The sequence below is a fragment of the Camellia sinensis genome, chromosome 15 (genome assembly GCF_055761805.1).
Source record: "Camellia sinensis isolate YWXY chromosome 15, ASM5576180v1, whole genome shotgun sequence".
Taxonomy (NCBI): domain Eukaryota; kingdom Viridiplantae; phylum Streptophyta; class Magnoliopsida; order Ericales; family Theaceae; genus Camellia; species Camellia sinensis.
Genome location: NC_138975.1, coordinates 24,720,594 through 24,792,682, shown reverse-complemented (window position 1 = coordinate 24,792,682; position 72,089 = coordinate 24,720,594). Strand labels below are relative to the sequence as shown.

At 41.9% G+C, this 72,089-nt stretch overlaps 2 protein-coding genes and 1 long non-coding RNA gene across 3 annotated transcripts in view; all 3 read left to right on the top strand.

Moving 5' to 3' along the window:
- LOC145812864 (uncharacterized) overlaps positions 1 to 1,359 on the top strand; it is a 2,264-nt gene extending 905 nt beyond the window's left edge. Inside the window, exons 1-2 of the mRNA XM_082908089.1 lie at positions 1 to 760; positions 1,060 to 1,359. The exon at positions 1 to 760 is cut by the window's left edge and continues 905 nt beyond it. Coding sequence (XP_082764215.1) covers positions 1 to 760; positions 1,060 to 1,359 — 1,060 coding nt within the window. The remainder of the gene's footprint in view (positions 761 to 1,059) is intronic.
- A 30,971-nt stretch (positions 1,360 to 32,330) lies between these two features.
- Positions 32,331 to 41,447, top strand: LOC145813398 (uncharacterized). The gene is made up of 2 exons (XR_014356412.1): positions 32,331 to 35,014; positions 40,424 to 41,447. It is a non-coding gene; the product is annotated as an uncharacterized LOC145813398 (long non-coding RNA).
- Positions 35,231 to 37,563, top strand: LOC145813397 (uncharacterized). The gene is made up of 2 exons (XM_082908718.1): positions 35,231 to 36,970; positions 37,249 to 37,563. The coding sequence occupies exons 1-2, from the start codon at positions 35,839 to 35,841 to the stop codon at positions 37,284 to 37,286; spliced, it is 1,170 nt and encodes a 389-aa protein (XP_082764844.1). The 5' UTR covers positions 35,231 to 35,838; the 3' UTR covers positions 37,287 to 37,563.
- Positions 41,448 to 72,089: the final 30,642 nt, after the last annotated feature.

Below are 72,089 nucleotides of genomic sequence, written 5' to 3'. Positions count from 1 at the left end.
TTATGGTCAATCTGCGCATGTATTGTTTGATTCTGGCTCCACTCACTCTTTTGTGTCGAAACTCTTCGCTCCTAATTTAGATAAAATTGAAGAAAACTTATCTTACATGTTGTATGTGTCCTCCCCCTTGGGAGAGTCTATGATTTGTGCTACTATATACCTAGCTTGTGAACTTCGACTTGGGGATATTCGGGTGTATGCTAATTTAGTGCCTCTCGATATGACCTATTTTGATGTTATTCTGGGGATGGATTGGCTAAGTGCTTATGGTGCAACTATAAACTGTGTGACTAAGCAAATTAATTTCTATCCTCCGGGGCAATCAGAGTCTATGGTTCAAGGGCAGGAAGTGATTTCGCCACCCTATCTGATATCTGCCGTGAAGGCTTGCAACTTAATACGAAAAGGCTGTCAGGGGTATCTGTGTAGTGTTATGGAAGGGCAAGGGATGAATGGGAATATTGATGTGATCCCAGTGGTCCGTGAATTTTCGGATGTTTTTCCTGAAGAATTGCCGGGCCAACTAATAGACCAAGAAATCGAGTTTATAATTGAAGTGGCGCCTGGAACCCAACCCATTTCGAAGACACCCTATAGGATGTCACCAGCTGAAATGAAAGAGTTAAAGATTCAATTACAGGATCTGCTTGACAAGGGATTTATCCGCCCGAGTGTATCTCCTTGGGGTGCGCCAGTATTGTTTGTGAAAAAGAAGGACGGAACACTTCGGTTATGTATCGACTATAGGGAACTGAATAAGGTGACAATTAAAAATAAGTACCCCTTACCACGGATAGATGACCTATTTGATCAGTTACAAGGGGCACAAGTTTTCTCAAAAATTGATTTACGGTCTGGCTACCATCAATTGAAAGTTAAAGCCGATGATGTGGAGAAGACAGCTTTCCGAACCCGGTACGGCGATTATGAATTTTGGTTATGCCCTTCGGAGTTACAAACGCACCAGCAGCATTTATGGATCTAATGAATCGCGTCTTCAAGCCCTATCTGGACGAGTTTGTGGTGGTTTTTATTGATGACATTCTTATATACTCGAAGAATGCAGAAGCTCATGAGGATCATCTTCGCCTAATTCTTCAAACACTCCGGGAGAACAAACTGTATGCAAAGTTAAAGAAATGTGAATTCTGGCTACAAGAAGTGGCATTTTTGGGGCATGTGGTGACAAAGGAAGGAGTCTCTGTTGATCCACACAAAGTTGAAGCAATTGTGAATTGGCCAACTCCCACTAATGTAACTGAGATGCGGAGTTTCATGGGGTTAGCTGGATATTACAGGAGGTTTGTTCAAAATTTCTCCAAAATTGCTGTGCCACTTACCCAACTGACACGAAAATGAGTCGTATTCGAATGGTCAGAGGAGCGGGCATCTGCTTTCCAAGAATTAAAAACAAGATTGACGACAGCACCAGTTCTGGCTTTGCCATCTGGTACCAAAGGATTCGTAATTTACAGTGATGCTTCGCACAAGGGGCATGGTTGTGTGCTAATGCAGAATGGAAGGGTTATTGCCTATGCTTCTCGACAACTGAAACCCCACGAGAAGAATTATCCCACACACGATCTCGAATTAGCAGCAGTAGTTTTTGCTTTGAAAATATGACGGCACTATCTTTATGGTACAACTTGCGAAGTTTACACTGATCATAAAAGCCTCAAGTATCTGTTCACCCAGAAAGAGTTGAACATGCGACAACGGCGATGGCTTGAGTTGATTAAGGATTATGACTTGCAGATCCAATATCATCCTGGTAAAGCTAACGTGGTGGCCGATGCACTTAGTCGGAAGAATATGGGGGACTTGGCAAATTTGTTGGTAGAAAGAAAGGAGTTGAGGATCGAACTGGATAAAATGAATATGGACCTAGTAGTACGTGAACAGGAGGCCATACTAGCAGCAGTAAGAGCTCAACCCACCTTGCTGGAAGAGATTAAGTTACATCAACTGAAAGATGGGACTTTAAGGAAAATCTATGGAGAGTTAGAGGCAAAACCAAAATCGGGATTCAGTTACGTAAATTCGGTATTAAAGTTTCAAGGTCGAATATGTGTCCCCAATGTGTTGGAGCTTAGACGGAAATTGCTAGGAGAAGCACATGCCTCGAGATTATCAATACACCCGGGAAGCACTAAAATGTACCGAGACTTAAAACAAAATTTTTGGTGGCCAAATATGAAAAAGGTGATCGCGGAATTTGTTTCTAAGTGTCTACAATGTCAACAAGTCAAAGCGGAACATCAAAGACCAGCAGGATTATTACAACCCCTTCCAATCCCGGAATGGAAATGGGAGCATTTGACCATGGACTTCGTTGTGGGGTTACCGAGGACTCCTCGAGGTATGAATTCGATTTGGGTTATTGTGGACCGATTAACCAAGTCTGCTCACTTCTTGCCTGTGAAGACTCAATATAATGCGGATAAGCTGGCAGTACTGTATATAAATGAAATTGTAAGGCTTCATGGTGTTCCAGTGTCAATTGTGTCAGATAGGGACCCCAAATTTGTTTCAAGATTTTGGCAAAGTTTACAGGAGGCTATGGGTACCGAACTTACGTTCAGCACCGCTTTTCACCCTCAAACTGATGGGCAATCCGAGAGAACCATACAAACTTTAGAAGATATGCTCCGATTGTGCGTACTGGATTTTCAAGAAAGCTGGGAAACCCATCTACCATTGATAGAGTTCGCCTACAATAACAGTTACCATTCGAGCATTGAGATGGCACCTTATGAAGCTCTATATGGAAGACCGTGTCGTTCCCCTGTATGCTGGGCTGAAGTCGGGGATAGGGCATTGTTGGGTCCTGAAATTGTGCAATTAACAACTGAAAAGGTTAAAATTATCCGGGAGAGGTTGAAAACGGCACAAAGCAGGCAGAAGAGCTATGCAGATAACAGACGAAGGGATTTGGAATTTGAAGTGGGTAGTTATGTGTTCGTGAAAGTCACCCCGTTAAAGGGGCATCCGAGATTTGGGAAAAAGGGTAAATTAACACCCCGGTATGTTGGCCCTTTCCAAATTCTAGAAAGAGTGGGTTTGGTAGCTTACCGAGTGGCCCTTCCGCCAAGTATGAGTCAAGTACATAATGTGTTCCATGTTTCCTTGCTTCGAGGATACCTATCAGATCCATCTCATGTCATAGACTATCATCAACTTGTGCTAGATGATAAATTAAGCTACGAAGAGAGACCACTTCGAATTTTGGAGCGACAAGTAAAGCAATTGCGCAATCGGGAAATTCCAATGGTAAAGGTAGAATGGCAAGAACACTATGGCACCGAAGCTACTTGGGAAAAAGAAGAGGATATGCAGCAACAGTATCCATATCTATTTCCGTTTTGAGGTAAAAGCAAGTTTGAGGGACCAAACTTTTTTTTAAGGGGGGGAGAGTGTAACAACCCGACCCTCACATGTGCTTGTGATATATGTTAGTCCTTTATTCTGTGCTGTTAAATGCCTAAAATGAAATTGTCCAAGGAAATAAGTTCAAGTAACTATGTTGTGATGCCTTATGAAGTGAATTGTATCTGTTAGGAAAGAAATGTATCTGTTACTACTAGAACGATGAAGTAGAAATTGAGGGCCTTAGCGGCTTAATAAGTCAAAATTGATCATATATTTGGAACCAGCATAATTTTTAGGTAATATTAAGCACTTCTGTGAAATTTCAATTTTCGGATGTGTAAACGATAGATTTTCGTCTCATTCTGTCTTTATGGATAGATATATATAGGAGTGTTCTGGGTCATTTGAGAAGCTAAGAAATGCATAACTCTAAACTTAAGAAGTGAAGGGATAGAGAAAGAAGGTCCTCAAGAAGATTGAGATTGGGCTTACGGTATGTGCATGTTTGTCTAATTTCCATCCACAACCCTTCTTGTCATAATTTATGTGAAGATGTTTCTATGATCTTGTTCCTAAGAGTTGGAATTGTGGTGTTGTGAGTATGAGAAGTAAATGAGCAAAATGACCTTACCTTGCATGTTTTGACTCAATTTGAAGTCCCTATGAGAGACCTCACTCTATGTCTTCAATTGACTTGTTTGAATTCAAGTATGTGATATAATTTTATGTTGTGAGTTGAGATGTGAGAACAAGTAGGAATCTTGTGAATTGGAGTAAATTTAAGTTGGGGATTTGTGATTTGATTCTTTTTACTCAAATGAAAGATGTAATTTGATCCTTGTTCACATGTATTTACATGCTTTGAGCTTATATATTGGTAATTTAAAGCTAGATTTTTGAGGCCCTAAACATGTCTACAAGAGGAGGAAATTGTGCAGAATTTCGGACTTCTGGTGCAGAATCGCCGCACGTGCGGGGCCTAAGGCCGCACGTGCGGGAACCTCAGCCGCACGTGCGGGAGTCACTGCCGCACGTGCGGGAAAATGGCAAAATTTTGGAGTTCAACACTGCCAAAAAAGCACGTGCGGGGCCTCAATGCCGCACGTGCGGGAGATCCTAGCCGCACGTGCGGCTCAAGCCAGAAAAATTAGGATGCTCCGTTTTGCGTGTTGGGTCCTCTAATGTTGTCAAAACCTACAATTTTTATTGTTTGAATGTTCGTTAAATCAATCAAAGTAAGTGAACCGAATGTTGATTTAACAAGGATAAAGATACTAATGTAATTTCTCATATGTGTAGGAAACGCCTCAAGAGGAAGTGCACCGACACAACACAGTGAGTAATAGTACTTCAATGTACCTCTACTCAGTATTTATTATTAATGGCATTATGACCTTGTAGAGAGTATTATCGTATTATATCTTGACGTTATATCTTGACGTTACAAATTTCACTATTAAACTTGTGTTGGCATGAAATGATATATTTGCTATAAGTGATTCGATGCGAAATTGTGAAAACATTGAAAAAGGTTGTGAAGTTGTACACGTCTTATATGAAAGCTTGTGACTAATGAAATGTATCAAGGCAATTATGAATTTGTGAATCAATGTGGCTTAGAGCCATTTGTGAGTCAATGTGGCTATGAGCCCTAATGTGAAACTACGTGACCAAGGGCCATTTGTGAACAATGAAATTGTGAGGCCAAGGGCCGATGTGTGAAATATGAATGACATTATTGTAAGCTTGTGAATTAAACAGAACCAAAGGTTTATGTGATGGATTGTAAATTGTGAACCCAAGGACCCTTTCCGAATGTGTGAAGTTCTTAGGCCAAGGGCCACATTATGACAATTATAAACCGATTATGTTGTCCCAACAAGCTGTACAGAGACAAACTGATTACATGATTTCAGCATTAATTATGTTTACACCTGTACTATTATTCACTGAGCTTGGCTCACCCTGTGTTATGCCTGTTTCTGTAGGTGATCAACCAGGAGGTCGATCTTAGCTCGGCATCGTCATACTTTTGTCAGCCTAGGCACAACCAAGCTTAGGGCGGGACCCTACTTTTGTGGAGTTGTTAGATGACGGCTTACACTTTTGCTATTGGCTTAAGTTATTATGTACTTAATAATTTTGTTATATACCCCACCTCGGGGTTGGATTTGTATATGCCTGTAAACAACTAACTCTCAAACGTATTTTGGCTTTGATGTACTTGTCCTATGAAATGTTTATGATCCTGGCATGACTTAGTAGCTCAATGGATGTCATATTTTCTGGTCTATATCACTTATTATTACAGCTTCCGGTCAGGCCCCTCTGTGGAACCAGGTTAAGTGTCCTTTTCTGCTTAGGTCATGCCCAAACTTTTAGGGGCAAGTTTGGGGCGTGACATGTGTTGTCACCACCTGAGCCAGGGAAACCGTTGATTTTGTATCTTTCAGTGATTGAGACTACAATGGGCTGCATGCTTGCACAAGAGTCTGAGGACAAAGTGGAGAGGGCTATTTACTATCTGAGCAAGAAAATGCTAGAATACGAGACCCGATACACTCCGTTGGAAAAGGCTTGTCTGGCCTTAGTATGGGCTACCAGGAAACTGCGGCACTACCTGTTAGCTCACTCTGTAATGCTGTTTTCAAGATTAGATCCCATCAAATATTTCTTCGAGAAACCCGCACTTACGGGTAGGCTAGCTCGTTGGTTGCTTTTGTTTTTCGAATTCGATCTGAAGTATGTGACGTGCAAGTCGGTAAAAGGGAGAGCGGTAGCGGAGTTCCTGGCCGATCACCCGGTTGAAGGGGATGAAGCAGTTGAGTACCTATTCCCAGACGAGGCCATTTTGCACATTGATGAAGAATTTTGGACGATGTACTTTGACGGTGCATCAAACCAATACAGGTATGGGATAAGAGTGTTGTTGATAGCGCCTGATAATTCCCGTATACCCTTAGCATTCAAACTCCAGTTCAAAGTCTCGAACAACGAAGCAGAATATGAGGCATGCATTGCTGGTTTAGAAGCCGCCCTAGAACTAGGGGCAAAACGGTTAGACGTCATTGGGGACCCGAACTTTGTTATATCTCAGGCTAAAGGAGATTGGAAAGTCAAAGAAGAAAAAATGAGAATTTACCACCAAACCTTGGACTTGCTGATTCCTCAGTTTGAGAAGCTAAACTTCGCTCATCTGCTAAGAGAGAACAATAGGTTCGCAGATTCACTAGCAACTCTATCTTCCATGATAGATATCCCTTTTGGAGTCTGGATGTATCCGATCATCATTGACCAGAAATTTATGCCGGCCTACGAGTTGATTGCTGTCATAGAAGAGGTTCAGGATGAGAACCCCTGGTATTACGATGTTTGGAACTTCTTGGAGAAAGAAGCATATCCACCAAGGGCAAACGCCAAAGATAAGAGGGCAATACGAAGAATGGCTGCTCAGCTCATCCTCTGCGGGGGTAAACTGTATAAGGGAGGTCATCTCAAAATGCATAAATTGTGTGTTGATGCTGAAGAATCGAAGCGCCTGATGGAGGCCATCCATGGAGGAGAGTGCGGAGTGCACGTGAATGGGGTGATGCTAGCCCGGAAGATCCTTAGACAAGGTTACTATTGGTCCACCATGGAGGAGGATTGTATTGGTTTTGTCCGGCGATGCCACAAATGTCAAATCCATGCAAATCGCATGAACATTCTGCCGTCTAAGTTGTACAACATGACCTCGCCTTGGCCGTTTTCAGTGTGGGGGATTGATGTGATCGGAGCTGTCACTCCAAAAAGGTCTACTGGGCATGAGTTTATTTTAGTGGCGATAGACTATTTTACAAAGTGGGTTGAGGCCCAATCTTATGCGGTGTTGAAGGCTTCACATGTCGCAAAGTTCATCAGGAACAACATCATCTGTCGCTACGGGGTCCCGAATGAGATCATTTCAGATAATGGTTCCCACTTCAAGAAAGAGGTGATCGGCCTGTCGGAGAAATACAACGTGGCGTTTCATAAGTTGTCTACATATCGGCCGCAGACCAACGAAGCAGTTGAGGTCGCCAACAAGAATATTAAACACATTTTGCAGAAGATGGTGGAAACCTACTGGGACTGGCCAGATAAGTTGCCATTTGCTCTGTGAGGCTACCAGACTTCAATTAGAACTTCTACTGGAGCGACTCTGTATTCCTTGGTCTACAGAATGGAGGCTGTTTTACCTATCGAAATTGAGGTTCCGTCATTGCGAGTATTGGCTGAGTGTCAGATAGCTGAGGCAGATTGGCAGCAGAGCAGGTTTGAAGAACTAATGTTGTTTGATGAAAGAAGGCTAAAAGCACTGTACCATGTTCAGGTTTATCAACGCAGAATCGCCAGGGCTTTCAACAAGAAGGTTAAGTCTAGGAATTTGAAAGAAGGTGATTTAGTGCTCAAAGACAACAGAGCTCCTATTCACGACCTTAGGGGCAAGTTCAGACCCAATTGGACTGGCCCTTACATCATTAAGTCTATTTGGTCAGGTGGAGCTGTAGTTCTGATGGACCTAGATGGCCTAGAGTTCTCCCAATCGATCAACATGGACAAGTTGAAGAAATATTTTTCCTGAGTGGCTCGCTAGGCCGAAAACCTGAAAGGGTGACCTAGGCAAAAGTTAGAGCATGAAAAATTTGAAATTATAAAAACTGAGCTCGCAAGGTTGAAAACCCGCAAAGGACGGCCTTGGCAAAAGTTAGAGCGCAAAAGGAGAGAGTAAATACACGAGTGAACCCAAGCTGAACTACGTAAGGCTTGATTCCCATCCTTGGGATACATAGGCAACTTCATCCTGAAGTCCAGCCATAAATACTTCCCCGATCAACTTTGTCCATGTGATCATGTCTAGTCATCTTCGTTTGTTCTACATTCAAGAGCTCGGTTGTGATCTCCAGTGCAGTGCTATTCAGACTAGGGGCAACGTTCTAGTTGCTAGGATTTGGGATTGTGCATCTCAGTGATAGATCTCAGGCGTGTCCAGTTCTGATCCATATCGAAAATGGTTTTGAAAAGTTTTAATAAAAGTTGATTTTGCTCAAATTAATCTTTTTACAACTTAGACCATTTTTGGATCCAAACGGAAAATTTTCAGTACCCACAACCTTCAATTCATTGATTTCAATACAGAGTTCTCCTACTCTTGAGTACAAATCGAAGTTGCTTTTTTATTACATTCATAAAGAAAACTTGAAAGTTCTGATTAAAGCAAATAAACTTGGGGCATAAGTCAGGTGTTCCTGCCTCCCCTCCCAGAGCTTGTGGAAGCCTCTGACGCCAAAGTGGGCCCTATCTATGCCTCTTCATTGAGCCAATCTAGGCACTCATCAGAAAGGGTGCAGCTGAAAGTAGGAGCAGGAGCTAGAAGCTCTCTTGTCCTCCAGGCTGTGGCATACCGAGCTAGCTGCGCGCCTCGGATCAGAAATGTAGTAGGATACTCTATCCCCTCCTCCGAGCAAGTCTGATCATGTCCAAACTGATGCCAGAATCAGAATGGAAAATCGAACACGCAGTGTGTCAGGCCAACCAATTGGATCCCGGGCTGACGGGTCATACTATAACTCATCGCCAGTAGATTGAGCCAAGGGCAGCACCAAGCAATGTCAGTAATGGATAAACTGCACATCTAGTTGAACCACCATCCCTCGTCAGGAGCATCAACTAGACGTCGTCGGAAGAAATAGCTGCGAGCTGAATATGTGAGGCAGGAGTCCACAACCTTAAATTTGTCCATTAACCATATCTGGGGAGGGATTGAAAAATGAGAGATTAAAGAATAGAGAAGTGTACATTGAGAGAAAAGTAAGAAAAGGGTTTTGAGAGAAAAACTGAGCCTGAGGGCCGAGCGATGTGAGAAACATATGTGAGAAAGGGTGGGAAACATACCTGTAACAGTAGTGGACTCCCTGCCAATCTAGCCGTCTCCCAGCAATGAAAGGCGTCTAAACCTATCAATGTCTCGGCAAGCGCCATGGCAATGCAGCTTTTGCCTTCCCTCAAGCCCTCAGCAACTTCAATCAAATGAGTGCTAAATCCACCGGAGCCTGGGGCAAGTAAGAAATAAGACAACATGCACAAGCAAAGCACATGTCACCGATAACCCTGCCAATGATGGTTGTCGCGGTCACCGGCATCAGAAAACCGACAAACTAAGCTCGAAATGTCTAACTCTCTATCATGAATCAATGATCGAGCATCACGTAAAGTGAGCCCACACATCCGCCCCAATGCTTGGACATGGCCAAAGCGGAATTGTGGCAAGATTTCCTCATCACGCTCGGATTCCATTAAAACCTGAAAGTCTTCAAAAGTGGGACACATCTCTTGTCCGCCAAAGCTAAAGACGTGTGTCACCGGATTCCAAAACCTTGCCGCGGCATGAAGAAACGGAAAACGCAGTGGGGTGCGACTCAACATGAATAGTGCACGTATGCCAAAACCCTGGAAATTAACCTTCTCCGAGCCATCTAAATTGGCAATCCAATTTGTGAGGTTTTGAGCAAAGAATGCTTCTATTTGGTTCAAATTTGAGTTGCAATGAAGAGAATCCCGAAGCTGGAACTCATGTAGAAGATAAGGCAGTGAGTGGAGGACAGATGTCGCCGTTTCGAAGAGTTTGCCATCGATGGCTGGCAGTGGCTCATCAGTGGCCGGCAGTGGCACACTGATGGCCGGCAGGCCCTCCTATATGGCCGGCAGTATCTCCCTCATGCTCATTGGCCTTCTTGGTGAAAACCCAGTGGTTGGATGCAGAGAAGTCCTGTTACCTAGGTCTATTAAGGTCTTGTTTTGTCCCGTTGGACTCTGTCGTGTCTCGTTTAAGACATATTAGTTTGTTTTTGTGTCAGGTTGTAATCATCTTCCTTTCATTTATCGAGTTGTTGTAATTTACTTATCGAGTTATAAACTTGTTAAGGCTTTGTTTTGCTTATCGAGTTGTTTTGTTGATTAGTCGGTTCACTACCTGATTAGTGCCAATTTGAGTGTTTAGTTTTCAAAACAAAAGTCCGATCTTATTTACATTGTTGTGTAAAATGATGTAATGCGATGCGATGCATAGAATGTACAAATGAAACACTTTTTCAACAAAATGCTGTTTTCATTCTATCATAGATTCTTTTTACAGAAGAGCATAGTTTCAAAAAGGAAATCTGCCTGACACAGTACAATGTGCAAAACTACTAGTAAAAAGGAAAATAAAGCGAAAAAGAAGAGCAACGTCTGGATCAGCAAAATGTCTGGGTCGGCGCCAATCGCCTCAAGACTGAAAGGTCCTCCTCGTCCTCTTCCTCGACCGAGAGGACTCTAGAACATTGCCACCGTCAGCACTTGACTCTGACCTCGAGCCATCCCAAGCTCCATCTTGAGACGACTCTGACCGCGGACTCACTACCTCCTCGTCAGGCTCATCGTCATCTGGGGTAGGCCCCCGTGAACTAGTCCCTCGTCCTGCTCCCCCTGCTACTCGGGGAGGTGCTAAAGGACCCGCTTCTGCTCTTGCTGAGGTACCGGATGGGCCTGACGTTAAGAAAGGAATCTGAAAAAAGGGTAATCCACCAAAATGCATCAGTAATCAACATGTGTCAGATGCCAAGAATAATGTGCTGTGAGCAGTGAATAATTTGCAGTAAATGTGTGACGTGAGCGGTGTATAGGAGCAATGTATCAAATCAGTGTAGTGTGCGACTGTGCAAATGATGGCGTGTCGAGAAAAGACTGTGTGGCATGAAGTGTAGTTTGAAAGAACTCACCGGAATGCTGTAAATACTGAGCAGGTCCAGGCTCGTCTGTAGCATCCCCATCACTGAAGCCGTCATCTCCAGAAACTGACGAGTGTACTCAATAGGAGCCTGCACAAATGTTGAAGTCATTAGTATTCTGCGGGATATCCAATGAAATGAAATGACTGTGCAAAATGAAAAGTATAGCACATACCGGGGTCAAGCCGTAAACTCCAACAAGCTCATGACCAGCTGGAGGAGGAGCGAAGGGAATCTGATAAGTCTCTCCAGCTCGCCCTCGGCATGTCATAGTAGCAAGCAACACGGGCCATGTAGTCCTCTGCCTCCCCTCAGGACCTCTCCTCCTACGAGACCTGGTTGCTCCGCCTCTCCCTCTCGCAGCTGGAGCTCTCACTCCCTCTCCTCCTCGCATACCGGACAGAGGAGGTATCAGATGTGTCTGAATAAAGGTCGTGTAGTCGCCCTCTGCGCGGAAGTACTCCGTCTCTAGTCCTACCATGAATTGAATCACTTGGTTAGCGGACAACCTGTGTGTCTCCCTCATCGATGGTGGAGGTGCCATCGGCACAAATGGAGCAGGCGCTCCCAAAGTCTGACGCATGAAGCGCTCACTCAAAAACTAGGCACGACATATCGGGCCCTCGAAGAGAATGTGGAACTGAGACATGGTCCGAGCAGTATGGTTCTGATCTCGGAGTCCTGACGGGATCGCATCCCATGGCTGCCATATAATCTGAGAAAAGAGAATGAACAAGATGACTAGTAGTCAAATAACCAATCAAGATGCATCGGATTAATTGAAATAATCTTATTGCAGACTTACCTCACGCGCTGTGACCGTATCGAAAAACTGCCGGAAGAACATGAAGCTCTCTTGGGTCCTACGATGGAGCTGGCCGTCGAATACATCTGAAAATGGGATGGTCGCTGGGGTCTCCTCCATAGGCTTCGGAGCAAGTGTCGGGAAGTATGCGTACACCCACAGCTGTGAGAAAGATGTAATCAGTACAGTGTATGAACAGATTGCAGAAAACAGAACGCAATACAGTGAATAAAGGTTGCAGGCCTAGAGCAAATATTTGATTGTGTGTGTGCCGTGTATGGTATGTAGTTTGCAGCATGTATAGTGTACAAAAAATGCAAAGCAGAAAGCATACAGTGCAAGGGCTGAACAAAGCAGAAACAGGAAATACTGAGCAAAGTAATGAAAAGGGGAACTAGGTTGTGTACCTCCCAAGCCTGCCAGTAGCCGCCGATCAACCTCCTACACATCTGAGAGGTCGAGCTCATATACCTGTAGAGGGTGGTAAGGCCAGCTGCGCCCCAGTCATAGAAACGAACCCGCTGGAGCACCACCAGAGCGCCTAGGAAGTATAAACCTATGGTGTTCCACCTGTTAGAGAACAAGGTGGTACCAAAAAGGAATAAGAGGAAGCCCCTAGCGTACTGCTCTGCCTCCTCATTAGTATCGGGATCCTCCCTTCTGTAATGCTCCTCGAACCAAGAGTATTTAACCATGCCTGCTCGAAGTATCGGTGGACGTGCTCCAAGCAATGTGTCCCATGCAGCCACCTACTCTTCCATGTCGGGATCAAGGGGAATCGAATCACCTCCTACGCCTAGGCCGGTGATCATGGCGAAGTCGAGAGGAGTCATGGTCATCTCTCCCGCCGTGGAGAAGTGGAAGGAATTGGTGGTGTCCTGCCATCTCTCTACAAGAGCCCCTAGGAGAGGGCAACTCGCTGTAACCCATGTCAAGCTGCAGCAAAATACACCAAAGCCAGTCCCGTCGATGATCCGACGGACCCTTGAGGGAAGCACATCGTACCAATCCCGAGCGGTCGTAGCACCATAACCCCTGAAGGAGCGGGATCCACCCTGCAACAGTAAATACAGTTCAAATTAGATCAGCAGTGTATTGAAAATACAGTTCAAATCAGATCAGCAGTGTATCGAAAATACAGTTCAAAACAGATCAGCAATGTATTGAAAATACAGTTCAGATCAGATCAGTGATGTATTGAAAGTATAGTTGCGTGCAAATTAGTGGTGTATCGAAGATACAGTTGAATTCAGAATAGTGACGCCTGAGGTACGCTCGTATACAGTACATATAGGGCAGTGATGCGCGAAGTACGGTTCAATGCAGAGCAATAATGTATGAAATACAGTCAGGTCAAAGCATGCGATGCGATCAGATCAAAACAGTGCAAGAAATGCAAATAGTTGAAAGTAATACTGCAGAAAAGCAGAGTTCGTACCTCTACAGCAATGGCCGACAAGTGAGACATCGGCTCCCTCAGCAAGAGGTCGTCTGGCGCGCGCTCATCAAAATTAGTAAAAGTGTGGATGCCTCCCGCCACTGGTATAATGTGAGTCTTCGGATGATACCTTGCGGGGTCGAATGGACGCGTGCTTAATGGTAAAGGCTGAGGCTCGACCTTTGGCTCAACTGCAAAGTCTGCTACCAACTCTACTGGAGGAAGTGCGGGGAAACCCTCATCATGTGGGACATCGTTAGCCATCTGAGATAGATGCAAAAAATGAGCCAAAATGAGCAAAATGGTGGAGTTTTTGAACAAACCAAACCCTAAGAGAGAGAAAATTCAAGAAAAGTTGAATACCCGTGGAGAGCGAACTAACCTCGAAAGAAATCCGGGGGAAATGATCCTTGAACGCGGGAAATGATGAAAGAAGCCTCAGATGTAGCTTCTGATTGGTTCAAATCGAAGAAAACCAAGAGGTTTTAATGATTCAAGATTGTTTAAGGTGTTGGAAAACGCGTAGAATGCGCGAATCTAGAGAGAAGGCACGCCTAGAGGGCAAGGAAATTGCTTTCTATGCAAGGGTTCGTGAGGAAATGGGTCAATTTTGGGCCTATTTAAAGAGCCATGGCCGAAAAGACCATTCCGCCCGAATCTGCCACCGATGGCCGGCACAACCCCATCGATGGCCGGCAGTGGCCAATGATGGCCGGCAGTAGCCGGCGGCTCTCCCTGATGTCCAGCAAACCTCCACCAGCTCCCTCTACCTATTAGATCTTGGTATGTGTCCTTGGGTTTCAACCATCCCGAGGAATGCTCAAAAAGTTTGATTTGAAAACGCCTCCGTGGAAACTCAAGAACCATGTCCTCACTGTACGGTGGTCATCGCCCATCAACGCGCACAAGGTGTATCATTTTTGACGTATCACAAACCTTCCAGGAAGTAAAACCGGAAGTCCCCTTTTAAGATGCCTTCATTAAGCATGTTTGTTTTCTTATTGTTGCCACCTTGCATTCGTTTATTAGAATTAAACATGTTTTCTTCATATTTGCATTGTCTTGCATCTAGTTCATATTTGCATTGTTTTGCATCTTCTTTACAATTGCATTGCCTTGCATCTAGTTTATATTTGCATTGCCTTGCATCTAGTTCATATTTGCATTGTCTTGCATCTTCTTCACATTTGCATTGTCTTGCATCTAGTTCATATTTGCATTGTCTTGCATTTAGTTCATATTTGCATTGTCTTGCATCTAGTTCATATTTGCATTGCCTTGCATCTAGTTCATATTTGCATTGTCTTGCATTTCATTAAACCTGCATTGTTTTGCATTTCATTAAATCTGCATTGTTTTGCATTTCATTAAATTTGCATTGTTTTGCATCTCATTAAACTTACATTGTTTTGCATTACATCTAGCCTGCATTGTTTGCATCTCGCTTTACCTTCTTTTTTTAACTTGCGCTGTTACGCAGGTTATGTGCGCTGTTATGCACTTCTTATTTTAACTTGCGCTGTTACGCAGGTTATGTGCGCTGTTACGCACTTCTTATTTTAACTTGCGCTGTTACGTAGGTTATGTGCGCTGTTACGCACTTCTTATTTTAACTTGCGCTGTTACATAGGTTATGTGCGCTGTTACGCACTTCTTATTTTAACTTGCGCTGTTACGCAGGTTATATGCGCTGTTACGCACTTCATTTTCTAACTTGCGCTGTTACGCAGGTTATGTGCGTTGTTATGCACTTCTTATTTTAACTTGCGCTGTTACGCAGGTTATGTGCGCTGTTACGCACTTCCTTTTCTAACTTGCGCTGTTACACAAGTTATGTGCGCTGTTACGTATTTCTTATTCTAACTTGCGCTGTTACGCAGGTTATGTGCACTGTTACGCACTACCTTTTCTAACTTGCGCTGTTACACAGGTTATGTGAACTGTTACGCACTTGTAGACACCCCATTTTTGACCGACCTTAAGACTCAGACGTCACCGATTGAGCGCTTGGTGATGGTGCATGTTGTGCTCGTTCAGAGGTTTCAGAGTCTCGGTTGCGGGCCTTGCCTCCGGACTTCCGGACTGTTTCATGCTTTGCCTCGGTTTGCGAACCAGGCTCTGTTTTCTCTTCCCGAAGGGAGGGAGAGGTCTCGTAGATCATCTCTCAGTGGCTGTAGGCTACATCTCGTGGTCGTAGGCCATTTTGCCCATTTCGGAGCCCGGTTTCCGATTTTTCGGGACCGTTGGCCGTGTGCCTCGGTTCGGGACCGCTTAACCATCTCCGTTTGCTCTAAATTTTGGCATACATCTTATTTTCTCCCTTTCGAGGGACACTGGGGTCTGAGAAACCCACTTCGTGGTCGAACGCCACTTTCGGTGCTTGGCAGCCCATTTTCGGGACCCCGAACTGCGTGTTTTGGCCCCCGAGCATTCGTTTTGCATCGGTTTTTGTTCATTTTTGGCGGGTACCTCTGTTTTATCACCAGGAAGGTCACTGAAGGGTGGGAGGCCAGCAATTATCTTGGCAACCAGTTATATTCCATTTTCGTCCTCCGACACCCGTTTTCTCACTTCCGAGCCAATGTTGAACACCTTGGGGCCACTTTCTTCAACCCCAAACCACATATTTGTGTTGTACACACATGGGAGGACCCTAAAAGTTTATGGCCGGCCAGGAACTCCAATTGAACCTTTTGAACCCCTCCTAAAAAGGGCTTGTTCTCTCTCCTGTTTTAGAGTTTCCAAATTCGAACTACAGGGTTGTGATGAGGGGACCTGGGAGGCCATCTTTTTGTGGTGGCCGGCCACTAACTCAACTTGACCTTTTTGACCCCTAGCCGGCCGGCTAGGGGGGGTGGCCGGCCGGCCACCTGCAGCTCCAAAACCTGGCCGGCCATGTTCCTTGCAATACACACTTTACAGCTGTATAGCTGTATCCCCCAGAAAATATCTCAATCCGGGGGATATTTTGTGGGGGAAAGCCTTGGTCCTTTTCCCCCACCCTTTCCTTCCATGTTCCCCCTCCTTTTGGTCCTTATAACCAGCTGCAAGCATTGGTATTAGGGGTTAGAAAAATTTGCTTCAAGCATAGGCATCCAAACCTCCCTCTATCTCTCTCATTTTCTCAAAAGCTCCTAAGTTCTACCCCATTCCTTCATCACCACCAAGCACCACCACCACCACTCCATTTCCAGCAACAAGGAGGGATTCTCAGAGGCTAAAGGTGCTGCAGCTTGGTCCAAGAAGCAACCAAAGATTGGTCTACAAGGGTGAGTTGCCATTTCCCCCTTTTTGAGCTTATTTTTGCAACATTTCTTAACCATATATGATTTTTTCTTTGAGCTCCGTCCATAACTGAAAGTGGCCTTATTTTGAGCTCTTTTTCACTTTTTATTAAGGGCTTAACCCTGTTTGAGCCCCCCATCTTGCACTTGCTTCAATATCTTCCTTAAATGCTATTTTCTTGCATGCTTTGGCAGCCTATTATGCTTCGGTTTTTGGCCTTTTTACAGTACTAAAAATAGTTTTATTTTGGTCCATTCTTCATGTTTTATTAAGGGCCTTTCATGGTTTGGGACCTCCATATGCTACTTCATGTTGTATCCCTCTTTGGTCCCCTTTTCTTGCATGTTTTGGCAGCCTATTATGCTTCGGTTTTTGGCCTTTTTACAGTACTAAAAATAGTCTTATTTTGGTCCATTCTTCATGTTTTATTAAGGGCCTTTCATGGCTTGGGACCTCCATATGCTACTTCATGTTATATCCCTCCTTTGTCCCCTTTTCTTGCATGTTTTGGCAGCCTATTATGCTTCGGTTTTTGGCATTTTTACAGAACTAAAAATAGTATTATTTTGGCCCATTATTCATGTTTCATTAAGGGTCTTTGGCTGTTTGATGAATATTTTGTATACTTTGTGTTATAGCCACTTTTGAGCCTCATTTTTCATTGCATTTCTAGCATGTTTGTATACTGATTTTGGGGCTTCCATAAACTGTAAATGTGCATATTTTTGGTCCCTCTTCAGTGTTGTAGAAGGGAATTTTTCATTTTGGGTTTTGCATATACCACTTGTTTCATTGCCCTCTCTTGGCCCCTATTTTTGCATGCCATTGTTGCCCTATCCTTGCTTGCTGTTTGGCCATGATTTGTACTGGTAAAATGATTATTTTGGGGCTGCCTTTCTTCTGTATTTTCATTCCATGTACCAATTATGCATGCTTTGTATAGCTGTAGTTCATTCTATGTGCCTAATTTTGCATTTCGGGAGAGATCCCATGCATCGGGTGTGTTTTCGCCTCATTTCGGGGCCGTTTTCCCCCACATTTCATTGCTGAAAATCCATTAGCATGTTTGTATATCATTTTCCATGCCATATTGCATTGCGTATGCCATTGCCTCGGTTTGCGTGCCCGTGTGCACGCATTTCGAGACACTTCATTTTCATCCATCGGCCTCTTATGTGAGTGTGGCTGAGGCTCTCTCATGTTAGTATAAGTCCATGTTGCATTCTATATGCCATTTTAGCCATATTGCATTGCGTATGCCATTGCCTCGGTTTGCGTGGCCGTGTGCACGCATTTCGAGGCACTTCATTTTCATCCACCGGCCTCTTATGTGAGTGTGGCTGAGGCTCTCTCATGTTAGTGTAAGCCCATATCATATTTCCATGTCATTTACATTGCGTATGTCATTTTCTCGGTTTGCGTACCCGTGTGCACGCATTTCGAGGCATCTCATTTTTACAGCATAGTGCATACTAGGTTGTATCTTAGATCGCATTCAGTCATTTTCTTCGGTTTGCGTGCCCGTGTGCACGCATTTCGAGACACCTCATTTTCATAGCATTGTGCATGCTAGGCTGTATCTTAGTTGTGTTCATGCATATCATGCATATCGCATCGTGTTCGGGATAGGAGTTAGCCCGGACACGGGAAACGAGGTGCGTTTCGTACTCCGAGTGACGGAACGTGTCTCAATTCCCTCAGTCACCGACACTCCGGATTATCCATGATGGAGTTAGGTTCTTGTTGTGTTTACATATGCATTCATTCTATATTGAATTGCACAATTCGACCCCTCGACCATCATGTATCGATATGCGTGATTGGTGGCACGAGGATCGAGGCATGCATATATCTGTGAAAATACATTGCCATGCCCCTTTCCTGCTCTCTGTTGCAGCAAATCAAGAATCAGCGATTTTTCGAGGCTTGGCACGCATTTCAAGAATAGGCGCAAACAGAGGCTAATTGGGGCATCGTCATGGATTTCCGCGCAAAGGCAACCCAGGCATACATCATTCATCATCCGGAATGGAATCAAGGCAGTCCCTGGCTTGCATGCCAGTTTATTTATTTTCTTAGTTAATTTGTTAATTAATTAGGAATTTGTATATTATTTGGACTGTAATATTCTTTTATTCGGGACTGTATATTTATCCGGACCCTCTGTGCGAGGGCATAATTGTAATAAGTGTGGGTGAGTGTGATGTATGTCTTCCAACCCCACGTCTTTCTTCCCTTTTATTTACCTGCTTATGATGGTTAGATTAGGGCATATTTCAATTAGCATACAGTATGACAACATGTTTGCATCATTCATCCGTTTTGCATGCACCGGGCTCGGCGCATCATACTAACTGCATTGTATTTTCAATTCCAAATTGAATACATGTTAGCTGTAGCATTCCATATGCCATGCTTAGAATAGCCGAGACTGCTATAGTTTGCATTCTTGCATGTGTTGCATTAGGCATTTCTGTATACTTAGGATTCATGCATGATTTCTAATGAGTTTTTGTTTTGGCTTGGAGTACCCGGTGAGCTTTATGCTTTAGCATCCTTGCATGTGTGTGAGTGACTGCCATGAATAGCATGCTTACCATGAGGCTATATGCTTATGTGATATAACTGCCTGAATGCCTGTGGGTGAAGGTTGGGTTACTTAAATTGGAATAAATCATCAAATGTTTTTAAGCCTACTTGCGAGTAGCGAACCATCTTTCAAATAAACAAGCATGAAATGTTTTGTTCCAATTCAGGCGACCCAGTCTATACTTATATGCTGTGTGCATCACATAGTAACCTAGGCTAATAAGGACATACAAAGTTTTCAAAAATAGATATCATGGTTAGTAGAGGCCGATCTTTGATCGGGCGAGCGGGGGTGCTCACGAAGTGACCTTCCCCAATCATACCCAAGTTCCCGAGCCGAGACAACTTTGGTGATGACGGATACGTGGCCTTTGGCACCGAGTCAGGGTTTCTTAAATTTCCCATTAAAAAATATTTAGGTGGCGACTCTGTATCTGGCAAAGCAGTCCATGTTTGGCACTTCCTTCAAAAAAATCTGTTTTCTCAAAACGATTTGTCGGATTTGGACTCTTTGGTTCAGACTTAGAACCGTAACAAATTTGAGAGTCCTGAGCTGTAGTGACCCCAAATGAACAGAACGGGACTCACCCTCCCAGGGCGTTCGGGGACGTCTACAGCACTTCTTATTTTAACTTGCGCTGTTACGCAGGTTATGTGCGCTGTTACGCACTTCTTTTTCTAACTTGCGCTGTTACGCAGGTTATGTGCGCTGTTATGCACTTCCTATTTTAACTTGCGCTGTTACGCAGGTTATGTGCGCTGTTATGCACTTCCTATTTTAACTTGCGCTGTTACGCAGGTTATGTGCGCTATTACGCACTTCTTTTGCTAACTTGCGCTGTTACGCACTTCTTTTTCTAACTTGCGCTGTTACGCAGGTTATGTGCGCTGTTACGCACTCATTTTCTTAACTCGCAGTGTTACGCAGGTTATGTGCGCTGCTACGCACTCATTTTCTTTAACTTGCGCTGTTATGCATGTTTAACTTGTCTTACTTGCGTTGTTACGCATGTCTACTTCTTTAACTTGCGCTGTCACGCATGTTTTATTACTTACTTGCGCTGTTACGCATGTTTAACTTGTCTTACTTGCCCTGTTACGCATGTTTACTTCTTTAACTTGCCCTGTCACGCATGCTTAATTTGTCTTACTTGCGCTGTTACGCATGTTTAACTTGCGCTGTCACGCATGTTTCACTTGTTCTATTTGCGTTGTTACGCATGTTTTTACTCGCGCTGTCACGCACACATTTTTCCTTGCGTTGTCACGTACACACTTCTATCTTGCATTGTTATGCACACTTAACTTGCGCTGTCACGCATGTTTTATTACTTACTTGCGCTGTTACGCATGTTTTGCTTGCGCTGTTATGCATGTTCTTACTTGCGCTATTACGCATGTTTTATTTGCGCTGTCACGCACTTTTCACTTGCATTGTTATGCATGTTTTTAATGATATTGTACCTGTTGAGTCTCTTTCTTTTACAGGCACAATATTGTATGTACGGTTCATTTGAGGCTGACGCGAGCAGACGAACTAGACGGTATTGTATTCACTCTGCGTGAGACGTGGTGAGAGTTGCATAATTTTCTTACATTCTTTCTGTTGAAATATGTAGGACTGTTATTCATTCGCTTAAAATGTTGCATTTATTTTACATAACTGCTTCATTACAGTTTTCCTTTGCATAATCATAAGTTATGCTATTGCATCGTGCATGCCATTTGCATTTTGCCCCAGCCTACCGGCGCATCTCTGCATGCTTTTATTGATTGTCTGCCTGAGTCTTCGGCCCTGTTAAAAATGGGTCGTCTCTGGGCTTTGACACTCACTCCCGTCACGTTGTGACTTTTGAGTTCTATCAACGAGGGGCAACTGTAGACACCCCATTTTTGACCATCCTCAAGACTCGATTGTGCTTGCAAGTACATCCAGACACAAGTTCGATTGCTCGTCGGGTATTCGACTTTCGCGACGGAACATCATAGGTTCATGCTTTCCGGACCTTGTATCCTTTCTGCCCCATTCTTGGACCATGACTTGGTCCTTTCTGTAGACGCGCCCGTGGGCCTCACGCTACAGTTCGGACTCAAATTGTCACGGTTCTGAATCTAGTCTTGCAAAGTGCAATGCAAGGTTGATAAATCACCAAAGAGTCCGAATTCGGCAAATCGTTTTGAAAAACAGATTTTTGTAAAGAAGTGCCAAACATGGATTGCTTTGCCAGATACAGAGTCGCTACCTAAATATTTTGTTTTGGGGGATTTAGGAAACCCTGACTCGTTTGCCTAAGGCCACGTGTCCGTCATCACCAAAGTTGCCTCGGCTCGAGAACTTAGGTACGATTGGGGAAGGTCAGCTATGAGCACCCCCACTTGCCCGATCCAAAGATCGGCCTCTACTAACCATGATATCTAGCTTTGAAAACATTATGCATTCTTATTCCGGTTATTAGCCTAATCTTACTATGTGACACGCACAACACACATGTATAGACTAGATCGCCTAATTTGGAACAAAGCACCGCATATCTGTTTGTTTGGAAATTGGTTTGAAATTTGCTCCTCGCAAGTAGGCTAAAACATGGATTTCGACGATTCGTTCCAACTCAAACAATCCAACCTTCACCCACAGGCATTCAGGTAGATATATCACATAAGCATATAGCCACATGGTAAGCATGCTGTCATGTTAACATTTACACTCATGCAAGATGCTAAAGCATAAAAAGCTTACCGAGTACTCCGAGCCAAAACAGAAACTAGTTAATAATCATATGCATGATCCTAGTTCATGTTAAGATGGCTAATGTAACACATGCAAGATGCAACTACAATAGGCTCGGCTATTCTAAGATGGCATATGATGATGTTACAACTAACACGTATTCAACTTGGAATTGAAACACAATGCAGTTAGTATGATGCGTCGAGCTTGGTGCATGCAATACTGATGAATGAATGCATGCATGCATAGCATAAGGTATGCTAAATTAAATATGCCCTAGTACTAACCATCAAAAGTAGGTAAGTAAAAGGGAGAAAGAAATGGGAGTTGGAAGACATGTACACACACACCCACACTTATTACACATTCGCCCTCGCTCGAAGAGACCAAAAGAATAATACAAACCGAATAATGAACCAACTATCCTAGCTAATTAATTATTACAAAACTTCTAATTAATTAACAAATTAATTACAAAAACAGCCTAAATATAAACTAAAGAGACTGCCGCAGCTCTGCCTCGGAATGCGTGGATGATGCATGCTCGATTTGCCTTGCCCGGAAACCTGCTGCCATGCCATTGCTGCCTCTGTTTGCACTGTCCTATACCTCTGAAGACTTCACAAGTCCCAAGGAACACTCTTTGATCACAGTGGAAGGTCACCGGCCAAGGAGGAACACCACTGGCCATGGAAAAGTGGTCATCGACCATCTATTGAGCTCTCGGCCACCAATGCATGGCCGGTTGGCACTGAATTCCCCCAAGGAGAGCTCAAAGTTGCTCTCGGCCATCTATGCTTGCAGAATCCTGTTTTGACAGCAGTAAAGGACAAGACAAGGCATGGCAATGTATTTCAAGCAAATGTTGCACCAACACCCTCCTTATCATGTTCATGACTCAAAGGAGGATGGTCCTTAACCCTCGGGCCACCAATCGCGCATTTCAATGCGTGATGGCCAAAGAGGCCAAGTTGTGCATTTTAATGTCAAATGTAATGCACACAAACACATAAGGAAACCAACCTCAATCATGGTGATTCAAGAGGCAAGGCATCCATGCCAAATGCAACCTAAGCATGTGAGCTAAGTATGCAATATGAGCATGAGGGTAAGTAATATGAAGGTGCAAGCATGTAACAAGTATGCAAGCTAACAAGCATGCAAATGATATGTGACAACATATCAAGCGAACATGTTACAACATGTTAAGTAACTACAAGGGGAATGCATGCCAAATGCAACACAACTTTAAGCATGCAACAACATGCCATGGGCCAAGTATGTGACAACATGCCTATGGGCCAAGTACGTGACCACATGCAAGGCAAATGTACACACGAGCATTCATGCACACAATGGTCCAAAACTTAAGCATGAGGGAGTAACTTTTAAGCCCAAAACAGTGGCTAATATGCTAAGCACATGAAGGCAAATGTACATATGAGCATGCATAGATACATGGTTCAAGACTTAAGCATAAAGAAGCAACTTTTAAGCACACTTAAAAGGGACAAACATGGGCATATGGCAAGCATACTAAGCTCTGAAAATCATGTTAAGGATGGTGCCAAACCAACTAAACAAGACAAACAAGGCATGCAACTATGTCCAAAACTCAAGGCAAGCCAAGGGGGGCTTAAACCATGGCTATATGAAGCAAGTCCCAAAGGGCCATGGGGACTCAAAACCACCCCAAGGCAGACCAAAATAAGGTCAAAGGCACACCTAGATGGCATCTAAATGGCCTAAGTCTAAAGGCATGCAAAAGGGTCCGAACATGGAGCATGAAACACCAACCTTTTAAAGCATTAAAGGAGCATCAAATGCAAGCATACAAGTATGCCACAATGACTGAAATGATGCTATAAGTGGTGCCAAACCATTGAAACAAGCCAAATAATGCATGCTCAACACTCACACACCCAAGGCTAACAAGCCAAAATGCAAGGTGGCTATACAAAGGATGTCATGGATGGCCAAAATGACCAAAATCAGACCTCAAGCACATCAAAACATGCATAAAATCTTCACAAAGCTAAGCCAAAACAAGTGAGCACAGTGGTCTAGATGCTAAGTACATGTTAAGTCAAATAATGGCATTACAAGACAAGTATGCAAAGCAGGCATGGTGTGTCTAAACCAATTAAAAATAGTGCTATATCATGCCAAAATAAGCACAAATACTACTTAAGACATGGCCAACATGAACTTAAACAAGATGCTCACACATGAGGCTAAAATGACACATATTGAAGGCAACAAGGAGAGGGGATGGCCCTCTCCTCCTTAGGACCTTAAAGCACCATCCCCAACACTGAAATCCAGAAATCCCTCTGGATTTCAGTGGTGAGGAGGGCCAAACAAGGTGGTCCTGGAGCTCACCAAAAATGCACAAAAAAGAGGCCAAACAAGGCCTAAGAGGGGTCAAACAGCCCCAAACACCAAAACGACCTTAAACAACTATTTTAAGCACTCAAAATCAGAACTTTTATATGTTATAAGTTAAGCTTAAAAACAGATGTAAGGATGGCTAAAAGCCTATGCAAAAATGGGGAATAAAGGGGTAAAGTTCTTACCCTTGAAGACCTTGTTCACAAGGACCCCTCCAGCCCCTTCTCCAAGCTTAGATCAACTCAAGACCTCTGAAAATCACTCCTTAGTACCTCAGTAGCCAAAGGAAAGTGTAACTCTAGGTGTTTGTGTGCAAAACTATGAACAAAACACCTTAATACACACACAATATGGAAGAGAGGGAGATATAGGGATAGAATAGATACAACTATGCTAACCCTAATCCGGAGCTCTGGAACTCAACCTTCTAACCCTTGGGGAGGGAGGAGAAGGCCTCCCTTTACAGAGATTCACTCTTGCAAAGCTTACAAAACAAGCTAAGCAAGAGTGAAATCCCTCCATACACGTGTATAGAGGGGGTGCAAAGTGGGTGCCAGCTAGCACAGCTGGCACAAAATATCTGCCAAAAGCAGATGCACAGTGGTCGGCCAGCCAAAAATGACAAATTGGCCAAAACAATGGTCGGCCGACCACAAAGAGTGCCGGTCGGCCAAACATTTGGCTGATGGCAACAAAACAATGGCCGGTGGCCTCAAGCCATGGTCGGTGAGGTGTGGGGATGGCCAACAAGCCATTCCCTGCCCCTCAAAAGCAAAACACAAGTGTTTGGTGCAAAACCAAACACAAAACAGTCGAGTTGAGAGGTCTTGAGGCAAGGCGCGTGGCTGAGACCTCCGGGAACTCAAGACGAACACAAACAAGGATGATCACCGAGTGTTCAAACGGTGACGTCCAAGTCTCAAGGACGGTCAAAAATGGGGTGTCTACACTTTCAGAATGCTTTTCTTGGTGCACTGCCGGCCATGGAATGGCACTGCCAGCCATGCCCTTGTTGCTACCGGCCATTGATGATGCCTGCTAGCCATCAATGAGCCACTGCCGGCCATCCCTGTCTCAGCAGGTTTCACTCCAAATCTTTTGAGCCAGCTGGAATCCTGTTAGCTGCCCTCCATACACGTGTATGGAGAGATGAAGCTCTTGCCAAGCTTCTTGAAGAAGCTTTGCATTGTCTTTCTTCTATATAAGGGGAGAGCCTCTCCCCAGTAGGGGTTCAGCACTTTGAGAAGGAAAATCTCTCTCTCTTTCTCTCTATTGTTGTCCAATTGTGCCTTGAAGTTCATTTTCCTTACACTTTTACACTACAACACTTAGAGATACACCACCACCTTTAAGTTGAGGTTCTTGGGAGGACTTCTTGAGCTCTGAAAGTAAGTTTTTGGCCCCTGAAGTTGCTGGTCTCGAAGTGGTTCTTCAAGGGTAAGCTTCTTTCCCTTTTTAGCACTTTCTTGTACCTCATTTTGGCCATACTTGCATGCTCTTTTAGGCCTTTCTTTCAACTGAAAAAAGTCTTGTATTTGAGTGATTTTGAAGTTTGTTTAAGGTCTTTTGGCTGTTGGGGGTCTTCAACCCTCTTGTTGGCCTTGTTTGGCTTTGTTTTGAGCCATGCCTTAAGGCCTCTGAGCTAGCCTTGGTTTGGCCTTTTAACCACTGAAATCCAATGGATTTTTAGTGGTAGGCATGTGGTTTTGAGGCCTCAAATTAGAGGGGATGGCCGCCTCTCTTTTGGTTCTTGTTTGCTTGCATTTTTGGCCTTCCAAAAGAGCATGCCTCTATGTATTTTTGAGGCTTGGTTTAGGCCTTTTTTTGTGACTTTTAGGACCTGCCTTGGCCCTGTCCATGGCTGGTTTGGTCACATTTTTCATGCGTCATGTATGTGTAGTGTAATCCCATTTATAGCTCATCAAAGTAGCATGTTTGCTTAGCTTGTGTTGAGTCAATTTCAGTAGGTTTTTGGTGATGTTTTACCATACCTTAGATCTGTTTTGGGTTGGTTTTGTCACTCCATGCATGTGCAATACACTTGTAATGTAAATCACTTAAACTAGCTTTATATGCTTCATGCTTTGACATGTCATTTTAGCTTGTTTTGTTTCCATTTCAATAGGTTTTTGGTGATGTTTTGCCATGGCATACCTCTATTTTGGCTTGTTTTGGCTTCCTTCCATGCATGTTTTAGTCTCATATTAACATGTACTAGGACTGTTTTGGATTGCCTTTGCCATATTCTTCATGCTTTGTATAACTGTAGTGTAATTGGCCTTGCTAGCTTTGTGCTTTTGATGCTTCATGCGTGCTATGTTTAAGCTATTTAGATTATTTTGCATCATTTAATGCTTCATTTCAGAGCCTATAGCATTGCCATATTCCCACTTCAATCATGCTTTAAGTACCTTTGAGTGTTGTGCATTATTGCCTAGTTTATGGCTTAGCTAGTATGCTTGCATGCCTAGGTATTTGAGCCTCCATCTCAGCATGTTTAAGTCTTTACTTGGACCTATTTAACCTCTGTCCATGGTTGGTTCAATCATTTGTGCCATGTATTTCATGCCCTTTGTGTAGTCCCTTTGATGGCTTTGTGCCTTAGGCCCTCTCGCATGCTTTACTTGTGCTGTTTGAATGATTTGGCATCATTTCACACTTGATTTTGGAGCCTTTAGTGTTGTCACACTTCCATGTTTATCACTTTTTCATCATGCCAGAGAGTTGTGTTCTTAGGCCTACGTGATAGGCCAATGCTTGTGCATGTTTGCCTTGCCCTTTTGTGCCTTAGTTTCATCATTTTGGCCACTGATTTGGGCCAATTCGAGAGCTGCCCATTTTGGTTTAAGTCCATCCCTTTCATGTTGTTGTTGCATGCTTGTCTTGCATATTGTTGTATGCTTGCTCCTTTTGCATGTTGTCGCATGCTAGTTCCACTACATGTTGTTGCATGTTTATTACAATGCATTTTGCATGCTTAAGTCATATTGCATGATTACATGTTCAAGTTAGCATCGAGTATGCCATATAGTTGTATTGCATGTTTGCCATGCTTGCATTGCATTGTTGTTTGGATTAAGTGTTAATTCGAGCACGAGGAACGAGGGATGTTTCATACTTCAAGTGATGAAACATGTCTCAATTCTCGGTCGCCGACGCTCTTGATTATCTATGATAGAGTGCTAGGCATTTATGTGTTTATTTGTGCATTCATTTCATATTGATTTGCACAAGTTGGATCTTTGGCCATCATGCATCGGAATGTGTGATTGATGGTCGTGGATCCGACTATGCCTCTCTCTTGATGTTTCGAGGTGATATGGGGTGGCATAGTGCATACATACCCTTGGGAGACCCTCAATTTTCTCTATTTTGTGCTTTGCTGCAGCTCGGTGTCCCAGCACATCAGTGGCTGACAGTGCCTTACAAATGGCCGGCACCTCCTCATCATTGGCCGGCAGTGTGCCATCTTTGGCCGGCAGGTGGTCGGCAGCAGCTCCCCATGGCCGGTAGGCCACTGATGCACTCCCTAGACTGGTTTTGGTAAGGTTCAGCAGCAAGTTCACAAGGACACCCTGCAGACAGAGCCTCTAGAGAGCATTCAGAGAGCTTTTCGGGGCGGCAACCGAGCATGCATCCTCTTCTCCTCCAAATAGAGCTGGAACAACATTGTTTACTGTTTTCCTTACTTGCTAGTTAGCTTCATTTCGTAATTAATTAATGCGTTAATTAATTAAGTGTTGTAATAATTAATAAGTAGTTCGCTTATTAATTCATTCGGTTATGTAATAATTAATTAGCTTGTTAGTTAGTTAATTAGCCGGCATGTATTATTCATTCGGACCTTCCGTCGAGAGGGCCAATTTTGTAATAAGTGTGCGTGCGTGTATGCATGTCTTCCAACCTCCATTTCTTTCTCCCTTTTACTTACCTGCTTTTGTTGGTTAGTTTTAGGTCATGTTTCAATTAGCGTACTTATGCTTTGCATGTTTGCATCCATTCATCTATCTAGCATCCTTATGCTTTGCATGTTTGCATCATTCATCTATCTTGTATACATCGGGCTCGGCGCATCATACTAACTGCGCTGTATTTCAATTCTTACTTGAATACATGTACCAAGTTAAATCTCACATGCTATTTTAGGATAGCCGAGCCTATTTCTAGTTGCATTTTGCATGTGCTGCATTAGCCATCTTAACATGAACTAGGATCATGCATTGATTACTAACTAGTTTCTTTTTTGGCTCGGAGTACTAGGTAAGCTTTTATGCTTTAGCATACTGTATGTGTGTCATTGATTGCCATGATAGCATGCTTGCCATGAGGCTAACTGCTTATGTGTTAAACTGCTTGAATGCCTGTGGGTGAAGGTTGGATTGCTTGAATTGGAACAATTCATTGAAATTCGCATTTTAGCCTACTTACGAGTAGCAAAGTTCAAACCATTTTCCAAACAAACGGATATGCGATGCCTTGTTCCAAATTAGGAGATCTAGTCTATACTTGTTTTGCTGTGCGCATCACATAGTAATTCTAGCTAATTAACAGGAACAAGAACACATGTGTTTTCAAAAACTCGATATCATGCTTAGTACAGGTCGATCTTCGGATCGGGCGAGCGGGGGTGCTCATAGCTGACCTTCCCCAATCATACCTAAGTTCCCGAGCTGAGGCAACTTTGGTGATGACGGACACGTGGCCTTAGGCAACGAGTTAGGGTTTTCTAAATTCCCCCAAAATGAAATATTTAGGTGGCGACTCTGTATCTGGCAAAGCAGTCCATGTTTGACACTTCTTTCTTAAAAATCTATTTTCCAAAACGATTTGCCGGATTTGGACTCTTTGGTGATTTATCAGTCTTGCATTGCACTTTGAAAGACTAGATTCAGAACCGTGACAAAATGAGTCCGAACTGTGGAAAAGCATAGGCCCAAGGGGCGCGTCCACAGCGAGAAAGACGTGGGGTTGGAAGACATACACATTATTACATTGCGCTCTCACGAAGGAGAGTCCGAATGAATAAACCAACTAACTAGCTAACTAATTGAAGCTAAGTTAATTAATCAAATTCTTACAAACCGAAATGAATAACTAGCTAAATCACTTAACCAATTATTACAACACTTGAATTAACTAAACACAACTAGTTAACTACTTTAACTAATTAAATAATTACAACACAAGTGCAATTAATAATTAAACTAGCCAATTAATTACTCCGCCTCGGGAAATGAGAGATGTTCATGTGCATGCTTAGTTTCCACCCGAAAAGCCACTATTTTGCTTCTGAATGCCTCTGTTTGCACAATTGAACACCAACATTGCTGCTCACTCTGCTCTACCTTACCAACGTACTGCTTAATTTTGCACCAACGATTGGCCGGCCAAAGATGAAGATTGCTGGCCATCTGCCGGCCATAAAAGTGGCTTGCCGGCCATCAAAGGTGGTCTGTCGGCCACCTACCGGCCATGAAAAGTGGCCTGCTGGCCACTGCTGCACAGGTTCATTCTGTTGCAACAGAGGACAAATAGAGCATATACAGGGCATTTCAAGGATTTGTTTGCACAATTCACCCCTCATTTTCATGAGCAAATCCAATGAGTGATGAACTTAAGCTACAAACCACCAACTCAAGCAATTTCATTGTATGATGGCTTGTGAATCAAAGTGTGCAAGTTCAATAAATGCAACAAAAGACACAAACCTCCTCCCTTTCATGAATGATCAAGGAAAGAAGTCGACCTTGGAGACTTGGATCATTTCATCACTAGCAAGTATGAAATGGTCCAAGTTTCCATGTGTTCAATTAACTTCAGATTGAACACAACCAAATTATTGTCATGCTCACTTTAAGTCCCAAGTTTTAGTTGCTCATTTTAATTTAGCAACCATCATTTAATTCAATTAAGTCCAATGGTGAATTAAAGTCCTCTAATGGAAAGAGGGCTCAAAACACAAGTTACTTTGGGCATGAAAGAAGTATCATACCATTGGTAATGAACCCCGTAAAGGATTAAACCATTAAGTATGAAACCTCAATTTCATACTTGGGCAAGCCAGTGACTTGAAACCACTTTTAAAGCAAAATAAAATGCCAAGAATGGAAGGAGGTTGCAGAGATTATTAGTGCTGAAATGAAGTATGAAAAGCCCAAAATAAGTGCTATCAACTCAAATAAGTGATGTCTAAGACCTAAAACATCAAGCTTATGAGGACTATTACACTAGAAGCGCGCAAAGCAAAACTCAAATGCAAACAACAGCCCAAAACAGTGCTAAATAAGGCTAAAATATGTTATAAAACATGTTGGAATTGAGCTAAAACAAGCTAGATTAAAATACTAAAACATGGCACCAACTAGGCTAGTAAACAAGACACAAGGAGGGGAGGCTAACCCCTTAAAATTTAGACTTCAAAACATGACTTTGGCTATTGAAAAAGCTCTGAAAACCAGTGTTTAAAAGCTTGGAAAAAGATAGTAAAAGGGTGGGAAACACAAAGGCAAAGGCCTTCAAAACAGGGTACAAAGAAGGGCTATCAACTCCCTAACCTCTAATGGCCTTAAACCCAAGTTTCAGCCCAAAAAACACAGAGTTTTGATAGCCCAAAACAATGGAAAAATAGTAAGAAAGAAAGTAGAGAAAACAAGCAAATAGGTAGAGCCTTATACCTCTTGAAGAGAAGAAGCAATTCCAAGCAACAACACAAGCAAACAACACCCTCTAGAGCTCAAACCAAGCTCAAAAGTACCTCAACTCAAAGGTTAAGAGATTTGGTTAAGGGTGTATATGCAAAGGTTGAAGAATTGTAGGCAAAAGTGTAGAGATTTGGTAGAGAGAGAGGAAAATTTTTAAGCACAAAATTTTCTAACCTTCAAAACAATATGGGAGGTCTTCTATATATAGAGAACCAAGTAATTCCCTAAAAAATATCCAGCCCTATACGTGGGTGAAGATGCATGCATTTGTGCAAACAGCTTGCACAACTGACATATAATATCTGCAAAACACACTGGTGGTTGGCAGCCCAAAAGTGATGGCTGACAGCCTCTAGGGATGGCCGCCAGGCCACCAGAGGTTGCAGGCTAGAAAGACCAAGGTATGGTCCAGAAATGAGGCAAAAATGGTGTAGGGTTTGAAAGGCTCAAAGTTGTGCGATTTTGCTGAGGACTTCGAGCACTTGGCGAGCAAATAAACTTATCATCGGGTGTGCATGCGAGGACGTCTAAGTTGTAAGAGCCATAAAAAATGGGGTGTCTATAGGCCCTGATCTAAGGGCGGGACGAGCTCCGAAATTGGGATTGACTATGGAGCAAACCAGGGAATGACTGGATAGAACAAAGGTTGTAGTGAAGAATTTAGTAAAGGAAGGCCGCTGAAAATTTAGGTTCAGGCCTTCGGAAATGGGATCAATGACTAAGAGTACAACGGACCAGGTGGCCACACCCAGTACAAGTCATACAAACGTGGATGCACCATCTACCTCAAATTGTCCTTGTACACACTTTGTAAGGTTAGAAAGTGGAAAGAGATATTCACATGGTGACAAAATTAGTTCCTTGGTAGAGACGACTCAAAATGAGTTAGATAACGGATGTGGGCTTGATGAGAGCTTAGGGCACATGGATAGCATGGCAAAAATGGGCTTGGTGTTGGAGGCCTATAAAGCCAGCAATGTGAGAACTCAAGGGCAGCCTATTCAATATGTGGAAGGTTTTAAGCCCAGTTATTTTGTTATTGAACCAGCGGAATTGGAGTCACCTCTCACTCAGGCCTATACACATTTAGGAGGTGAGAAGCCCAAATCGATAATTGAAATTGAAGAACTAAGCCCAAATACTAGCCCAAATCGGATATCAGTGGACCCTCTGGTAGAAAAATGCATGGCTCATTTATTTCAAGACCTATCTCTAAAGAGGAAACCAGAGGATGAGATGTCCCAGTCATTTCGACCACTAAAGTTGATAAAAGTGGAGGTTTCTAGGGCTCCGACAATACAGTGTGGGTAGAGTAAGGGAAAATCTCTTTTATTAGCAACCTAACTCGTGGATAGACGTTGGAAGCAAGTTGGGAGGTCTTCGAGCCACAAAGTGTCGATTGACGTGTGTGTTACTAGCTTTGCAGATCACCAAGATGTGTTGATCGAATCATTGCCCATTATTAATCCAATGTTGTGTTCCTCCAAAGAAGATTCCTCGGCTTTTTAAATTTGAAGCCATGTGGCTTACAAACGCTGAATGTGGTAATGTTGTAAGAAGGTCTTAGAGTCAGTGTGTGTATGGCTCTCCAATGTTTCAATTGGTTAAATTGCTCAAAACCTGTCAGCCTAATCTCTCTTCGTGGAGTAGAACTGAGTTCGGTAGTTCTAAAACCCAAATAGCTATTTTAAAAGAGAAGCTTAATTTAGCCCAAGACCAACCTCCCACTGAGGACAATGTGCGAGAGCAACTTAAACTTAAAGTCAACATTGAAGAGCTACTGCAAAGAGAGGAAATTTATGTTCATCATAGGTCTCGCATTAATTGGCTATCTTATGGGGACAAAAATACAACGTTTTTTCATGCTACTTTCACTCAGCGACGCCAAAGGAACCAACTGATGAAATTACAAACTGAGGAGGAAGTATAGCTAGCTATAGAGGATGACATCAATGCTCATTTCCATAGCTATTTCTCGTAGCTATTCACTATAGAGGGCCACAGGGATATGGATGAGGCATTGGTGGGAATTAGCCTAGTAATAACTAAAGAAATGAATTATGCCTTGACTAGATGTGTTTTTGATGTGAAAATCAAGGCCATGGTCTTTCAGATCGGAGCAAATAAGGCACTAGGGCTAGATGGGTACCCTAGCATGTTCTACCAAATATTTTGGGATGAGATTGGCCCTGATATGCAAAGCAACTAAGAGTTTCTTCAAAAGTGGTTTCTTATTGAAGAAGATCAATCAGACAAATTTAGTTCTTATACCCAAAACAAAAGCCCCAGTTAGATCATCTTATTTCAGGCCTATTAGGCTCTTCAATTTCAGTCTCAAGATCATAACCAAAATTTTGGCTAATAAGTTGAAAAGAGTGCTAAGCAATATTATTTTGCCGAATCAATCAGCCTTTGTATCAGTTAGAATGATCCAAGAAAATATCCTCATTGCTCATGAAGCCTTTCATCTTCTCAAGATTCAGAAAAGAGACAGCAATCCAGATATGACAGTGAAACTAGATTTCAACAAGGCATATGACCGAGGACAATGGGATTTTCTCCAAGCGCTGATGTAGAGGACGGGCTTTTGCGATCAATGGATTAGATGGGTTATGGAATGTGTCACTAGTCTCTTTTTTAATTTTTGCAAATGAGGAGAAGCGCACCACTTTCAAACCATTAAGGGGACTTCAACAGAGTGACCTTTTATCTCCTTACCTCTTTATTCTAGTGGTAGATGTCCTCTCAAGGCTTCTACAATAGAGTGTATTGTTAATTCAGTTTTCTAGAATCAAGGTGAGACGCTCATGCCCAAGTCTTTCTCACCTCCTCTTTGCGGATGATGTCCTTCTTTTCTTAAAAGCAGATCTACAACAGTGTCACAATGTTTTACACATATTAAGGATCTATTGTGGGGCTTTGGGCTAGAGGATAAATTTTGAGAAGTTAGGGGTTCAATTTTCAACTTTCGTTAACATGGGCACTCAAGGTCATATTTGTGAGCTGCTAAGAATGCCATCTGTTAGAGACGAGGCAAAATATTTGGGAATCCCTTCTTGTTGTGGGAGATTGCGGTGTGGGACGTATACCTACCTGGTGGAGAGAATGATGGGCAAACTCCAGGGATGGAAATCAAAATTGCTCTCTCAAACATGGCATCAAATCTTGATCAAGGTAGTAGCTTAAGCCATTCTATCATTTGCTATGTCTTGCTTCCTATTCCCAAAGAAGTTGTGTGCATCTATGAATACAATCATTAGCAACTTTTGGTGGAAAGGGGACCCTAGTAGAAAAGGAATGCATTGGACAGCTTGGAATAACATGTCAATTCCTAAACTCCTTTGTGGAATGGGATTTCACGACTTACACACTTTTAACAAAGCTCTTCTTGCACGTTAGGGCTAGAGGCTTATCAAATTTCCCAATTCCTACTGTGCAAGATTTTTGAAGGGTATTTATTATCCTAACACAAGTTTCATGAAGGCATCGTGAGAAAATCGCTCTTCTTGGGCTTAAGCTAGCATCATAGAAGGACGAGAGGTCTTGAGGAAAGCCCTTTGCTAGTAGATAAATAATGGGGCCTCAGTTAATTTCTGGGAGGACAAATGGGTTCCACAGGCGAAAAAATTATGCATTCAATGTAGGAAACCAGTTGGCTGTGTAATTGAGAAAGTTCAGGATGCCATTAATCAAAACTCTAAGTGTTGGGAAATTCCAGCCTTAAAAATAGTGGTGTCATTGTCGGAAATGGAGGAAATTAGCACCATCCCCATATTAGTTTTTAACCGAGAGGACTATCTCACTTGGCATTTTGATTTCAAAGGGCAGTACTCTGTGAAGTCTGGATATCGAGTGGCAATAAGTGAATAACATGCCCAGGTTTCATCTACTCCATCATCTTCTTTCCAAGTCCAAAATAAGGTGTTAATATAAGAATAAGAATATAATAATATACAATTGTATATAATATATTATAGCCTAGACAACAGAATAGGATTCCCTTTTGCTTTCGGCTTGCTTTCGGCGAGCGGCCATCTTTCGGCCCCTTTTCTTATTATATTCAAGTGTATCAATCATAATGTTCCTGTAACAAGCTCCTATATAATGGAGCCTTAATCTTGTTTCAATACACAGAGTTTACATTACAATTCTATTTCAATATTACTCTCTCAATTTGTCTTTCATAAATTGTCTTTCATGGTATCAGAGCACAGGTATTTTTCCTAAGTCTCTGCATCACATTTTTCTTGGCAGATTGCTGCATACCTCTCCCTTACCTAAAACACAGATTGGACCATACCCCCACCTTCGTCTCTCCACGACGAAGCCAACGCCACGAGATTCAGCCTCATCTGACGTCTCACGCGCCACCACGCGCCGCCAGAACATTCGGCCACGCGCTTGACCGTTCCAGACGCGCTCTACGCGCTTCCTACACTGTCCTGTGCTATCGTGCGCCGCGGCCTCATCTGCTAACGTGAGCCGCGTGTTTCTGACGTCAGCTGACGTCAGCCCTGACTGCTTCCGTGCGCCGTGTGTCTTCACCTGCTAACGTGCGCCGCGCCACTCTCTGCTAACGTGCGCCGCGCCATCCTGTTTGACCAGCAGCGTTGACTTCTCCATTTTCAGCCTTTCTGGTCATATTTTTGGTCCGTTCACTCCTTTTCTGACTAATTTTGACCATCTGAATTCACTGGTACTCTCGGTTTTTTGCGATTCTCCCTCATTTGTGCTATTTTTTGCTCATGGATCGCTTGGACTCCTCTACCCAACCTATTTCTGTTATTCTTGACGGGACTAATTATGTCTTATGGGCACAAGCTATGTCTGGCTTCCTCAAAGGAAAGAAACTTTGGCGCATCATCACTGGGGATGTATGCAAACCCGTTCAAGGGACCACAGATTCCGCTACCACGGACTCCGCTGCCAAATATGTCGATCGACTGGAAGATTGGGATAGTAAAAACTATCAGATCATCACTTGGTTTCGCAATACTTCTATTACATCTATCAGCCTTCAGTTTGGTCGGTTCCAACTTGACTCTGCTTCCTCTCCTGCCAAAGCAATCTGGGAATTTTTACAAGAACGCTATCAAACTACTAGCCTTGCTCACCAATATCAGCTTCTGAGTCATCTTCACGGTATGCGTCAAGAAACAACTCAAACCATTAATGATTTTCTCTCCCAAATGTATTATGCTTGGGATCAGCTCGCTCTTTCTGAACCTCCGTGGGATTGTACTAAGGATGCTACCTTGTTTACTGCCTACCGTGACCAACAGCGCTTAGTTCAGTTTCTCATGGCTCTCACTCCCCGATTTGAGCCAGTCCGCGCATCTCTCCTTCATCGCACTCCTTTACCCACTCTTGAGCAAGCAATTTCTGAACTCTTGTCCGAGGAAACCAGATTTGGTACTCTCCATCCACACCCTGTGGACTCTGTTCTTGCCACTCCCCAGATTCGAAGTTCTCCTTCCTCACCATCACCACAGAGGTCCAATGCCTGCAATTACTGTCACAACCGTCATCTTCCGTCGACTCATCTTCTGGTTAATTGTCCAGTTCGTCTTTGTCGGTTTTGCAACAAGACCGGCCCTGGTCATCTCCAACAAGATTGCTTCCGCAATCCAGCCCGTGTCTCTCGCAATAGTCCTTCCACCGGGAATTTTTCTCGCAGCCACTCTCACCGTTCTGGGACTCCGTTCAAACCAATGCCTGCCCAACGAACTGCTGCTGCTGCCTCAGAGGATTTACCTTCCTCGGTCCCTATGGACCCTTCCACTCCAGTCTTCTCTCAAACTGATGTCGCAGCCATGTTTCAACATTTTTTGCAGAATTCCGGTACTCCTCCATCTACTGCTTTATCTGTCACCGCAGGTAACACTTCTTGGCACTTTGACTCTGCTTGTTGTAATCACATGACGTTTGACCCTACTATTTTTACTCCTCTTTCTTCTACTCCTCTTGTTCCTTCTATCCATACTGCTGATGGGTCTCTTCTGTCTGTAAGTCATGTTAGTTCTGTTTCAACCTCTCACTTATCTTTATCCCATGTCTATCTTATGCCTGCTCTTACTTTAAATCTTATCTCCATTAGTCAATTATGTGAGCATGGTCTAACTGTTACCTTTTCCCGTACTGGTTGTTTGGTGCAGGACCCTCGGACGGGGCAAACTCTTGGGATCGGCCGTAAGCATGGACGTCTCTACGAACTCATCCATCTTCATGTTCCAGATTCCTCTCAAATCACAGCTCCTACCACTGCTACCACTGCTACCACTGCTCCTCCATTATCTCCTTTTCAGCTTTGGCATTGTCGTTTAGGCCATCTTTCTGTTGGTCGTTTAAAATCTCTAATTTCCAGTGGTCAGTTAGGTCCTGTAAGTTCTGATGTTTTAGATTGTGTGTCCTGTCAACTTGCCAAACAACCTGCTTTGTCGTTTAATAAAAGTGACTCTGTTTCTCTTGCACCATTTGATCTCATTCATTCTGATATTTGGGGACCTTCTCCTACTCCTACTATGGGAGGTGCACGCTATTTTGTTGTTTTTATTGATGATTTTTCCCGTTTCACCTGGTTGTTTCTTATGAAAAATCGCTCTGAGCTCAAACAACTTTATTACAATTTTGCTACAATGGTTAAAACACAATTTTCTAAAACTATTAAGCTTTTTCGCTCTGACAATGCCATGGAATATAAAGATTTTGACTTTCTTTCCTTTCTTCAGAGTCATGGTACTCAACCTCATCGTTCCTGTCCCGGTACGTCCCAACAAAATGGGCGTGCTGAACGGAAACATCGACATATTCTTGACACTACTCGAGCTCTCCTTTTGTCTTCCTCTTGTCCGGAACATTTTTGGGGAGAGGCAGCTCTCACTGCTGCTTATACTATCAACTGTATCCCTACACCTGTCATTCATAATCACACTCCTTATGAACGTCTGCATGGCACCCGTCCCCCTTACACCAACCTTAGGGTCTTTGGATCTGCCTGTTTTGTTCTTCTTCAACCTCATGAACGTACCAAACTTGAACCACGTTCTCGCCTTTGTTGCTTCTTAGGCTATGGTATTGAACACAAGGGGTATCGTTGTTGGGATCCTCTCTCCCAGCGACTCCGTATCTCTCGTCATGTCATCTTTTGGGAACACAAAATGTTTTCCTCTCTCTCTCTCTCTTCCGTTTGTCCGTTCCCTCACCCTCTCTGTTTTTTACTGACCCTTCCATGGATCTGTTCTCGGATGAGCTTCCTTCATCGCCCTTGCCGGCCTCTCTCGAGTCCTCTGATGAGCTTCCTCCAACACCTCTTGAGACTGCCTTGCCTTCTGGTCTGTCCCATGCACCTGCTCCCTCTGATGGTCCTGCTCTTGCTCCCTCGGGGTCCTCCCCTCCTGGTGAGTCTCTCCCTCTGGCTCCTCCTACCTCTACTCGACCACACCGGGTAATACAACCTTCCACTCGTCTTCGTGACTTTATTGTTGGTTCTACTGCTTTTTCTACTTATGAACCGACCTCCTATCGTGAGGCTCGCTCTAATCCTCTTTGGCAGCAAGCTATGACTGATGAATTGCAGGCTTTAGACAAAACCCACACTTGGGACATTGTTGATCTTCCTCCTAGCAAGACTGCTATTGGTTGCAAATGGGTCTACAAAATCAAAACTTGCTCTGATGGTACTATTGAGCGCTACAAAGCCCGCCTTGTTGCAAAAGGCTTCAACCAAGAATATGGTATTGACTATGAGGAGACCTTTGCTCCTGTTGCTCGTCTCACCTCTGTTCGCAGCCTGATTGCGGTTGCTACCGCCCGACACTGGGATCTTTATTAGATGGACGTGAAAAATGCTTTCCTTAATGGTGTTCTTCTTGAGGAAGTCTACATGCAACCTCCCCCTGGGTCTTCTTATCCACCTCATAAAGTTTGCAAACTTCAGCGTGCTCTATATGGTCTCAAACAAGCTCCGCGCGCTTGGTTTGCCAAGTTCAGTTCTACTATTCATGACTGTGGTTTCACCTCCAGTTCTTATGATACTGCTCTTTTTATCCGGAAAACTGCTCAAGGGACCACCTTGCTTCTCCTTTATGTGGATGATATGATTATCACCGGTGACGATCTTGATGGTATTGTATGCCTTAAACAGTTTCTTAGCCGTCATTTCGAGATGAAAGACCTTGGTCCTCTCAGCTATTTCTTGGGTCTTGAAATCTTCCATGATTCCACGGGGTCTTTTCTCTCTCAGGCTAAGTATACCTCTGATCTTCTCACCCGCGCTGGTCTTACGGATTGCAAGACTGCCTCCACTCCCCTGGAGCCTCAGAGTCGTCTTACACCTCTTGATGGCACTCTTCTATCTGATGCTACCCTATATCGACAGCTGGTTGGCAGCCTTGTCTATCTCACTGTTACTCGTCCTGATATTGCCTATGCTGTTCATATTGTCAGCCAGTTTATGTCCGCTCCTCGTACCCCTCATTATGCTGCATTAGTTCGTATCCTTCGTTATCTCAAAGGTACCTTGTTTCATGGACTTCATTATTCCGCCCGCTCCTCTCTCCAGCTTCGTGCCTTTTCTGATGCTGATTGGGCTGGGGATCCTACTGACCGGCGGTCTACTACCGGGTTCTGCTTTTTCTTGGGTGATTCTCTTATTTCGTGGCGCAGCAAGAAACAATCTCTTACTGCTCGCTCCAGTACTGAGGCTGAATATCGTGCTCTTGCTGATACTACTCAGGAACTTCTCTGGCTTCGTTGGCTTCTTGCTGACATAGGTATTTCCCCCTCTGGCGCTACTGCCCTCTTTTGTGACAATCAAAGTGCTCTTCAAATTGCTCACAATGATGTTTTTCATGATCGCACCAAGCACATTGAGATTGACTGTCATTTTATTCGTCAACACGTCACTCATGGTACTATCCATCTCCATCCAATCTCCTCTGCTGATCAACCTGCTGATATCTTCACTAAAGCCCATTCTCCTGGCCGCTTCGTTGAACTTGTCTCCAAACTCCAGTTGGTTGATGTTTGTCCTCCTTGAGTTTGAGGGGGGCTGTTAATATAAGAATAAGAATATAATAATATACAATTGTATATAATATATTATAGCCTAGACAACAGAATAGGATTCCCTTTTGCTTTCGGCTTGCTTTCGGCGAGCGGCCATCTTTCGGCCCCTTTTCTTATTATATTCAAGTGTATCAATCATAATGTTCCTGTAACAAGCTCCTATATAATGGAGCCTTAATCTTGTTTCAATACACAGAGTTTACATTACAATTCTATTTCAATATTACTCTCGCAATTTGTCTTTCATAAATTGTCTTTCATAAGGCATGGAAGATGCTGTGGAACCTGCATATCTTACCCAAACTCAAACATTTCTGGTGGCAAGTTTGCAATAACCTCTTGGCAATAAAGCATAATCTCAGGCTGCGAAGGTGTAGTAAAGATGGTGTTTGCCCTATTTGCCATGTTGATTCTAAGACAGTGGAGTATCTACTCTTTGGGTGTCCATGGACTCAAGCAGTTTGGTTTAGGTGTGTGGGTCTGAGACTCAATACAAGGGACATAACATCTGCAACCTAGTGGACATGTGACTTTCTTCTTGGAGATCACAACAGATTTGAGCTTTTGGCTTGTTTCAGTTGAATTGTTTGTGTTGCTTGGCATATCTGGAAGGAAAGGAACAATGCCGTTTCAATTATATTCTAGTAGACCCTATTTCAATTGTCTTAAGGGCTAACCATAACTGTGCAGAGTTTGAGGAGTTTAGCAACAAACAACTCCCCCAGGCTTCTCCATTTCCCCTCCAATCACCTCTTGAGCTCAAATGGACTCCATCTTCACAAGGCAAACTCAAAAGCAAATTGTGATGTTGTTTTTTAGCCTAATTCCCCCTTAGCAGCTATTGCAGTATTGCTACGGGACTGGCAGGGCTCTTTGGTTAAAGGTTTTGTTCGCAAGGTGAATACCTCATCAGCTTTACAAGGAGAAGCGCTTGCTATCTGCTGGGCTTGTCTCATGATCCATGAACTCAACCTCTCCCAAGTGGAGATAGCTGGGGACAACAGATTAGCAATTATGCTAAGTGTTTCAGAGAACGACCCTTCTTGGGATTGTGCTATAATTTTCCATGATATTCATGAGTTAGCGGCCAGTCACGGGTTGTCTTTTTGCTGGTATCCTAGACAAGCTAATGGGGTAGCTCATTGGACAACAAGAACAGCCCTTAGGGACCTTTTACCAGCCAATTGGGCTGTTAACCCTCCTGTAGCCTTGCAGAGGGCTTTATCTGTTGTTTCTTATTGAATTTTCTGCTCTGTTCAAAAAAAATAAAATACTTCTTATGCTTTAATTATGACTTCACAGTAAAATAGTATTGGTTATTATTTTTAAAATCAACACTCGGTATTGATTATGGGACGAAGTGATATTATATATGCAGTCCAGGCCCATTTATGTAGAAGGTGTGTATATCTAAATGGTATGCATTACAGATTTAGATAATAAGATTGCAAGTTAGCAGTTACAAAATTGCTCTTGAGGGTATTTTCGAAAATCAAATTTCTGTGACATTCATGCCAAGTTAAGCCTTCACATATAATAGTATACAAGCCTACGCAATAATATATATAGATATATATTGGACAAAGATAGCTGTTTGTATATTCGTAATTAAAATTGCAATGCAGGTCTAATTTGCACTCTCAACTTTCTTAAGAAGTTGATGTCTAATATAAGTCTCATAAAATTAGTCTAAAAAACTATTTTTTTTTTTATTTGCACATCAATTAGATTGTTTGGATTGTTTTGGAAGTTGCAGATTTGCCTTGCATCAAGTAAAGATTGTAACAAATAACAATTAAATTTCCACTCCTATCCACTCTAGGATGAAAAAGTTTAACAAAACATAAATTAATCATAAAGTGAAATACAATTCTTTCATATGAGATGAGTCCTATATTTATGTTAAAGAATTGTGTCTGATTGTATGATCAAATTTTATATTCCAATAGCAACTACACTTGATATATTGAATTTAATTGAGCACCAAAGGTTTACAGAGCTTGGTCTATTTATTTTTTGCCCATACTTTAACCAAAGCAGAATGACAAGTTTGTGGCTAATTAAAAATAGAATTACAAATTTGTGACTATCTCATGTACACAAAAGTAAAAAAAAACAAAAAAGAGAAAGCTTTATAGGCCTTTGACATTGCAGAAGTCGTTTGCACAATTGTCCACGTAGTTATCCATTTCATCAATATTTGCCACATTCAAGACACATTTTTTAAGTCATCGTTGAAATATAGTGTAAGGACAAGTATAACGCAGCGGGTAAAAATATCAGATCATACCTTAAGTGATAGAACCTGAAGCGAAGAATCTTATAGGTAAATCACGTGCTTCAAAAATGCGAACAATGAACTCTTAGCAGTGGAGTGATACCACAATATGAGTATCACCCACACAAGTCACAGTGCAAAGGTTGGATCGTTCTCATAATGGGAGAGAGTTAGAGAGAGAGTATATAAAAAATGTTATGGGTGAAAACCACATAACGTATTTGATATCAATATATTATTCAAATATATAATCAGATATATAACCATATATATCAATCTATCCATATCAGTTGATATGATAGATATAGATATCAAGAGTGGGTTATCTAAATAGGTTTTGAATTCAAATTCAAAACTTACATGGATAAGATTCAAAAGGGTCAAAGGTCATGCCACATGGGCGCCCAATTTCTAACATCTCCCACTCGCACATGAGTTGGTATGACACAGCCACATCTTTATCTCAATCTCTCCAAATATTAAACAATCACATACTAGCCAATGAACCGTGCGACCGTTGAGAAACACTTGCATGTGGGAGCTCTATACTAGAAACTCAAAATGATCCATCATAGAGACATCAACCCAAAAAGAATAGAAATAGTGTCTCTCATATACCCCAGACCCATCTAATTACACTGGTCCAAAAAACATCTCTAATCCCTCAAAAGAACATGTTCGACCCTCTCAATTCTTGCAATATATTCACACTCAATCTGCCTCTTATTCAGAGTGATGTGAGTTGCCGGCAATGAATATACAATAGTGGTGTAATACTAGATGATCTTCCCTTTGCCCTCATGCCATTTAGTTTAGGATTGACCGCTTTCCTAGTGATGTCCCTTAAGGCTGAATCATACATGACCGCAGACAACATACCAATGTAGCAGAACATCAACCCCTTACCTTATGACATAGTCAAAAGTCACAAAAGGGTACATAAATGAAAGTCATATCAATAATGACATGAAAGACTCACATGGTGAGGAAACAGGGATCCATTCTCTCACCTCATTACTCGGTCGCCAAGCACATATAGTATGAATACATGTTACGATGGAGTAACTCTTCCAAAAGAGTGACGTCATACTTGATACACCGTACAGATCTTAGTCTAGTCGCTTTTTAGCGCCTAACCCGAATTCTTTTTTTGCTCGCCTTCCAGGCGCCAAATGAGATCTAGCATCTGGCTAATCATAACAAGCACAACATGGAAAGTGGGTACTAACATCCATGTTTGGTCCTTAACACGACCTCATCTTGGTTTTAACCAAGGCAACATACATAGTGGATAATTTAAGCCTCTCTTGGCTCCAAATAAAAATAAACCACTAGTCTTATCCTTGCTTGCTCCCAAGTGCCAAGGGCGATTGCTCATGTGAGTGATCCAATCTTGCCTGCTGACATCATTATCTGCTAATCATTATGACACAAACCATAATAGTGTCAACATCCCATCATCTCACAACAAATAAGTGATCGATTTTAAAAAATACGACCACAGTCTGCGCAATTCTAGATTCCAAGCATAAACCTTATTAGCACCTCTTGCAATAAGCATATACAACATAATCCTCCATGTGCGCCTCACATAAAGTGGTTCAAGATCACTACCTCTTGTGCAATTACCTCTCTAAAGATATTTTGGTGACCAATCTGCGTTCATTCAAGATGCGCCAACTAGCGTAGAGAATCTTACAAGGAGCAAATTAATATACTACTAGTAAAGCATTCTATCCATAGTCTAATGAGCAAGGTCAATGTCTAAACTACTCAGTTGACCATTTACCAAAGATAACACTTATCATGCCGAATATGCCCACATAGCGTACTTTAGGCTCCCATAACAAAAAAGATCAAGGAATATAGGTCATCTATTTCTCCCAAAGACAATCCGAGGATTCACTCAATAGCTAAGGCTCTGGCTTTTACTGATAGGTAAGTCAATGGGTTTGCAATTTTGCAGCTAGAATCATTCTAGGATATTTCATATGTAAGTCATCGAAGACAAATCGGGAATTCTCCCAAAACAATCCCTAAGGATCGTACATCCGAGCATATAAATTACATCACCCATGTCTATCATATCTAAAACAGAGGACCGCCCACCCTAGGTGGCGACAACCTTATAAATTCTTGGCTCATAATGACTAAGTAAGGAAAAACTTCTTTTGGACCATTGATCATGCCTCAGTGGTCTTCATCGATCATCGTTGGCCTATCATGGCTCGACAAAATCTAAGAACCACTATTTGGATAACTGTTTTAGGTTGTAAAAGATTTGTTAGAACTAGCAACCTTTTTGCGCTCTAAACTTTTCACCATAAAAGCAGAAGGTAAATCCCTACGGATCTACTTATCCAATTCTCCAACGAGAAGTTGGGTCACAACGTCCACAAATCAATGTTCCGAACTTATGTTAATCATAGCCTAAGTCGAAAGAACCTTACTCCCCAAGAGGAAGTCTTCTCATGATCTACACTTTTCTCAATGGTGCGACTTTTCGGTATCTAGCGGGCCTTATGCCTTAACAATGACTATCCAAATTGCGCATAACTTTAGAACAGTTTTGCGTCATAATGGAAAGTCAACCAAATTATAGAAATGGTTAATCCTCAAAGACTTTGTCTTAAACTACGCAATGTTGATCCACTTTCTAAAAATAGGGGACTAGAGCCTTTGGCATTATCTCAGGCTCTTTATCATCTTGCGAAGTAATCATGAATGTTTTCCTCTCAATCACCCAGTGATGACGTGGAAAATTTTCACATTCGCTACCACGCAACTAAGAATATAGAGTATTCTTCTCTAATGGAGTAATCCATTAGTAGGTACATTGCTCCCATTGTCCTTAGGATATTGGAAATTTCTTTCCATTCTCAACTAGGCTACATAAAGCGCTATACTTAGAATTCTCTATCTTATAGAGTTCCAAAACTCTATTCACGTCACCTTTACTAAGAAAACTTTACGTGACTTAGTTACACTACCACAAAGCTGCTGACTCGGAGGGTTTACATGACAGCATACAATAATGCGCCATGTGACCTTATGTATCTACAAGACAGCATACAATAATGCGCCATAGAACCCTAGGTCTTAACTTTGCAACCTTATGAGAAGTAAAAATAAAGATAAGCTGCTTAACGGTTACAGATCGCCCATAAATGGCTCTCCGCTAACCCATTACTCAAATGGAGTGTAAAATCTGATATGGAGGGCATTTAGTTAGGGATATAGGCAACAAACTAAAGTGCAATTCCCAATTGGGAAACATTTTTCGCCATCATCCACCTAACATTAACAATACTTAATTCTTTATCTTTAATACACCATTGTGTTGTTGAGTACTAGGAATAATCAATTTTCTAAGCATCCATTTCTCTTCACATAGCTTTCTAAAAAATAACTCAAATAGATACTCGCCACCTTGGTCAAAACTAAAAGCATGAAAGCTGTTATCTGATTGATCTCGACCTCACATGTACAATATCAAAAATTATCTCAAAACTTTCGACTTATGGGAGATCAAATAGTCTTGACTAAGATACGTATTGTAATCTATAAATGTGTCAAGATTGAGGCTTAGCTATCATACCCTTACACATATCCAGTCACAAATATCATAGTGGACTAAATACGCCAATACAAATGACCTTCTACGGCTTTCTTACTTGTGCGCAACCATTGTGAACAAAGTTACACATTCATATAAGAGCAGGATGTCACAAACGAGTGGGCCCAAGAGGGCCTACTCAAACCATCCATGTCATTTTCCCATTAATGTGATTAAGTATAACAAACCACCAGTTTATGTCCAATGTCATAAACTAATTCCAATCATCCTAATGTGTGAGTTCTCGAAGACAAGTTTTAAAGGTTTAGGCCCAACTAGGTAATGACTCACAACTAATTCATATTCACTAGATCATAAATGGATGTCATGGAGATATCAAGTGCGCCTAAGTCGCAAATTTAACTAGTAAGTGCTAATCCCCTGCACCTTCAAGTTAATTTTATTCTCCATACACTTTAATGTATCTAGTTGATAGATGACGATACTTCTCTTGTCATTTCAATTTCTCGCTTCATAGTTACTTGCAATTAATTCTACTATCCACAAGAAGGAGAGAATAAGCTATTAATCTACGACAGCTCCTGAAGTAACTTAAGTGCGAATTATGCTAAAGAGTCTAATTCAACACAATGCTCTCACAAGCGATGTGTCAAATTCTTAGAGTCATTATAACCTCGTCGGCCTTGACCTTTTCATTACTATGTTGCAACGTTTGCGCTTAGTGGTAAATTTAAAAAAAAAAACATTAGCCTAGCTAAGGAGTTATACAAAGAAGCACCTCCTCATATCTCACACTTAACTGTGGAAACAGTAAGTGTCCAGACTTAGACAAGTTGGCAATGCTAATAGATTTTGCAGCCACTTGGCGCTAATCTCTTCACTTAGTGTTAATAGATTTTTCTGCTACTAAGCGCTAATCTTTTAACTTCAAGTGATACTTTAATGCACACTATTATAGTGCATGAAATTTTACTCCATCCACTCCTAACAGTTGGATAAAGAGCAAAACACTGCTCATTCTGGCTACTCATCTTACACTTAATGACTAATTCATTTAAGCTCGCATTTCTTGGATGACGTGACTCTTGAATGTTACTTCATCCAATGATGCAACATCATTACAAGTCAAATTACAAAGTCAATCCGCGCAGCTCAATAGTCAAGATCATATACAGATCTATTGAGGGCTTACTAATTTCATAACTCCAAAACTCGCCAACCAAAACTACGTAGCGTGCCGCTAACCATAGCGCACACATTAGTTTTTATTGTGCCAAACAAGGCAACAAAAGCACGGCGACTTTGAGTCATGTTTCCTTTAGCTCAATTAAGGTCTGACCTAAAGTCTCCAAGACTTTTGCTCATCTGAAAAATAGGATTACATTGTTCACATTTGAACATCTCTACTAGGTCTAGGTGAACCAAATTAACTTCCATAAGCTAAGGCAATTTAGAGAGAAATTTGCATTGGGATTAATTTGATTAGCATAATATAATTTTGCCCCAAAAATCTAAATTAAATAGTGACAATATTACACAAGTCGTAAGATCGAAAATCCTCCATGCTCGTAATCATCTCTTGCACCACACGTGACAATTATCCAAAATTTAATTTAATTTATGCGCAAAATATTAGTTTTCAGGAGTAAATCTACAAAGATTTCTCTCAAATGAACAACCTCCCACTGACTATGGCATGTCTAAAAGTATGATAAAATATTCTAATTCCATACAATAGCATCTTAATGTAGATTCACAATCAACTCATGCTATGTTATATTTAATAATGGAATTTAAATTAAAAAAAAATTAATCATGCTATTCTAATTACAACATATTAGATACTCTAGGCAAAAAATAACAATGTATTGTGTTTAATATTTAGATTATGCCATAACAGAAAGTATATCACTTCTGAAATTTTCTGGTATTTTCTGGAATTTTAAATAATTAGTAAACACACATAAAATCATAAATAAATATTCCAGAATCTAGGAAAATACAACAATTATACCAGTAAATAGTAAACCATTATAGTAGTCTACTATAAAAATTTCAGACCTAGAAACTTAGTCATGCAACCTTAGAAGCATTTTAAAACAGAAATAATAAATTATTATTTCAGGAAAAATATTTTTTATTTTCATAAAATTTTGAAAATTTTATAGTAGATAAAAATATAATTATGAGTCTAACAGTACCAACCATACTTAAAACAAAGCTATAACGAATTACTTATGACCATTTAACGCAATTCAGAATTAAAAAAAAAAAAACAAACAGACCCTTACACCCAGCTATCAAACTATAGACACCCCATTTTTGACCGTCCTCAAGACTTGGACGTCATCATTTAAACAGTCGATGATCATCCATATTCATGTTCGTTTTGAGTTCCCGGAGGTCTCGGCCGCGCGCCTTGCCTCAAGATCTCTCAATTTGCCTGTTTTGTGCTTGGTTGTGGACCAAGGACTTGTGTTTTTACTTCTGAGGGAAGAGAGTGGCTTGTTGGCCATCCCCTTAACCCATCGGCCAAGGCATGAAGCCATCGGCCAAAAGTGTTGGCCAATCGGCACTTTTTTTGGTCGGTCGGCACTTATGTTGGTCGATCGGCCATATTTTCTGGCCGAGCCCTGTTCATCTGCTTTATGCAGATATTTTATGCCACCTGTCATAGCTGGCATGCACAATTCACATCCTCTATATACGTGTATGGAGGGATTTGATTCAATTGCTTAGCTTGCTCAACAAGCTTAGGAATTGAACTTCTATAAAGAGGGAGCTCCTCCTCCCTTTCCAGAGGTTCAGAAAATTTAGGGTTGAGTGATACATATAGTTTTGTATCTATATCTTCTTGTTTGTTCTTATTTTGTGCTTAAAAGTGTCATTTTGTCTTACTATTGTACACAAACACACACTAGAACACCATCCTCTTGGAGCTGAGGTCCCTTGAGGTTGATTTTAGTGTTCTTGGGCTGGTTTTGATTAGAGAAAGTTGCTGGAGCTTTTGTTCTTGAAGGTGGTTTTCAAGGGTGAGTTCCTCGCTTTTAAACCCCCATTCTTGTTTTAGCTTTTAGACCTACTTGCTTATTGTTTTAAGCTTAACTCTTAACTAATAAAAGTTTTGTTTTTACATGCTTTAAATCTTTGGTTAAGGTCATTTTTTGGTTGGGGGTCATCTCCTCCCTCCAAGGCCTTGTTAGGCCTTGTTTTAGGCCATCCCTTTTGGCCCTTGCTTTAGGTTTTGCATGACCTTTCTACCACTGGTGGAAAGGTGGTTTTAGAGTCCTAAATAGGAGAGGGTCATCCCCTCTCGTTGTTGTTTTGTATGCTTGCATAAGTGGCTTATATTGGTAGCATGTTGGCTTAGCTTGTTTTAGCTTCATTTCAGTATGTATTAGGCTTTGTTTTGCCATGATACAACACTTTTTTTGCTTGGTTTTGTCACTCCATGCATGCCTAATACACTTATAGTGTAAATCACACAAACTAGTCTTATATGCTTCATGTTTGAGCATGTCTTTCTAGCTTATGTTGACTCCATTTCAGTGGATTTTTGGTGTTGTTTTAGCATGCCATGACTCTGTTTTGGGTGGGTTTAGTTGGCTCTTACATGCTTCATGTACTTGTCTTGCAATCCTCTCATTTGCCTTAACATGCATCTTGCGTTTAGACTACCATTCTTGCATGTTTTGGCTCAACTCAAAGAAGCTTTTAGCCTTGTTTTACCATGCTTGAGCTCTGTTTCGTGTTGTTTTGATCATATATGCCATGCTTTGTATAGCCATAAGGCATTCTAGCTTGTTAGCTTTGAGTGTCCAAGTCACTAGCATGCTTTATTTGAACTATTATTATGATTTGGCATCATTTGAAATGTTATTTCAATTCATGTTTCATGCTCATATACTTACACTTATCACTCCTTTAATGCTTTAAAGAGTTGATGTCTTATGCCTCATGAATGGACCATTGTGTATGCCTCCATGCTTAGGTCTTTGGGATGACATCTAAGTGGGTTTTTGGGCTTATTTTGATATGCCATAACTCTGTTTTTCATTGGATAATTCATGCTGTGTTTGGTTTTGATAGGTGTAGTGTAACACCTCTTTGTAGCCTTGCATGCCTCATGCCTTTTGGAGTTGTATTCTAGCTTGTGTTGGCTAGTTTCGAGCATGTTTTTGGTCTTGTCTTGACCTGCCTTGGGACTGTTTTGGATGCCTTTGGCCCTTTGGGGCTTGATTCTTGTGGCCATGGTTTGAGTCCCTTGGCTAGCCTTAAGCTTTGGGCTTTCTTGTATGCTTTGCTTGCTTTGTTTGGTTGGTTTGACACCTTTCCATGCATAATTTTAGAGCTTACAATGTTTGTCACATGTCCATATTTGTCCTCTTTTAAGTGCTTTTGAAAGTTGCCCTCCTATGCCTAGGTGTTGGACCATTTACATGTGCATGTTTGTTTTGCATTTTCATGCTTCCAATTCTTAACTTTGGCCACTGATTTTGGGCATGGCTGGGGTCTGTCCATCTTTAGTGTAAGTCCATTTACCACGTTGCTCAAAGTTGCTACTTTACATCATGCTTACATGCTTGTTGCATGCTTGTCACATTGCATGTTGTCACATGCTTGCGAATTGACATGTTGATGCATGCTCATCCATCTTGCATACTTGTTAGATTACATGTTGTCACATGCTTGTTGTTGGTATTGTTGTCACATATCTATGCTATGCATCTTTACATGTTTAGGTTGTATACCTATTGCATATTATTTGCATTGCACAATATTGTTGCATACTTGTTGCATGCTTAGTTTGCATAGCATCATGTGTGCATTGCCTTGCCTCTTGATCACACATGATAGAGGTTAAGGTCCCTTATGTGTTTTGTGCATTTCATTTGATATTGAATTGCACACTTGACTCTTTTGGCCATCATGCATTAAAATGTGCGATTGATCGTTCGAGGGTCGAAAACTACACTCCTTTGAGTCTTAAACATGATAAGGGGTGTAGTTGCAAACATTGTCTTGTAAATGCATTGCCATACTCTGTTTGTCCTTTGCTGGAGCAAAAGGAGCAGTCTGCAGGAATAGATGGCTGATCGGTTATCTTCAGTGCCAGTCGGCTACAAATGTTTGGCCGATGGCTTCATATTTGGTCGATTACCTGTTTATCTTAGCCGATGACCATGATTTTTGGCCGATGGCCTCCCACAGTGCCCATGGGGTGAATCAGAAGTGTGTTGGGAATTTTCACACTTTGCAGAGGTATAGAGCAGTGCAAACAGAGGCAACATGAGGCATGGCAACGGATTTCCGAGCGAAGCTGACGGAGCATGCATTTGTCCCTCTTCTTGAGGCCTCTTTACTATTTTTTGTAGCTTAATTAATTTGTTAATTATTTAAGTGTTGTAATAATTAGTGGTAGTTAGTTATTCATTTGATTGTGTAATAATTAATTAGCTTGTTAGTTAGTTAATTAGATGGTTTGTATTATTCTTTCGGTCTCTCCCTCTCGAGAGCCAATTGGTGTAATAAGCGTGCGTGTGTATGATGCATGTCTTCCAACCCCCATTTCTTTCTCCTTTTTACTTAACCGCTTACGATGGTTAGTTTTAGGGCATATTTCATTTAGCATACCTTATGCTCGCATGTTTGCATCCATCCATTTGTATTGCATGCACCAGGCTCGACGCATCATACTAACTGCATTGTATTTCAATCCCTACTTGAATATATATATCGAATTGTCGCATCTCATATGCTATCTTAGAATAACCGAGCCTATTCTAGTTGCATTTTGCCCGTGTTGCATTACCCATCTTGACATGAATTAGCATCATGCATTGATTACTAACTAGTTCTTTGTTTTGGCTCGGAGTACACTGTGAGTGTTTATGCTTTAGCATCTTGCATGTGTGTGAGTGTTAACATGACAGCATGCTTGCCATGAGGCTAATTGCTTATGTGATATAACTTCCTGAATGCTGGTGGGTGAAGGTTGGATTACCTGAAATTGGAACGATTCATTGAAATCCGTGTTTTAGCCTACTTGCGAGTAGCAAACTTCAAACCATTTCCAAACAAACGGATATGCGATGCTTTGTTCCAAATTAGGCGATCTAGTCAATACTCGTGTGTTGTGCACATCACATAGTAATTCTAGCTAATTAACCAGAATAAGAACGCATGTGTTTTCAAAAACAAGATATCATGCTTAGTACAGGCCGATCTTTGATCGGGCGAGCGGGGGTGCTCATTACATGATCTTCCCCTCTCGTACCCAAGTTCCCGAGTCGAGGAAACTTTGGTGATGATGGACACGTGGCCTTAGGCACGAGTCAGGGTTTCCTAAATTCCCCCAAAATAAAATATTTAAGTGGCAACTCTGTGCCTGGCAAAGCAGTCCATGTTTGACACTTCTTTCTTAAAAATCAGTTTTCCAAAACGATTTGCCGGATTTGGACTCTTTGGTGATTTATCGGTCTTGCATCGCACTTTGTGAGATTAGATTCAGAACCGTGACATTGAGTCCGAACTGTAGTAGCTAGAGAACAAAACCAGATTTTCTCGGGAGTTCTCCGGGAGGTCTACACAAACCAACCAAGTCGGCGCAGAAAACGGCGCGGCTCAGCTCGTCGAGCAGCTCAGCGCGTGGCAGCGTACGTGGCGCGGTTCAAATCGGCGCGGCTAACGTGCGCGTGAAAGGGTGTAAGTCGCACCTATGGAAGACGCAAACAGCGCGTGGGAAGCGCGCTTGGCGCGTGGCAGCGCGTGCCCGCCACTAACGGCGTCATCTGGCACGTGCGGCTCACATGCCGCCTTTCGGGGTTTTTTCTGATCTAATTTTGGTACTTTCGGACTCCATTTTCCAAATTAAAAACATTTTTGGTCTCTTAAAAGACATTTAATGAATATAAAAGATGAGGTGTATTACACTCTCTTTCTAATGAGAGTGGAAGTGCAGAAATCCTGCACTTCATCTCCCTTCTCAAACCATCAAAAAATCAAAACGAACCCAAATTAGGGTTTGATGTATCTTATCAATCGTAAATGCAAATGTAACAAATAATATATGGTTTTGAAGGTCTCGAAACAAGGATTCTAAATATGTAAGATTTGCAGATTGAAATTAAAGCATGTAAAACCATCATGCATGTAAAGTTTCAAAAAAATCATTAATTTTCATGCATATATTGTGTATATAAAATTATACACATATTTTATTGCATAAAATAAGCATGAAAATACCCATTAAGGCTCTGATACCAATGTGAAAACAAGTATAACGCAACGGGTAAAAATATCAGATCATACCTTAAGTGATAGAACCTGGAGCGAAGAATCTTATAGGTAAATCACGTGCTTAAAAAATGCGAACAGCTAACTCTCAGCAGTGGAGTGATACCACAATATGAGTATCACCCACACAAGTCACAGTGCAAAGGCTGGATCGTTCTCATAATGAAAGAGAGTTAGAGAGAGAGAGTGTATAAAAAATGTTATGGGTGAAAACCACATAACGTATCTGATATCAATATATTATTCAAATATATAATCAGATATATAACCATATATATCAATCTATCCATATCAGTTGATATGATAGATATAGATATCAAGAGTGGGTTATCCAAATAGGTTTTGAATTCAAATTCAAAACTTACATGGATAAGGTTCAAAAGGGTCAAAGGTCATGCCACATGGGCGCCCAATTTCTAACATATATATATATATATATATATATCAGAAAAATGGGAAAAGGTAAAATAGTTATAATTTTTTTTAAAGATAAAAATGAGGAGCTCAAACCATTAAGTGAAAAATATATTGAGTGCAATGATAACACCATTCTAAGAGTTGTCATTGGCCAATAAAAAGTCGCAAAGGAACTAAATGGACAAGTCATGTCTTCTACAAACTTAATATTGTTGGGGTTCCTACTGCAAATTAATAGTGCTCAATGGATGGTGATACCGCAACGTCATATCATTCTTACATCTAATATTTACTTGATAGTCTCAATTTGATATTTAACCTAAAGCCTCACACAACTTTAAGCCTATTAAGGAGCCAAACAAGAGAGGCCTAGACTTAGCATACCTAAGTGGGAAAGTCAAAAATTGAAGTGACTAGGAATAACATCACCCCCATAGGAACTCGAAACCAAAGCCACTTCTACCGAACCCAGTAAAAGTAAGCTCTCACCCGCTAGCCTACCATCCTTGGTGGTAAAATAATTACAAATCAATGAAATGTAAGTGGGTGCAAATGAGAATTTCCATTGATTTGTAATTTTTTTTATCTCATTTTTTTGATATTCCTTAAAAAAAATAAAGATAGACATAATAAAGAGAAGGGTGTACTACACCATCACCAAACTTGGCACATTGCTGCAGTGAACACATGAAGTTACAATGTTGGAGTCTAGTAGAAGAAAAAGAGTGTGATAAACACCTCTTTAATTAAGTAAATTAATTACATATTGATTACATGCTTAATTTTAATTATATGATTATGTATTGTTAAGTGTTATTGATTGTCATGTTATTTATTGAATTGTGTTATTGTGGACAGGTAGGTTAGTGTAGGAAATTGGGCTGGGTATTGGATCCAAATTTGGGCACTCATGTGGCATGACCCATGACCCATATCAGATCATCTAAATAATTTGAATTTGAATTTGAATTATTTGAATAACCCACAATCAGTGTCTATATCTACCATATATTATCAAGAGATATGGATAGACGGTTAGATACTCAGCCTATATATCTGATACGATAAATGGGATATGGGATATATCGAATAATGAATGATTTTTCCCATACTCTCTCTCAATTCTCTCCCTTTAAAATAACGATCAAGCTTTTGCACTGTGACTGGTGTGGGTGATACTCATACTGTGGTATCATTCCATTACTGGGTGTTCGTAGTTCGTGGTTTGAGAAGCACGTGATTTACCCATAAGGTTTTTCGCTTCAGATTCTATCACTTAAGGTTAGAATTTTTTTTTTACCCGCTGCGTTATACACGATTTACATTGGTATCAGAGCATTAAATGGATATTTTCGTGCTTATTTTTATGCATTAAAATATGTATATAATTATATATATATACATGATATATGCATAAAAATTAATAATTTTTTGAACTATCTCCGATCAACCTGAAATTTATATACGTTGTAGTATATTTCATGTAGAACATATTTGCAAAGTTTCATGAAAATCCAACGGTTAGATTTCAAGAAAAATGGAGACCTATTTTATATTTTTGAAACTTTACATGCATGATGGTTTTACATGCTTCAATTTTAGTCTACAAATCTTATATATTTAGAATCCTTGTTTTGAGACCTTCGAAACCATATATTATTTGTTAGATTTGGACTTACGGTTGATGAGATACATCAAACCCTAATTTGGGTTCGTTTTGAATTTTTGATGGCTTAAGGAAGATGATGTAGTGTAGAGTTTCTGCACTTCCACTCTCATTAGAGAGAGAGAGAGAGAGAGAGAGAGTAATACACCTTATCGTTTATGTTTATTAAATGTCATTTTTGAGACCACCATTTTTATTTTGAAAAAATGAGTCCGGCAGTACCAAAATCAGTCCAGAAATCATTCCGGAAGGCGGCACGTGTGACTCATGCGCCAACTAGCGCAGCCAGCCACACGTCCTGCCCACCAGCCACGTGCGTTACATGCGCCTTTCCTACGGGCGTGTGCTAAGCAGCGTTGCTTTGAGTAGTGCTATGTGCGCTTCTATGCGCGCACCGTGCGCTGCGCCAAGCTGAGTTGCGTTGTTTTTCAGCATTGGCTTGGCTGGCTTGGCGGTTGGATGTTAAGGTACTGTTTGTTTTTTCCTTAAATCTTGAATCGCGTTAAATGGTCATAAATAATTCGTTATAGCTTTGTTTTGAGCGTGGTTGGTATTGTTGGATTTAGAATTAAATTTTTTATCTACTGTAAAATTTTCCAAATTTTATGAAAATAAAAAACATTTTTCCTGAGATAATAATTCATTATTTCTGCTTTAAAATGCTTATGGTATTGCACGGCTAAGTTTCTGGGGCTGAAATTTTTATTGTAGACTACCGTAATGGTTTACTATTTACTGGTATAATTATTGCAGTTTACCATATTTTGAAATATTTATTTCTGATTTTATGTGTGTTTATTAATTATTTAAAATTTCAAAAAATTTCAAAAAATTCCAGAAAATTTCAAAATGATGTACTTTCTGTTATGGCATAATTTGAATATTAAACAGAGCATGTTGTTTTTTTCTTAGAGAATGTAATATGTTTTGATTAGAGAAGCATGATAAGTTTTATTTATTTATTTAAATTCCATTATTAAATGAATATAGCATGAGTTAATTGTAAATTTACATTAAGATGCTATTGTATGGAATTTATCATGCTTTGTACATGCCATAAGTAGTGAGAGGTTGTTTTTTTTTTGGCGCATGGAATTAAATTAAATTTTGATAATTATCACTAGAGGCGCATGAGATGATTACGAGCATAGCAAATTTTCGATCTTGAGACATGTGTAATATTATCATTATTTAATTTAGATTCTTTTACTGCAAAATAATTTCATGTTGCTAACATTAATATCCCTTGCACATTTGTTCTTCTTTTACTCTGTATGTAGAAATGACAGTTAAGACAGTGGTGGCAGACTTAATTAAGGAAGAGAAATTCGATGACGACAATTATCACATATGGCGCCGTAAGATCCAATACCTCCTTAATGAGCAAGAAGTGTTGACCACACTTGAACAAGTGATGGTTGAGCCTGAGCAGGGCAATACAACTCAATATCATCGTGATCTTGAAGTCTTTCAGACTTGGTGTAACAAAGATCAGTGTGCGCGCTTTACTATGTTGAGCAACATACACAACGACTTGATTAGTGAGTTTGAGCATTGCCCGACTGCATTTGAGATATGAGAAGCACTCAAGCAAAAGTTTGGTATCATCTCCTTGGCAAAGCTACGTGGGCTGACTATGACGTTTGACTCCTATTAGAAAAAGGCGCATCACTCGATGAAGCAGCATTTGAGGGTCATGTCAGCCATGATACGTGAGCTGGCAGCTGTTGGGCATAATTTGAGTCAAGAGCAACAAGTACAAGCTGTGATTTGCCCTCTACCAAATTCTTGGAAGCAGATGAAGCAGAACATGATGCATAATGAGAGTGTAAAAACATTCGAAGACATATCGCGTCATTTAGAGCTAGAGGCTTAGTGCCTAGAGGCGGCTAAGTTTGATGGTTCTGCCATGGTGGTTGAGTCAAACTCATGTAGGACTTCTCAGTTCAAGCGTGGAAAAGAAAAAGGTGGTCCTAAGAAGCAAGTAACAGCTGCGCTTAACCCCAATGGCGCTAGAAATTTCAAGCGTAGGGGCAAGAGAGGTGACAAGAAGGTAAAGGCTAAATTGACATGCTTTAACTATAACAAAGGACACTTCGCTTGGGATTTCCCTAAGCAGAAGAAGGTACTCCCTTACTTAATTTCTCGCATTCAATGCTTTGTTTCTAGTCAAGCATTAATTGCTCATTCTCCTTATTTTTGGGTTATAGACTCCAGAGCAACAGACCACATTGCGAGGAACAGAGTAGGGTTCGTTGAGTATCACCGAGTACCTGTTGGGAGCAAAAAAGTTTACATGGGGAATGAGTCCAGTGTGGAGGTGCTTGGCATTGACACATACAAGATGAAAATGCGACGAGGGCACACCTTGTATCTTCATGATGTTCTTTATGCTCCGGATATTCGGCGAAATTTAGTTTCAGTTATTAGCATGATGAGCCTTGGTTTTAGTTATTGTTTTGAGAATAATGGTATTAGCATTTATTTGGGAACAATTTTTTATGGTTTTGGTTATCTTTCAAATGGTTTTTTAGTTTTGGATGTGGATGATTATAGTTTTAATAAAAATGTCAATGGCTCTGTTTCTAATATTGCATCTTTTTGTGATAATGATTCTATAAGATGACATGCTAGATTAGGCCATATAGGGCAAGACAGGATGACTAGATTGGCTAGAGAAGGTCTTTTAGGCCCACTCGCCAGAGTCACTTTGCCTACTTGTGAGCACTGTCTTGATGGAAAGGCAACGAGGAAACCATTTACGAAAGCCAAAAGGGCATCTTTCTCATTATGACTTATTCATTCTGATATATGTGGACTAATGAATATGAGGGCAAGGCATGGAGCCCCTTATGTCATCACATTTATAGATGATTGCACCGGTTTTGGCCATGTCTATTTGATTTCTCATAAGTCAGAAGCATTGGATTGCTTTAGATGGTATGTTAATGAGGTTGAGAATCAATTAGACAAGAGCATTAAGGCTCTAAGGACTGACCGGGGATGCGAGTATCTATCTGAGCAATTTAAAGTGCTTGTGAGAAAAAAAAGGACTTATCAGGCAATTGACAATTCCTAGGACTCCGCAGCAAAATGGTGTAGCAGAGAGAAGAAATCGCACATTGCTTAACATGGTTAGATCTATGATGGCACAAGCTAATCTTCCCATTTCTTATTGAGGAGATCATTTGTTGACTACTGCCTATATCCTTAATCGTGTGCCCTCAAAATCAGTTCCTTTCACCCTATATGAGATGTAGACTGGCAAAAAGCCTGATATGGGCAATTTACGGCCTTGGGGTTTGGCAGCTTACATACAAAATGCTTCTCATAAGTTTGGCGAGTTGGGCCCTAGAGGAAAGAAGTGTATCTTCATTCGCTATAGTGAGCATTCTAAGGGCTATGTGTTTATTGGGGAGCATCCAGATGGAAGTGTGACTGAAATTGAGTCACGAGATGTGGATTTCCTAGAGGAGGATTTCCCTAGCAGAGGTGAGGTAACTAGAGATGTAGAACTCTATGAGATGGAGGATCGACTTGAAGACACACCTCGTAGCCTAGTAGAGAATGAGGAAATAATCCCTCATGCTCCTAGGGACAGTGGGAGTGATTTACCTGCCCATGGATTGGATCCAATGGATGAGGATTCTCAACTACTTAGAAGCAAACGTGGAGCTATACCTCGTCGTCGTTTTGAGATTGAAGGGGAAGCATTCATGATTGCTCCGAGTTATAAGATGGAGCCTGATAATCTCAAAGGGGCTCTCTCATCCCCTGCTAGTAAAGAATGAAGTGCTGCAATGGATGAAGAAATAGAGTATATGAAGAAAAATCATGTTTGGGACTTGGTTGATTTGCCACCAGGGCGCAAGACTATTGGGAACAAATAGGTTCACAAAATCAAGCACAAGGAGGATGGTTCCATAGAAAGGTATAAGGCTCGCCTAGTGGCGAAAGGTTACACACAACGAGAGGGTGTGGACTATGAGGAAACTTTTTCACCAGTTGTGAGGTTTGCCTCTATTCGCCTAATTCTGGCCATAGTAGCTCAATTGGACTTAGAGTTATATTAGATGGACATTAAGACTGCATTTCTTAATGGAGAATTGGATGAAGAGATTATATGGATCAACTAGAAGGCGTTGTGGTAGTAAGTCAGGAGCGTAAAGTTTGCAAGCTTCAACGATCTATTTATGGCTTAAACCAATCATCCAGATAGTGGAATCTGAGATTTCATCGAGCCATTGTTTCTAATGGGTTTACGATGATTGATGAAGATCATTGTGTGTACGTTAAGCAGTCCAAGGACATTTTTATGATATTGTCATTATATGTGGATGATATATTATTGGCTAGAAATGACAAGGAGATGATTGTCGCCACTAAAAAGTGATTGTTCTCTACATTTGAGATGAAAGACATGGGTGAAGCAAGCTATGTGCTCGGTGTTAAGATCCTTAGGGATCGCTCTAGGAGACTTCTAGATTTGTCTCAAGAGACTTACATTAAGACTATCCTAGAGCGATTCCAGATGCAAAGCTGCAAACCCATTGACACTCCTGTTGCAAGAGGCGAGAGCCTAAGCCTTGATATGGGTCCTAAGACTCCAGAAGAGAATGAAAAGATGGCCTCTGTTCCCTACGCAAATTCTATTAGAAGCTTGATATATGCTATGATGTGTACACGCCCTGACATTTGTTATGCAGTCAGATTGGTGAGTCATTACCAATCTAACCCAGGACGAGCTCATTGGAAAACAATTAAGAGGATATTACGATATCTTAGAGGGACTGCAGATTACACACTTTGCTACCAAAGTTCAGATCTACGTCTAGTTGGCTATTGTGATGCTTACTGTAGACACCCCATTTTTGACCGTCCTCAAGACTTGGACGTCATCGTTTGAACACTCGGTGATCATCCTTGTTCGTGTTCGTCTTGAGTTCCCGGAGGTCTCGGCTACGCGCCCTGCCTCAGGATCTCTCGACTCGACTGTTTTGTGTCTGGTTTTGCACCAAACACTTGTTGTTTTGCTTCTGAGGGTGGGAAGTAGCTTGTAGGCCATCCCCACATCTCACCGGCCATGGCTTGAGGCCACCGGCCTTGTTTCCTTGCCACCGGCCATTGGTGATGGCCGGTCGGCACTATTGATGGTCGGTCGGCATTGTGTTTGGTCGGCCGGCCATTGTTTTTGATCAATCGGCCACTTTTCCTGGCCGAGACCTTTTCTTGAAGAGGCTTGACCTTTTTTTTAGCTTCTCCAAGAAGCTTGACCTTTTTTTAGCTTCTCTAAGAAGCTTGACCCTTTTTAGCTTCTCTAAGAAGCTTGCCCTTTTTTTTAGCTTCTCCAAGAAGCTTGAACCTTTTGACCCTTTTTAGCTTCTCCAAGAAGCTTGACCCTTTTTAGCTTCTCCAAGAAGCTTGATCCTTTTTTTAGCTTCTTGAAGAAGCTTGAACCTCTTGACCCCTTTGCCTAGCTTCTCTAAGAAGCTTGGCCTTTTTGCTCAAAGCTTCCAAGAGAAGCTTTGCCCCCTTGGTTTCTCTATAAAAAGAGGGCCTCTCCTCCCCTTTAGAGGGTTAGAAAAATCAGATATATATGATATATATATCACTCCTTCTCTATATCTCCCTCTCTCTCTACATTTGTGTGGGTTAGAGGGTCCAAAAGGGTCTTGTTCTTGGCCTATTGCACACCACTTCATAGCCACACACTTCCATCATCACTTGGAGGTTCTTGGAGCTTGTTTTCAGAGGTTGAGGACTGGTTTTTGAGACCTAAAGGCTGCTGGTTCTTGCTGGTCTTCAAAGGTAACTTCTTACCCTCTTTATTCCCCGTTTTTGCACACCCTTTTATCCTATCTTTCTTGCGGATTTGGGCTTTGTGTACAACATAAAAACATTATGTTTTTTTGTGTTTAAGATACTTTGTTAAGGCCACTTTTGTGTTTGGGGTCGTTTACCCCCTCTTAGGCCTTGTTTGGCCCCTTTTTTGTGTGATTTTGGTGAGCTCCGGGACCACTTTGTTTGGGCCTCCTCACCACTGAAATCTTGAGGGATTTCAGTGGTGAGGATGGTGGTTTGAGGTCCTAAGAAGGAGAGGGGTGACCCTCTCCCTTGTTGCCTTGTTTGTTGCCCTTTTTGGCCTTCCAAAGGGGCTCCTATTTGCATGCTTCCAAGCCTTGTTTCAAGCATTTTTCAGTGGGTTTTAGGACCCCCATAAGCCATTTCCAGAGTTGGTTTGGTCTTGTTGAATGTCCTTATTGCATGTTTAGAGTAACCCTCTTGTTGGCCTTTCAAAGGAACACCGCATTCTAGCATGTGTGGACCTTGTTTCCATGGGTTTTTGGGGCTTATTTGACATACCATGTTACTGTTTTGGGCTGGTTTGGTGACCTCTCTTGTGCTTCATATACATGTAGTGTAAACCATGTTTACTAGTCTATGTTGCATGTTTGTTTTGGCCTTTCATGTTAGCACTTTTTGGCCATGCCTTGAACTGATTTCATGCATGTTTTGGACTGCCTTAGCACTGTTTTCATGCCTCATGGTCGAATAACACTTGTTATGCATGCTTGTAGTGCAATGCCCATGCCTAGCTTTGAGTTTTGAAGCTTCTTGCATGCTTAAATGGTAGTGTTTTCATGTTTTGGGGTCATTTTGGAGTCATTTGGTATGCCATTTCAGATCTGGAACATGCACCATTGTATGCCATATTTCCTCCTTGCCATGCTTTGGTAGAGTTGCATTTTTGTGCCTTAAGCTTGGTTAATTCATTGTGCATGCATTCCATGTATTTTGTTGCCTCACTTGCATCATTTTGGCCACTGATTTGGGCCTATTTGAGAGCTGCCCATTTTGGTTTAAGACCATTCCTACATGTTGTTGCATGCTTATCCATCTTGCATGCTTGTTAGTTTGCATAACTTGCATGCTTGCATGTTTACATTGCTTGTTCACATGCTCATATTGCATGCTTAGCTTCCATGCCTAGGTTGCATAACATTAAGCATGCATCTCTTGCCTCTTGAATTGATTATGATGGAGGTTGGGGCCCATTGTTTGTTTTGTGCATTTCATTCCATATTGAAATTGCACACTTTGGTTCTTTGGGCCATCACGCATTGAAATGCGCGATTGGTGGTCCGAGAATCAAGTACCATGCTCCTTTGAGCCATAAACATGATAAGGAGTGTGGTTGGTGCAAACATTGCTTGAAATGCATTGCCATGCCATGTTTTGCCCTCTGCTGCTGTCAAAACAGATTCTGTAGGAAGATTTGGCTGACCGGCCATATGCAGTGCCGACCGGCCATCCATCCATGGCCGATATCTTAATCAGAGGCCGGTGGTCATTCTCCATGGCCGGTGGCAAATCCCCTTGGCCGGTGATGTTCCGAAGCATTCAGAGAAGCAACCCTGGGACTTGTGCAGTCTTCAGAGGAGGATAACAGTCAAAGTAGAGGCAACTTGTGCATGGCTGTGACTTTCCGAGGGGAACCGCGCATACATTGCATGGGGCCCTCTTCCCAAGGCTGTTTACTGTTTTCCTAGATTAGTTAATTTGCTTAACTAGTTAACGGACTGTAATAATTAGTTATCTCATAGTTAATTAATTGTACTATTCTTTTGGTCCCTCCGAGCGAGGGCGAATTTGTAATAAGTGTGGGTGCGTGTGTGCATGCCTTCCAATCCCCACTTCTTTCTCCCTTTTACTTACCTGCTTTCGATGGTTAGTATTAGGGCATATTTAATTTAGCATACCTTATGCTATGCATGTGTGCATCCATACATTTGTCTTGCATGTATCGGGCTCGGCGCATCATACTAACTGCATTGTACTTCAATTCCAAGTTGAATACGTGTTAGTTGTATTATCATCATATGCCATCTTAGAATAGCCGAGCCTGTCTAGATTGTATCTTTGCATGTGTTGCACTAGCCATTTTTAACATGAACTAGGATCATGCATGTGATTACTAACCAGTTTCTGTTTTGGTTTGGAGTACTCTGTAAGTTCTGTGCTTTAGCATCCTTGCATGCGTGTGAGTGTTGCCATGACAGCATGATTACCATGAGGCTAGCTGCTTATGTGATATAACTGCTTGAATTCCTGTGGATGGAGGTTGAATTACCTAAATTGGAATAATGCATTAAAACTGTAAGTTTTAAGCCCACTAGATAGTGGCAAAAACCATCTTTTCTAAAGCCCACTTGAGGGTGGCAAAACCTACATTTCAGTCTACTTGCGAGTAGCAAACCATTTTAAAAAAAAAACATACAATGTTTTGTTCCAATTTAGGCGATTTGGTCTATACTTGTTTGCTGTGCGCATAACATAGTAATTCTAGGCTAATAACCGGAATAAGAACACATAACATTTTCAAAAATGGATATCACGGTTAGTAGAGGCCAATCTTCGGATCGGGCGAGAGGGGGTGCTCATAGCTGACCTTCCCCAATCGTACCCAAGCTCCCGAGCCGAGGCAACTTTGGTGATGACGGACACATGGCCTTTGGCACCGAGTCAGGGTTTCCTAAATTCCCCCAAAATAAAATATTTAGGTGGCGACTCTGTATTTGGCAAAGCAGTCCATATTTGACACTTCTTTCAAAAATCTGTTTTCTCAAAACGATTTGCCAGATTTGGACTCTTTGGTTCAGATTAAGAACCGTGACACAAATCGAGTCCGAACTGTAGTGAGGCCCACGGGCGCGTCTATACTTACTGGGGAGGAGACTAGCGTAAGTCCACTTCAGGATATTCTTTCGTGCTTAGTGATGGTGTTATTTCTTGGAGCAGTGAGAAACAATCTTATATCACCTTATCAACTATGGAGGCTGAGTTTGTGGCTTGTTCATTTGCCGTTCAGGAAGCCGTTTGGTTGAGGAGATTCCTTCAGCATTTGGATATTGTCACACACGCTTTAGACCCTGTGACTATCCATTGTGACAACATGGTTGCACTCGCTTACGCTAAGGATCCTAAGTACCACGGGAGAACCAAACACATTGATGTGAGCTTCAACTTTATCAGAGACATTGTGGCACAGAAAGAAGTGATCTTGGAACACATCCCTACAAGTCGCATGGTTGCGGACCCCTTGACTAAGCCCATTGCCAGAGATATTTATCTTACTCATGTTAGGGCTTTAGGACTACATAGGTGGGGATATATATGTGTATTCAATTGAACTCTTATTTTTTTTAGGGATATTTATGCCATTAGTATTCATATTTATTTCTATTACACATTTATGTTTACTAGTTTTTGCAATAGTTTGTGAATTAGCATACACAGAATAAATAAATTGATGTTAGCAGGTAAGATTGGCTCACTCACACAAGCAATCGCCCCTAGCGCTAGGTAGCGAGCAAGGATGAGGCTAATGGCTTATTGTATCTGGAGCCAAGAGAGGCTAAAATTATCCACTAGCTATGTCGCCTTGGTTGGAGCCAAGATGAGGTCTTGTTAGAGACCGACCATGGATATGAGAGTACCCACTTTTCCATGATGTGCCTGTTATGGATAGCTAGATGCGAGATTTCATTTGATGCTTGAGAGGCGAGCAAATAGAGAATTCGAGTTAGACGCTAGAAAGCGACTTATGCGCTTAAGAGTGACTAGACTAAGATCTGTATGGTGTGTGAGTTTAACATCACTCTTTGGAAGAGTTACTCCACTATAACATGCATTCGTACAGCATGTGCTTATCGACCCGTTAGTGAGGTGAGAGAATGGATCCCTATTTCCTCATCGTGTGAGTCCTAAAAGTCATTTTTCCAATGACTTCACTTTGTACCTTTTTGTGACCTTTGACTATGTCATAAGATGAGGGGTTGATGTTCAGCTACTTTGGTATGTTGCCTGCGGTCATGTTTGATTCGGCTTTAAGGGACATTATTGGGAAAGAGGTCAATTCTGAATTAAATGATATGAGGGTGAAGGAAGATCATCTAGTTCTACATCTCTGCTCTATATTTACTGTCGACAACTCACATCGCTCTCTATGGGATGCTGATTGGGTGTGAATATAATGCGGGACCTAGGAGGGTGTAGCTCGAATTTTTCGCACCCCCTTTCGGAAGTTTGAAAGAAGCCCCATAGTTCAGACTCCCGTGGTTCGGAATCTAATCTCACAAGTGCAATGTGAAATTGATAAACACCAAAGAGTCTAAATTCGGCAAATCTTTTTGGAAAATCAGTTTTGAATAAAAAATGCCAAAATTGGACTGATTTATCAAATACAAAGTTGCCACCTAAATATTTTGTTTTTGGAAAATTTAGGAAACCCATGACTAGTGCCAAAGGCCACGTGTCCGCCATCACCAAAGTTGCCTCGGCATGGGAACTTAGGTACGAGAGGGGAAGGTCATGAATTGAGCACCTCCGCTCGCCCGATCAAAGATCGGTCTCTACTAATCATGATATGATTTTTATAAACATTATATGCTCTTGTTCCGGTTATTAGGCTAGCATTACTATGTGATGCGCACATAAAAATATAGACTAGTTTGCTCGAATTGGAACAATTCAATTCACGCGTAATTTTTTAAAAGAGTTTGATTTTGCCACCTCAAGTGGGCTTAAAGTTTGCGAATTTGCCACTAGACATAGTGGGCTTAAACGTACATTTATTGAATCATTTCAATTCAAACAACAAGCCTTCATCCACAGGCACTCAAGAAGTTTAACAAATAAATACTTAGCCTCATGGAAAGCATGCTAGTCATGGCAGTCACTCACACTCATGCAAGTATGCTAAAGCACTAAAAACTCACTTAGTACTCCAAGCCAAAAGAAAACTAAGTTAGAAAAATGCATGATTCTAACTATACAATTATGACTAATGCAACACATGCGATATGCAATTACTAGGCTCGGCTACTAATATGGCATATGAATCAATTAAATTAAATAACATGCGGTCTAAGCACGTATTCAAAGAAGTATTGAAATGACAATGCAGTTTGAATGATGCGCCGAGCCTCGGTGCATGCAATACAAGATGAATGGATGCAAGCATCAGGTATGCTAATTGAAATATATCCCTAATCTAACCATCAAAAGCGGATAAATAAAAGGGAGAAAAGCGTGGGGTTAGAAGACATATACATTATTACAACATTGATGCCCTCACACAGGAGGGTTCGAATGAATAAAAGCTAACTAGCTAAGTAAGCTAAGCTAATTAAGCTAATTATTATAAAACTTGAATGAATAAGTAACTAACTATCTAAGCTAATTAATTAAGAATTTAACTAGGCTAAGCTAATTAAATATTACATCATAAACTAATTAGCTACAACTAATTAAACTAATTAAGTATTACAACACAAATTAATTAGCTATAACTAACTAATTACAACAAATGAATGATTAATTGCTAATTAAACTAATTAACTAGTTAACTAGTCCTAGGAAGCGAGGGAGGCCTATGCATGCTCGATTTTCACCTGAAGAGCATCCACTATCTGCCTTTGAAAGCCTCTGTTTGCATAGCCCTTGCATTGATTTCTTTCTCCAGATCAACTCTGACATGCTTCATAAGCACACTACTTAAAATTCATTGGTGGCTAGCAGACCAGAAGTGGTGGCTGGCCAACCACCATTGAGGGGTTGTCGTCCAACACTAGTGGCCAACAGGCTGGTAACAGTGGCCGGTCGGCCACTGATGACACACCATTTTTGCTCTTGAAGCAAAAATCAACTTTAGGTACTAATTCAAGCCAAAACCACCTTCAAGAGCTCCAAGAAGGCTTCAAAGAACCTCAACTCAAAGATGATCAACTTTGGTTAAGGAGGTGTAGGCAAAAGTGTAGTGTATCTAAGCTAATGTGCACAAATTTGCAAGAGAGAGAGAAGTGTAGAGAGCGAGAGAGAGAGAGAGAGAGAGAGAGAGAGAGAGAGAGAGAGATTTTTGTTCAAAAATTTCTAACCCTCAAAAATGGGGGAGGAGACCCCATATATATAGAAAAACATGCATTTGGCTGAGAAATATCCCTTCATAACGTGTAGGGAGATGGTGACACTTGTGCCAACAGCTGGAACACCTGTCAACAAAATATCTGCAAAAAGGGCATTGGTGGCCAGCAAAGCCACCAATGATGGCTGAAAGCCTTATTTGGTGGCCGGTAGCCACCAGGGGTTGCAAGCTTGAAGGTTTCGGTCCAAAACAGGGCACATAATGGACAGGGTTTGAAGGCTAAAAGACAGGGCATTTCGCCGAGTACTTCGGGCACTAAAATGAGCACATGCAATCATAATCATCGAGTGCACAAGTGATGACGTCCAAGTCTTGAGGACGGTCAAAAATGGGGTGTCTACAGTTGCCCCTCTTTGACAGAACTCGGAAGTCATGAAATGACGTGAGTGAATGTCAAAGTCCAGAGACGACCCATTTTGACAATACTGAAAGACTTAGACAAACAAACAAAACAGAAAAAAAATGGTTGCATCTATAGGCTGCCTACGTATTTCCTTGCAAGGAATCAAACCAACGTAGTTCTTGGGTGAAATGCAAACATATGACGCAAAAACATAACTTATGATCATGCAATTAGGCTGTGCAATGAAACATTTGAATGCAAATTCAATGAAAAGAATATGCCACATTTAAACAAACTGAAACAAGGTACAGTAATTCCAATCATGAAAAGAAGTAAGTAAATAAACACGCCATACATGGGAATCACGAGCCAAACCACATTTCATGCAGAAAGGATGTAAGAAAATTATGCAAGTTTAACTACGCGTCGCACAGGAAAGGCAAAGGGCGACATAACCGCCGGGTGCACTCGAGGTCTCAACCGAGATCCTAATGCGTTGCACGTGTGAGGAGAAAAGGGTGGTGTGAACACCGGGCACACCCGAATGTTTTTAACCAAATGGAAATCCTAACGTGTCGCACGCAAGAGGAGGAAATATGGTGTGAACATTGGGCGCACCTGAATGTTTTTAACCGATTTGCAATCCTAACGCGTTGCACGCGAGAGGAGGAAAGGTGGTATGAACACCGGGTGCACCCGAATGTTTTTAATCGATTTTCAATCCTAATGCATTGCACGTGAGAGGAGGAAGGATGGTGTGAACATCGGGCACACCTGAACGTTTTTAACCGATTTGCAATCCTAACACGTTTCACGCGAGAGGAGGAAGGGTGGTGTGAACACCGGGCACACCTGAATGTTTTTAACTGATTTGGAAAAAGGATGGTATGAACACTACGCGCACCCGAATGTTTTTAACTGATTTGCAATCCTAACGCGTTGCACGCGAGAGGAGGAAGGGTGGTGTGAACACCCCACGCGCTTTTTACGCATTTTCCAACACCCCACGCGAAGTTTATTCGCTAAACCCTCTTTGTTTCCTCTGTTTTGAACCAATTGAAATTTGATTTCTGTGCCTTTTCTTGGAATTTCACCACTTGAGGCTTATTCTCCTCGAGTTTTTCTCGGATTTTGTGCCTTTTTTCGAGCTTTGACTTTTTCTTCCACTTTCTCTCTCCTAGGGTTTGACTTTTTCCAAGTTTGCCTTTTTTCCTCCGTTTTTCTTCATTTTTCGACCACTTTCTCATCTTCTTCCTAGATGGCGGATGATCTACCCCATGACGAAGCTCCGTTTGAGATTCCATCTCTTTTAGAGATGGAGGCCGAGCTTGAGCCCGAGATATTAGTGCTGGGAGTATGCCCTTTTGATCTGGCGACATACCATCCTCGGACACATGTGCTACCACTTGGGGGTATTAGGCACTTCAGAGAGTTCGCACGGCACGCACCAGAGGACCTTTTGCTACAAGAGCCGGACTCCCATTTGTCTCATGGCACCACCGAGGTATACGTTGTATTCTCATGCTTTCTTCCCTCTACATTGCATTTTTTGCTTTGACTGTATCCCTTGCTTCAATTGCATAGTTACACTGCATTTCTTACCTTAATCACACTCTTACATTGTATTTCTTACTCTGCCTTTCGTCTGCCTATTCTCATATCACTAGATATCATTGTTCTAACTATAGGAGGACACTTGCTCTATTAGGGGCTACGGCGCCATGTTTGCGAGGGACTGGTATATGGAGTTCCCTGCTGGTGTTCGCTACATTATTGATGAGGCCGGCTTCGGCTTATTCTGCACGGGGCTATCATGCCATATCGTGAGTCGATCGCTTCTTGGTGTATTAGTGGAGCAGTGGTGGGATACCACCAACTCCTTCCACTTCTCCACAACCGGGGAGATGACGATGATTCCCTATGACTTTGCCATGCTCATGGGCGTAGAAGTAGGGGGTAATCCGATCCTTTACGATATGGACATGGGTAAGTGGGAGGCTGCCTAGCTACACCTACTGGGAACATGCCCACCTCTCTTCTGATCGGCGATGGTACGATATAGCTGGTTCGATGAGCACTTTCGAGGGAGAGAGCCAGAGACCCCAGAGGAGACCGAGCATTACGCTTGGTGGTTTTTGATGTTCCTCTTCGCTACCACCTTGTTTGCGAACAAGTGGAACACTGTAAGGCTGTATCTCCTGAGCACCCTGGTGGACTTACCTCAGGTCTAGCTCTATAATTGGGGAGGAGCTGGCCTTGCCACACTATATGGCTATATGAGTTCAACATCCTGTAGGAGGGGAGATAGGGTCGGAGGTTATTGAAGAGCCTGGGAGGTATACTTTACATTTTCTATCTTCCATTTCTGTGCTTTCTGCTTTGCACTTTCTGTACACTGCATACTGCATTATTTACATCTATACTCTACGCTTTCTGCATTGCACATTCTACATTCTCTATATCTGTACTCTCTGTACACTGTACTACACATTTTGCTTTATGCATCTGCACTTGTACTTTATGTACACCGTATACACATTTTGCTTTCTGTATTCTGTATTCTCTGTTTCTATACACTGTATACTCACTGTTGCCTTTTCCTTGCAGCTTTGGGTATATGCATATTTCCTGACCCTCGCTCCGGAGCCAAAGGTGGAGATGCCCCTCATTGTGTCGCACTCTCATGGGTATGATGGCAGATGCCTGCGGAGGATCTGGGAGACTTTCTTATTCTTCTGTCGATATTTCAACACAGTGGCTACGGGGGAGGTAACCCAAACTCACAATTATTTTTGCTTTATTAACAACTGACGATGACTAACAATCTGTATATCGCCTATTTACAGATCGCTTGGCAGCCTTGGGCAATGATGCTGGCTGGAGTCAGGGACCAGTATGCCGTTGCTTGGGGGGCATCTCGTTTTCGGCTTCTTCTAGAGGGCCCGATTTGCTGAGCCTGGTTTTTAGGCAAGCGGTTAATACACCAGACCATGGGTTTGCCTGAGCCAGTAGTGCCCATGCCTCTTTCAGCATCTATGAGGACCACGGAGAGCCTCTCCTTCCAGGAGATGATCCAGTTCACGGAGGGCTTGGATGCTGACTACTTCCACGGGGAGGGAGATTATTCGATATTCATTTAAACAGATCTCATGCCTCCCTTGACGGGCGCTCGTGCAGGCACGGCAGCAGGTGCCCCTATGGCAGGTAAAACTCGGGTGACGAGGGCCAAGACTAGAAGGGTTCCTCCCACTGGACAGGCTACAGGTTGGCCAGAGATCCCGACCATGCTAACAGGCTGGAGGCTGGTTGGGATATCGTTTCAGATTCTGATTGAGCCAGCGGAGGCCGGGCATAGATACGTCCGAGCTCACACGCACCTCCGGTATGTACCATATTTTCCTCAGCTTTCTATTTTTTTTTGATATTTGTTCATTCTGGATACTGATTATTCCCAATACAGCTACAAGCACCCCCGGGATACACTGAGGGACTGCTCGAGCTAGTAGCTTTGTTCGAGAGCATGATACTGAGGAGAAAGACACTGCTTAGTCTCTATGGCATCCAGGTATTTTCCCATATTCTCTACCAGCATTTCAGTATTCTCCACACTATTGTGCACATCATTCTTACTGAAGCATTGATACTCATATCATAGTATGTATTTTTCCCCTTGTCGTATCACATTGACATGCTGCCTTGACACACTGTATTGTACTTGCACTGTATCTGGCTCATTGCATTCCACCATTTTCATCATATTGTATCTGTAACTATACATTGTATCTGATATGCCAATACTACATCTTTTCAGGTTCTAGCCATACCGAGAGCATCGGCAGTGGTGACGACTGTGCCTGTACCATAACCACCTCCTCCAGTAGCAGAGAGGAAAGAGAGAGACGAGCCCTAGTACGCAGCCAAGAGGAGCGTCATGGTCGAGGTCGGAGGAGCCCTTCGGAGCCAGTGTTGAGTGACGATGATGCTGAGACCAATGACTCTGGGGAGGTAGTGATTTCGTAGCCTGAGTCCTCCGAGAGTAGAGATGATGGTGATTCGAGGTCTGAGAGTAGAGGTGATGTTGAGTCAGGATCTAAAGTAGAGAGCGGCGATGATTCCGATTCTGGCTCCGGTTCAGGGTCTATTTCAGACAGTGGCGCTGATGGAGATAGCTTTGAGTCTCCCCTCCAGGAAGAGGACGAAGAGGGCCTCTCGAGCCTGAGATGACTGGTGTAGACACCCCATTTTTGACCGTCCTCAAGACTTGGACGTCACCGTTTGAACACTCGGTGATTATCCATGTTTGTGTTCGTTTGGAGTTCCCGGAGGTCTCGGCTCGCGCGCCTTGCCTCAGGATCCCCGAACTCGACCGT

Bases quoted from the DNA above. Each gene is read 5' to 3' on its own strand.
- LOC145813397 (XM_082908718.1), top strand. From the start codon at position 35,839: ATGGATCGCTTGGACTCCTCTACCCAACCTATTTCTGTTATTCTTGAC. The intron at 36,971-37,248 runs GTAACACTTCTT...TGTTTGGTGCAG, and splicing joins TGCTTTATCTGTCACCGCAG to GACCCTCGGACGGGGCAAAC.